Here is a 72,089-nt window from a genome sequence, read left to right on the forward strand (position 1 = left end):
GCCTTTGCCTTTGCCTCAGTCTGTAGTGTTGCAAGCTTGGGAGAAAGCAGAGGCAAAGATACCAACGGTAGATATTGTTAATTATGCCTCCAGGGACTTCCTCTGCACTTCACAAGTGTTCCTATCTTTTTATTCCCCCTCAACTCAAGAATATATTATTTAGTCAAAAATGTTCGCCATTTTTTCCCTCTGTTTTGGTCTTTTTCTCATCTTACCCTGCAGACAGATTTAATTACATCAGCATCTTCTGTGAGGGGATTGTGTGTGTGTGTGTGTGTGTGTGTGTGTGTGTGTCTCAGTTTATTTTGGTCAAAAAATAAAGAAAGTGGTTCTGTGAGCGTTATCAGTCATGAATGAGTAAGGTGACAGTGAGCTTATAGGAATTGAGAACCTGGCTATGGATTGATGTGCACTCACCTGATCCTCAATCTGAAGACCTGAATGAAACTCTCTGGCTAGGCCGTCTTTGGCGAGGCCACTTGATTGCCCAAAGCTTCCTCCCTCTCATTCACATGGACCAGGGGACACACAAATACCTACTCACAGACACACACGGGCAATAAATTAAAGTGCATGCTGTATAATGCCACCACAGCAGCGCCAAATCCCCTCTCAAAGGCATCAATCAGGACGCAGCGTCTCGCATTGCGGAGCGGAATGACTCTAACGGCCGTCCTGAGCGCTCCCACATCCCGGTCCCCCCCTCTGACCTTTTCAAGACACTTAAATGATATCACACCCTCAGATAGATTATACCCTCACTTCAATGGACATCGAGGCCCCATCACTTCAGCCCCCTTTTCACGGCTTTATACCCAATCTTTTCGCTTCCCTCTGCAGCACAGTCATGATGGCAATGCATCAGAGGAGCTAAAGGGATGACACCGGAGGGAGCTGCTATTGTTACCACTGTCATCAGCAGCCGTCTCACAGAGTAATGTGGTGTCTGGAAATTGTTATTAGACAGCTGGGATGGTAAAGATAATGGCGAACAGTGGTTGGGATTATGTTGCATAAATGATATTACATAAACTCGCTATGATCTGCGGTTCAACAAAGCACTTTACAATGAATTTCTCGCTTTTGTAAATATTCAAAGAAAATGCTTTTGTATAACTATAATCAATTTGACGTATACCTTTAAACCTGTTGCTGAGAATTACTGTGCTATAGTTCTAGCTGGAGATTTACATACTTCCATTGTGGACACTGAAGTTTTGTCCCCACTGGCTTTTTAGTAATTTCTTTGAGCTAGGGTGACATACAGCTTTAAGAGTAACTAGAATTTTAATTATATAGCACAAAGTAAAAAAAAAAAGGCTTTAAGGCTGATCTTAAAAGTAGAGAGGGTGTCTGTCTCCTGTGTATTTATTTTGTTTTCTGAAATAAACACAGGGTCAAAATTATATACAGTGGGGCAAAAAAGTATTTAGTCAGCCACCGATTGTGCAAATTCCCCCACTTAAAATGATGACAGAGGTCAGTAATTTGCACCAGAGGTACACTTCAACTGTGAGAGACAGAATGTGAAAAAAAAAAATCCATGAATTCACATGGTAGGATTTGTAAAGAATTTATTCGTAAATCAGGGTGGAAAATAAGTATTTGGTCAATAACAAAAATACAACTCAATACTTTGTAACATAACCTTTGTTGGCAATAACAGAGGTCAAACGTTTACTATAGGTCTTTACCAGGTTTGCACACACAGTAGCTGGTATTTTGGCCCATTCCTCCATGCAGATCTTCTCAAGAGCAGTGATGTTTTGGGGCTGTCGCCGAGCAACACGGACTTTCAACTCCCGCCACAGATTTTCTATGGGGTTGAGGTCTGGAGACTGGCTAGGCCACTCCAGGACTTTCAAATGCTTCTTACGGAGCCACTCCTTTGTTGCCCGGGCGGTGTGTTTTGGATCATTGTCATGTTGGAAGACCCAGCCTCGTTTCATCTTCAAAGTTCTCACTGATGGAAGGAGGTTTTGGCTCAAAATCTCACGATACTTGGCCCCATTCATTCTGTCCTTAACACGGATCAGTCGTCCTGTCCCCTTGGCAGAAAAACAGCCCCATAGCATGATGTTTCCACCCCCATGCTTCACAGTAGGTATGGTGTTCTTGGGATGCAACTCAGTATTCTTCTTCCTCCAAACACGACGAGTTGAGTTTATACCAAAAAGTTCTACTTTGGTTTCATCTGACCACATGACATTCTCCCAATCCTCTGCTGTATCATCCATGTGCTCTCTGGCAAACTTCAGACGGGCCTGGACATGCACTGGCTTCAGCAGCGGAACACGTCTGGCACTGCGGGATTTGATTCCCTGCCGTTGTAGTGTGTTACTGATGGTGACCTTTGTTACTTTGGTCCCAGCTCTCTGCAGGTCATTCACCAGGTCCCCCCGTGTGGTTCTGGGATCTTTGCTCACCGTTCTCATGATCATTTTGACCCCACGGGATGAGATCTTGCGTGGAGCCCCAGATCGAGGGAGATTATCAGTGGTCTTGTATGTCTTCCATTTTCTGATGATTGCTCCCACAGTTGATTTTTTCACACCAAGCCACTTGCCTATTGTAGATTCACTCTTCCCAGTCTGGTGCAGGTCTACAATTCTTTTCCTGGTGTCCTTCGAAAGCTCTTTGGTCTTGGCCATGGCGGAGTTTGGAGTCTGACTGGTTGAGGCTGTGGACAGGTGTCTTTTATACAGATGATGAGGTCAAACAGGTGCCATTCATACAGGTAACGAGTGGGGGACAGAAAAGCTTCTTACAGAAGACGTTACAGGTCTGTGAGAGCCAGGGATTTTCCTTGTTTGAGGTGACCAAATACTTATTTTCCACCCTGATTTACGAATAAATTCTTTACAAATCCTACCATGTGAATTCATGGATTTTTTTTTCACATTCTGTCTCTCACAGTTGAAGTGTACCTCTGGTGCAAATTACTGACCTCTGTCATCATTTTAAGTGGGGGAACTTGCACAATCGGTGGCTGACTAAATACTTTTTTGCCCCACTGTATACACTATACTGCCAGTAGTATTTGCTCGTCTGCTAGTGACATTGCTTTCTTAATCCACAGAGTTTAATATGATGTTGGCTCACCTTTTGCAGCTATAACAGCTTCAGCTTTTCTGGGAAGGCTTTCCACGATGTTTGGGGATTTTTGACCATTCTTCCAGAAGCACATTTGGGAGGTCAGACATTGATGTTGAACCAGAAGGCCAAAAGTGTTCTGTCAGGTAGATGTCTGGAATCTGTGCAGGCCAGTCAAGTTCTTCCACACCAAACTCACTCATCCATGTCTTAATGTGACTTGCTTTGTGCCCTGGTGCCCAGTCATGTTGGAACAGGAGAGGGCCATCCCCAAACTGCTCCCACAAAGTTAAGAGCATGAAATTGTCTTGGTGTCTTGAAGCATTAAGAGTTCCTTTCACTGGAACTAAGGAGCTGAAATCAACTCCTGAAAAACAACCCCTACCAAGCTTTATACTTGGTATAATGAAGTGAAACAAGTACCGTTCTCCTGGCAACCACCAAACCAGACACCAGACTCTGTGGGATTTCCAGATGGAGAAGTGTGATTCGTCAATCTGGAGAACACTCCTCCACTGCTCTATAGTCCAGTGGTGGCGTGTTTTTCTCAATAAATGCTTTGCATTGCACCCTTGGCTATTTAAAGCTCGGATGCAGTTGCTCGGCCATGGAAACCCACTCCATGAAGCTCTTTACACACAGTTTTTGAGCTAATCGGCCATATGAAGTTTGGAGCTCTGTAGCGACTGACTGTGTAGAAAGAATCTGTGCACATCAGCATCTGCTGACCCAGATCTGCAATTTACATGCCGTAAAACTTAATGGCTGAGTTGCTGTCTTTTCCAGTTGTTTGTACTTTGTTATAATACTACTAACAGTTTACTGTGTAATATTTAATAGTGAGGAAATTTAACGACTGTACATCTGTTTGAAAGCCCCCACCTGAATTGTTTTCTGTTGTCTCTACATGTCATGCTTTTGGCTTTTATGCTCTCTAAGCCATTGGTGGAGTTCTGAGGAGGTTTCTTTGTCTTCAGTTGTGCTTCTCAAATCTTTTCCTCTTTAACTCATCCAGCTGTGGATATTTAAGGTCTGATTGTGCAGCAGTTATTTGAACAATATTACTTAGCATGATGAACATTATGCACTCTGGCTTCTCACCCTGTGTGAATAGTTCCTCAGCTAACTATGAGTTTTTTGGTTTGTTTTCTGCTTTTTAGTTCTCAGTCCATAACCTGTTAAAGAAACTTTGCTCCCACTCTGTCTTCTCTGGAACCACTGGTGCACAGCACCAGCCGCTCACCTCTGGAAAGACGGACTTACCTGCAACTCACCTGCCTGCCCACAGTCCACTGTCTAGGAACATGCCCTCCTCATCTCAGATCCCTCCAGAGCTTATTTTCTGTAATCCCTCAAGTAATAAAATCTGCTCACAATAGATTAGAGGTCTTTCAGTAAACTATGTTCAATTTTAAACTTGGCGAGAGTGCCAGTAAAATGGTAAATGGGTTAGTTCTTAGATTTTTTTCTACTCTACCTAAGCACTCAAAGTGCTTTATACAACATTCACCCAAACCCTTTTTTTGGACACCTAAATGTTTTGTTTTTTTTACCTAACATTTATACATTTATGCTGACTGTATAAGAGAGCAACTTGGTGTTCAGCATCTTGCCCAAGGATACTTTGGCATACAGACTGGAGAGCCAGGGATTGAACCACCGACCTTCCACTTATAAGGCTACTTACACCTGAGCTACAACCACTCTAGCAAAACATGACACCACCAGCTAGCTCGCTGACCAGCTCTCTAACAGCTGTAGTGGTGGATTTCTAATATAACTGAGCCACTCTAGTCATTTGTCCTGCAGTGTGACAGACTGCAGCTGGGCACAGTAGTCCTTGTTTTACTCTGTGGATCCACTGCAAACAAGATTGTCACTCTAACCCGGATCTCCAGGAGGAGGAGAACTGGTTCACATGCTCCTGCACCAACCTCAACAAGACTATACAGTAGAACAAGAGCTGGCATGGATAGCTGCTGTCAAACACCATGAAGGATGGATCCATCCAAAGGACAAGAAACCCACTGAACAGAAAACTGGTTTTACTGAATCCTTTATTTGCTGACAAAGTTATATGTGTGGGAACACCTAAATGAAACCATGCATGTGCTTCATTTCATGCAATCACCTCAAGGTACATATACAGTGATTTCTACCAAGTTGCGTTAAGAAAATAAATGAACTTGTACAACAAAGCTTGATTTTTGTTTTACTCTAAAAGATGCATGTTGTACAATCTTCAGTTCTAGAAATGATTAAAACTATTACATGTTGCTTTGACATTCATGTGCATGAGGAATGAATCTGATTTGCATCTCTACATTCAGCAGCATTAAAAATGTTCTTGAGCCAACATTAGGCCCATGCACAGACCCAGCTGAGACAAAATCAAAGTAAGAAAGGAGATTTCATAAAAAAGAAAAGAGAACATTAGAAAATAAGGCTAAAAATATATGATATTTTATCACCCACTGACATAGAGCTGACCAACAGGTTTGGACTACATGCCTGAAGTTCAACGCTTCATCAGCATTAACTGCGTAATGTTCTATATAGTCATGAATCAGTTACAGCGATTTTCCTTGGCTACATTTTAGCTGAAAATACTGTTGGTTTTACTGCAGTAGAATGAATGTTACCTTCAGGACTTGTGCTTCTAATGGACTATTAATCCACTCTTGCTAAATTCAATATGGTTGACATATTATCTTAATTTCAAGTTGATTTCCTCTGTTTACTGTAACTGTTTTCCAGTCTGACCCCAAGTTCAAACCCCCAAATATTAATTTTACTGCCATACAGACATTTTTTGCTGACAAACTAGTTATTAACCCTCAGAGTTTTACCAGTCGATCTATGTCCCTGCCCTGACCTATCATCATGAGCTTTGGGTAGGGACTGAAAGAATGAGATATAAGCAGTGGAAATTAGCTTTCTCCAAAAGATGGCTGGCCTCTCCCTTAGCAATACGGTGAGGAGTTCAGTCATTTGAGAGGGGCTCGAATGATTAAGAAGAGCAGCTACTCCTCCACATCGAAAGGAGCCAGTTGAGGGGGTTTGGGCATCAGACTAGGCTGCCTCCTGGGTGAACTGTTCTGGGCATGTCCTACCAGGAGATGCTGGAGAGATTATATCTCTTTCAGCTGGCTGAGGATGCATCAGTGTTCCTCCAGATATGCTGGAGGAGGTGACTGAGGAGAGGAAGGTCTAGGCTTTTTTGCAACCCAGTCCCAAAAATGGAAGTCTGAGTGGGTGCTTTTAAAGAATAGGTTACCAATATTGGAAAGACAAATATTTTTTGCCAGACTTTTTCTTTGCTGTTTTAAAATGCTCACATTTCCCAGTTGTGACCAATATTCTTTTGTTTATCCATAAAACAAAACATTTTTTCCCAAATACATGTTCACAGGCTCCTGCAGTTTCTACTTGATTTGACTTGCCAGGAGGAATATTTTTTAAGGCAGCCCTTAATTCTAGACCTGGGTGATACAGTGGTGTGAAAAGGTGTTTACCCCATTCCTGATTTGCATATTTGTCACATTTACATCAGGTAATGTTCGAATGTTGGTTCGTGGTTTTCTTCCATTTTTGATCTACTGCAGAATATTTTTAAGGCAGTTATCTGCTATAAAAAGCCAGGACAGGAAAATCTCCTCAGTTACTTTGACACAAATGCATCTGCTGTGATGCTTAAACCTCTGATGAAGTCTCGGTTTTTATAGCCAACATAGATATAAAAATATGGATATATACTGATAAATGATCATTATTATAATATTTCTTGCTCTCTGAGTCAAAATTTAATCGAATCGGACGTTGTGAATCTAGATATAGAAATCAGTGACGATACCCAGCCCTAAACATCCTGCCAACAATGGTGGTGGTAGTGTGATGGTCTGGGGCTGTTAAGCTGCCTATGGACCTGGAAGACATGCTGTGGTAAACTGAACCATGAATTCTGGTATCTACTAAAACATCCCGAAGAAGAACGTCTGGCCACCTGTTCATGACCTCAAACTGAAGCTTGATGAAGACTCTGGAGTGGCCTAGTCAAAGTCCTGACCCGAATCCTATTGAAATGCCGTGGCATGACCTTTAAAAAGCGGATAATGCTCGAAAACCCTCTAATGTGGCTGAATTACAACAATTCTGCAGAGATGAGTGAGCCAAAATTCCTCCAGAGCGCTGTAAAAGACTCATAGCCAGTTATTTATTATTCATTAATAACTTGTGTGGCCACCCTTAGCAGTTGTTGCTGCTAAGGGTGGATTTTTTCCCCCTTAACAATAAACACCTTCATTTAGAAACTGCATTTTCTTTTTATTTGTGTTATCTTTGTCTAATATTTGAATTTGGATAATGATCTGAAACATTTAAGTGTGACAAACATGCAAAAAATAGGAAATCAGACACTTTTTCACACCACTGTATGAAGTGGTGATGTTACGCATATCGTTTCCTCTCTCAGTAAAAGGAAGTAAAAACTAAAGAGTTTAAGAAACATCACACTCCTCTTTTGAAGCATCTCACTCTGTCTGCTGAAGGCTATGGTTATCTCTTACCTCTCATTTGGCAGACAGCTAGTGTCGCTCCCTCAGCTTGCTTATTAAGTGCAGTGTGGTACAGCATTATCTTGATAAATGTTCCTCCTATGGCACGGGATAGGCTGATGAATCAGACAGCGTGGGGCTGTATATGGACAGTTCTTCTCACTGTCACAGTGTGATAGCAGACTGTGAGGTGGTAATGATCCACTGACAAGCTGAGGGGGAGGTCTGACAGGTTATTCCAGGCGCTATCAATCCACTGAAATGTAGCAGCGATGCAGAATATGAATAACTTGGGAATGTGCACACGAGGTTTACCCTCAGATATTAAACAGTAAGTGGTTCACCTACCAGTATTGAACAACTGCTGGGAGATCCCAGGGAGACATTATTGCTTCATTTTCATTTTAACACATCTTATTTTTGGGAGTTTAATTCCACCTTCCCTGTGTGAATTTTTCTAAGTCAAATATCATTTGGGAATATAAAAAGGAAAGTTACTCCTTAAAGAGCCAAAAGTTTTGCAGCTGAACTTCAGTGTCACGAGAAGTTCAATTTAACCCGACTCTGAAATGTCACCTGAAGAGAACTTTAAAGGGTAAAAAAAAAAAAAAAAATAGAATAAAAACCACAAGGATGTCATCACGATTATCTCAAATCTGACCTGAGACGACACGATCTGGATAGAGGATTGGAGTTTGTTGGATGAGGATGCTAAAGATTTCTGACTGTATCTCCTTGTGAGGTTACACAATATTTCACAAGAAAGATGACAAACTTAAAGAAACTTTATTACAGGGTCTTGCAGCACAGCTGAGACTGTCTACCTAGGTCTCAGCTTTGCAGCAGAAAGTTGGTACCGTTAAGAGTTACGCATAACATGCTAAGCTTTTTGTTCTTAACCGACACATTAACCACAAAGCCTCCTACTGCTCAGGACCCATCAGGCTCATTCTGGGCAGCTTGCTTATGCCTTCCTTCCCCAGGCCTGCCTCTGTTCAAGGTTTCTGATTACTTTCCTTTTTTCCTACTTTGGGACAGGACTAACAGAACATCTCGGATGCAAGGAGCAAAAACAAGCTCCTCCAAATGTTGTCTTCTGGGGTCATGTTTAGAGATAACAGGTGGACTCGGAGTAGAGCCGCTGCACTAAATTTAGTCTGCTGAGGAGGTTTGGGTAACCGACTAGGATGACTCCTCCGAGACGAGGTGCGTTGAGGGTGTCCGATCGGTCGGCAGATTCTAGGACACACTGGGGAGATTGTGTCTCTCAGCTCTGCATTTCTGTGAAAGAGCTGGAGTCAATTGCTGGAAGAAGGGGGGTCTGGGTATCTTTGCTTAGACTGCTGCCCATGGAAACTGGAACTATAGAAGAGGCAGAAAATGCATCCAACCACAGCTTCCTCCCACAGCCTAATAGCATGCATGTTAGGTTAACTAGTGACTCCAAATTGGCCATAGGTGTTTGAATGGTTGTCTCTCTGTGTTAGCGCTGTCCTGAGTGTAACTGTTGGCGACTCTTTGACAGCAGGGATTGGCTCAATCTCCACCACAACCCTAGTTGTCTTTCAGGTTTTCATCACAGATTTTGGAGCATTTAACCAGCACAAAAATGGATGTGATACAACAGATAAATACAGGGAATATATTAATACTATCCAGTATATTTGTGTCTGATCCCCATCATCTTTAAATCAGCCAACGAGTGACATTGCTAATGCCGTGAGGATCCAGTTTACATAACCTACCTCAAAATTAAAGGTGACATTTTTATCATACAGGATGAGTATTTCTTATTTATTTCCAGCATCCAGCAGATAGCTGGATCACTGTGCACCACTGCTCTGATGGACTCCAAAACACCAGCTGTGCAATCCTCCTATCAAACCTTCAGCTCTTGCCTTTATCTTCTTTGCGAGGCACATTTTAATCATAAACCTGACCTCACAAATCCGTTTGTAGTTTTGTAACGCGGGGCGTGCTCTCCACATACACCGCTAATCCCTGGATCCTCTGAGTAGGACCATGATTTCTGGGACGGTGTTGCCAGGGGAAAGGTGGTGCCCAGGACCTGTTGGAAATGACAGCTGAGGAAAGCGGATTGAAGCGAAGGCATCACAATAACATTAAAGATAGAAGATAGCGAAGAGAGTCCCTCGCGTCAGCGTGTAACGGGTGTGTGTCCGTTTGGGATATTTGGCAGCTTTAGCCTGACAGCTAATCATTTCACTGTGAACCGCGACTCGTAAGCTAACGACACCCACTCTCGCTGAGTGTGGGTGCATGCATCTGTATGGGTTATGTGTGTGTGTGTGTATACATTTCAGTGTGAATGTGTGTGTGTGTGTGTGTGTGTGTGACGCTGCGCTTGGATTCACTGTCCCCATCTGTCACGTTAGCTAGCATGCTAATTTGATGAGCTAATATTGGCTAATAAAAGAAATTAGCCGACTCTGGGCGAGGCACCGCACCGACATTATCACTGCGAGTCAGACCCTGAGCTAATACGATAGTACAACACTGATTGCAATCTCTTCTAAGCAAAACGGCGTTATTTGCTGCCTTTAAAGAATCGCTTAAGAAGCCTGCGTTGACTTTTAGACAGCAGTGTAGCTAATTTTCTCGGCTATTAGCTTTGCAGCTAGAAGTTGGGGGGGCTGGCTCGCTAATTGACCCAGTTTGGTGGGGCAAGGGCCAAGATATCATTCCGCTCGACTGAGCTTTGTTTACATTACAACTTTTAGGCGTCTTACTTTCAGAGCACGTTATTTAATGCAATTATTCAAGCCTATTAAAGGACAGCAGTATTTTTAACAGCACATCATTGACGTAATGCATTCCCAAAAACCCTTTAAAAACTCCTGTCCCGCAATTATTCCGGTCACCTGAGGCACCATGTAGTACATTTAACTTCACAGACTCATTCCTTTGCTCATGGTCGTGTATACAAGCGAATTACAAGTCTGTAATGTCATTAAAAAAGTTATAGCTCAGGTTTTATTAAACGGTAGGTATGTTTTTGAGTTTTACTTTCTGTAGATACAGTGACTGTCCTTTAAGGAAGTGAACACTTGTACTCTGGGGGTGTTTCTACAGTGTCTCCAAGAGGTCAGGGTTATCATAGTTAACTAAAAGTAGATGTGAAAATCACCTTTTAGTTAAAGAAAATAAAAACAAAAACTAGACTTTTGTTAAAACTAACTGAAATGATTTTGGGAACCTAAGAAAGATACGAAAAAAAATATATAGAGGTGATATCGTTAGTTTTAGTACTTTTAGTAAATGCGTTATTGTAACTTTCTTCATGAGGCTTTGGTTGGTCATGTTTATTGCAACTTTGGATGGCTACAAGACTGCGAGTCTACTGCTTTCAAAAGGTTCTTTGTTCATAATGTAACATCTGCTCTGATTTTCCTAAATCTTGTCTCTAGCATATGTCCTCCAAACAGTAACAATTCTTGCAACAGTGTAAATGGCTGTAAATGCTAAAAAATAATAGCTATGTAAATAGCTAAATGTAATGGTCACTGAAACCTTGAATGCTAAGTTTACCAACTTGCCTAAAGAGCTTATTGTTAATTGTGTTAAAGTAATTTCATGACATTTAAAGTGAAAGACGCTCGATTGAAACATGATAGGTGTTGGTAAAAAAGAATTATTGGTGCTCATATGATTAAAAAAAGGCTGGAATTTCCACTTTTAGCAGTTTTGGTCAAACCATCAGTGTCACCTTTTCAGCTGTTTTGATGCATTGGCGGTTGTTCCTTGATGTCATATGTTTCTCTGTGAAAGTTCCTCTCAGAGTCTCATGATTCACACAAGGCTGGTGAAAACAAGGCGGATATTATATGGGTGAAAACATGACTGCAACACTAAAACTGTCTGAGCACAAGCTCTGGTGTCAGGCACATCCTGTAAACAGATCGCCCTGTGGTTTGTTTTAGGGTGCTAAATGGTAAAGTTTAAAACAAATAGTTATTACTGGCACCGTGAGTGTATAATTCGTCCCTCAGGGGAGCTGTTTCCACTGCTTTAGTCATCACAGTAGGGCTATTGTGGTTTTCCAACATTTGAGCACAGAGGTTAAAAATAATGTCAACAGTTTCACTCTCTCTGTCCTCATTTAACAGGGTTGTAGAGATGGAGTCCCTGATGAGCGCGGTGACTCCACGCTCCCCAGCACCCGCCAAGAAACTTTCTGAGGTGGACTTCCGCTCAGGGGCAACCCTGGAGCAGCTGTCGGCACAGGTATCTGAACTGGTACTGCTGGAGCAGGGGGAGTTTGGAGACCAGACCGCCTTAGAGGTCCACACCGCCAAGGACTTCATCTTCAACATGCTAGGTAGAGATGTTCATTTCTAATACACACTTCCTTTCCGATTCCCTTCCTGTAGTGACTGTTACAGGAAGCTTGCAGAGATAGGACACAAATGCACATATCTAATTAGCCAATAGCACGGCAGCAAGTCAATGCATTTTGACTTAAGACACTATCAAGATGACCTGCTTGAGTTTGGCCTCCTTTAGCATTAATCTAGTGCACAGTTGGTACAATCTCACCCTACCTGAGTATTGTTCCTGACCATGTCCATCTGCACCCATGTTCTAATGGCTCCTTCCATTCGGATAACAACACGTCACAAAGCTCTAATCAGTTCAAACTGATTTCTTAAAGACCATTTATGTGCAGCACATATTTTTAACAGCATAACTTTTTGGATGGTAATCATGCATTGCCTCTAGCTGCAATCAATTGGGACTGGATGGAAAAGGTTTCCCACAGATTTATATTGTATGTGCATGCAAATGTATGCGTGTGTATGATTTCTATTTCTGTAGCTATCATCTTTGCCGAGTAACTCTATTTAAAAACAAATAACAGAGCAGTGTCATTAGGTGTATGTTCAGTGAGTCTCACATCCTGTGTTGGGCTCCAGCTCCGCTTCTTGTTCATTAGTAGCCGTTAATTATCCACAAAAGGAGAAAACTTGGAGCACAGTGGGGCACCTTTCCCAGGAGTGGCCGACCTACCAAAAGTAGTTCAAGAACGCACTGACTGATTTGCTGCCAGTTATCACAAATGCTTAATTGCAGTTCTTGCTGCCAAATGTGGCAGGACGGGGGCAAATACGCTTTCTTCTAAGGTTTCAGCCTCAGTTGGCACACCACTCTCACGAAGCCTGCTTACAGTGCACACCTTTTCATGTAATGCCCACTGTTTTTGTTAAATGCACCTTTATGGTCAAGCAAGCAAGCATGCATTTATTTACCCAGGGCTGTGCGACCTATGTGAGCAATGAGGAGTCTTTTTTAGCAACGCCCTGCTGTCGTCACCTGGACTCTGCCCAGTACAATCACACCATGCTGTGCTGGCTTAACATGCAGTGATCTGTGCTGGCATGCTTAATGTGAAATAATGATTAGAGTCATCAGCTTCATCCTGCTGTGCTGATTTGCCTGTCCGTGTAGATTTAGTGCATCAGAAGGCTCTTGAAGCCCAATGAAAAGGTGACGAGTGAAAAACGTTTTGGATTTGTGTCGAACTACTCGTCAGACTTTAGTACAGCGAGGTCATTTCTTTTTGACAGTTTTTGTTCGTAGTGAAATATAATTGAGGCAAAAAGAGTTCCCATTTAAGTGTGAGAGGATTCTCTTTCGTTTCGTGGCTCATGTTGGGAGCCAGCATGCAGGAAAATAATGAACAGCATAGACCAGGTACAGTATGTTTAATTTAATCCTCCCGTATGCACCGAAGCTCCGGTGGGTCATTAAGAAGTCTGAAATTAAAATCAAGAAAAGTACATTCCCCAGAAATCTGTTGCGGTGTGTTTAAGACTGCAGGAATAAAAGAAAAACTTTTTTAAACAATAAATTATAAAGCAGCCTCTCACGTGTGTAAAGGTATTTCTTGTTGCTTAGTTTTCATCTGAAGATTGAAAACGAGCACTAAAGTTTGGTTTTCTCTATAGAAGCTGGTCAGAACAGCAAGTTGGCGGCGGCCGAGCCGATCTCACAGACCCAGATTCAGCATCTGTAAACACGTGCTGGTTGTAGCACTTAGCACAAACATTTGCTATGTTGATGTTTGTTTTTTGACATGGAAGTGAAAACGAGAGACACAACAGAGAGTTTCTCTCTCTCTCTCAGCATGTAATGAAAGCAAAGCACTGTGGATGAGCTAGAACGCAGCGAATCAGGGTCGACCTCGTTCATGTTCACTTGTGAATGAGTTAGCCTTTATCACAAGGAGACAGATAATGTCACGCAGTCGCATTCATGTAGCATTTATCCCATCCTACTGACCGGTCAAAGCTCTTTAGACTCTAAATCACATTTTAACCACGTGTTTATGAACTGCTTTATGCTCTGCAGTTCAAGCATTCAAACATCTGCCTCATTGATGGCTGATTTAGAATCACCAGTAAACCACAAAGCACGTCTTTGGACTGTGGGAGGAAGCCCGAGTACCCAAACCCACACAGGCACAGGGACAATGTGCAGACTCCACATGCTATCATAGTTCTCCTCAACCTGTCAGGTTGTTTTATTATGTGTAAACAGTCAAGAGTAGGCCTGCGCAATAAATCGAAAATTTACTGTCATCGCGATATCAGCCTGCGCGATGGGCCCATCGCAAAAGTCGACATAAACTGCGATAATTGGGTACCTTAAAATGTTTACACACGTGCTTTAAAGAATTTACCAATCAATGAATTCAATTCAATTCAATTCAATTTTATTTATATAGCGCCAAATCACAACAAATGTCGCCTCAAGGCGCTTCATAGATACAGAGAAAAGCCCAACAATCATATGACCCCCTATGAGCAAGCACTTTGGCGACAGTGGGAAGGAAAAACTCCCTTTTAACAGGAAGAAACCTCCAACAGAACCAGGCTCAGGGAGGGGCGGGGCCATCTGCTGCGACCGGTTGGGGTGAGAGAAGGAAGACAGGATAAAAGACATGCTGTGGAAGAGAGACAGAGATTAATAACAGATATGATTCAATACAGAGAGGTCTATTAATACATAGTGAGTGAGAAAGGTGACTGGAAAGGAAAAACTCAATGCATCATGGGAATCCCCCGGCAGCCTACATCTATTGCAGCATAACTAAGGGAGGATTCAGGGTCACCTGGTCCAGCCCTAACTATATGATTTAGCAAAAAGGAAGGTTTTAAGCCTAATCTTAAAAGTAGAGATAGTGTCTGTCTCCTGAATCCAAACTGGAAGCTGGTTCCACAGAAGAGGGGCCTGAAAACTGAAGGCTCTCCCTCCCATTCTACTTTTAAATACTCTAGGAACAACAACAACAATGAAACACCCTTTACACATTTGACCAGTCGAATAGACCCTTCATGGCATTAACCAATCAAATGGATTAGAGGCCCGCCTCCTACGCAGGTGGGGAGCGAACAACGCTGCAGCAACGAGTCAGAGTTGTAAAGGCTGAGAGCGAGACGCATGACGAGAACGCTACTGACTATGAACTCGTGCCTAAAAAAAAAATAGTACCTCGCTTATTTGGAGGTCCTTTGGATTTGATAAAGACGACGTTCTCCAAACACAGGTGCTCTGCAAAACTTGCCGAACACTCGTGGCAACCACCAGAGGAAACACGACTAATCTCCATCATCATCTTCAATACAACCACAGAGAACTGTTTGAAGAGTTCCAGAAAGACAGGGCTAGCCAAACAAAGGTTGCTAATGTTAAGACAAAGAGCGCAGCAGTCCAACAGCCGTCTCTGTATCAGAGTTTTTCAAGTGGAACTCCTTATGAGAAAACGTCGAAGCGCTACAAAGAAATAACAGAGGCCATTACACATTTATTGACGAAGACATGATGCCTATAAATACAGTTAGCAGAGAGGGCTTCACCAGTCTGATACATAAAGTGGACCGGAGATACCGCATCCCCTCACGAAACTACTTTTCCCCTGTCGCCATTCCACAAATGTACGAAACATGCCAAGCTGAAAACTACGCAGGCACTACAGTAAAGTTTCCTCTCCAGTTTAGACTTGCATCATAACTACTTGGTGAGTGGTAAAATGATGAACAGCTGCACTGAGATAATTTGCAGTATAATTTAAGGTATGTTTATTTAAAACCAATTCTAGAGACCGGGAAGGATGTCTTTCAGAATTCAAGCCTCAGAAATTTTTTTTATGGGGGCAATGTTTCAATGTTAAAGTGCACTTTGTTGTTACACTGCTAATACAGCAGCTTTCATTAAATAAAACTGTTGCAGTAAAATGAAAATTATGTATTTGTTTTTATTTATTTTATCAGAAGTCATATTGTTATCGCAATATTGATCACAGTTATCGCACATCGCGGGTTTTCCTAATATCGTGCAGCCCTAGTCAAGAGTAACAATAGGTGTAGAATCCACACAGGGTAAGCTGTGAGCCGGCACATGTTCCTTACTTAATCCAGTTAACTCACCCCAAAGTCCTCTTGTAGAAAACAATGCGAGGTTTATTAATCCACTTTCTTCTTTACAAAACAAATCCAGTGCTCACACTTACTCAGAAGTTTGCATAAAATCTAAACTGATCAGGAAACCATAATGCTTCACTCTCCAGCTCACACACAAAGTGTTCGGTGCTGCTGTGTGTTGCAGTAGCCCTGCAAGGGCACACGTGTAATTCTGCATGTATTCCAAATACTGTACATGAAGCTGACATCGCATGGGAGACCATAACAGAATGTAGTATGGCATCAGTGTGAATAAAGAGAGAAACGCTACAAAGTCAAACCCAGAGAGTCACAAATCAAAGTGACCTCTTTGAATTCTTTCTTGCGTGTGACCAACGACACAGCGCTAACTGAGATGATTGTATCTACTTAGTTTTTCTGGAAACGCTTGAGTAAGAATTATCGTTGGTCTTAGTAATGAATTAATTAGTGATTAGAGTTAAGTGGCTTTAAAAATATTCAGTGCGTAGTTTGATCGCACACCTGACGGGCTGTCTTTGTTAAGACTTGATGCTCAGATTGTGTTTATTAGTAACAAGCGAAGTGTGTTTGTTTGTCCAACAGGTGGCACTCTCCTCCCTCCCTGCTGTCTCCTGTCAGCCAGCCCCTCTTTCTTGAAACGAGGCGTGTTTGGCCAGAAAGTTTCGGGTCGTTTTTTTAATATATATATATATATATATATATATATATATATATATATATGTGTGTATGTATTTCTCCCGTGTGTATTTTTATTACCAAGTTTTACATTGCTGTAGATCCTCTTGTCAGTGCACAGAGATGCCTGGCTCACCCAGAATTACTATTCCTGTCAAATCAGTACTGTAGCATTGCTTGACAGACAGCTTCTCTAAGTTTCAAGGCTTCTCCTCCTCTAAGCTGAAATAGCTTCATCAAACGGGCTGCTTCCCCCGGGGAGAAATCACACAAATCAAGATAGAACTTGGCTTTTTTTTATCGTATCATTGTGTCACCAAGTGCAGCAGATATTCCTGTTTCTGTGTAAAAGTTGTTTCTTTTTCTTCTTTCTAGCCTTTTCTTTTGCTCACTTCTCATTTTTCATGACTCTGTCGCAAAGCCCTCTGCTTTCCTCTTTGCTCTATCTTGGCTGAGAAGCTCTCTCTCTAACGCTCTTATTTTTTTTTTCTTGGTTTTTGAGGCATCTTTTGCGTGCATAATCACCAATGGTTTGCTAGCATTTTCATAGCCTGTGCCTCACCACCTGCTGTGACAGCTCCAACTGCGTATGGAAAGGGGAAAGGAAAAAAACAGAAAAAGTTTGGCACTTTCCACTGAGGGAGACAGTTTGCGTTCTAGGAATATAAAGTTAAGTATGCGGCGGTAGCCACGTTAGCAGCTTCTGTGCCTCTCGAGGCGCTGCGGAGGAGGAGAAGCAGCAGCGAAAAGCAAATATCTTGATGGAGGGGCCTTGTTAAAGCATGCCGGCCTGCTGTTGGAGGGGCTGCAAAGGTGCTGGCGTGCAGGCGTGTCGATGCCGTACACTAGTGGCTTCGCTTCAGCTTTTTTTTGCCAGCCTTTTCTAAAGTTTGAGCTGCAAAGGGATCCCCGCTGGGATTTGCACACTGTCAGAGAAAAGGAAGGAGAAAAGAGATTAAACTCTTACGCACGCGCACGCACCCGGTGTACCCAGCGATTTCCCCTCACAGCGTGACAGATTCAAGAAGAGGCCCTTATTTACCCAGCATCTGAGTAAACACTGTGGTTTTGCCTTCAGGCTACAGTGGCGGGGGGGCTACTGTGGATGTCTTTTGAAAAACAAAAGTGTGATGAGGGCAGAAATAGATCCACGCTGCCGGCGGAGCAGACGATCCGGTGTGGGCCCAGACGTACCCTTAACCCAGCATCACAGATCTTAAAGTTTGTTAGCGAGTTTAGTTCAGAGTTCGTCGTCCCCCTCCTGATGTCGGGGAGAGGGAATTACTTTTGATCCAAGTTAAAAAAGTCACGAGTGTTCTTCAGCATCGGCCCAGATTCTGACATTTTTATCCGGAAAGTTCTCAGTTGTAGGTTGAAATGTTGAAGAATTACTCTGTGTATGAATGTTTGAAGAAAAAACTGTTTTGTTTTTTAATATATACAGTTTGTTAAAAGTCAAATGAGAACTTTTCTTCCTCGTACTTGACATTAGTGGTGAGTCAATCACTGGGAGGGATATTCGGCATTTTTCAGATTTGGACAGAGGAGTTTTTGTAGCACCTGGGTTGGTGTTTGGTGCTGGCATGAGCCGTTTGTGTGGTGGAAATGTGTGAAGCAGCATCTGCACAAATTATTCTGGATAGAAGCATATGTTGAAATGTATGTTTATTGACTCAGTCATTGTGGTTTGTTGCAGTTGTGCATGTCATTCTCTTGGTCATAACTGGATTTGGTATCAGTCCTAAAAACGTAGCAGTAAATTCTGAGTATACATCAGATCTCCGCCTTTCCTTAGTTACAGTGACCTCCGTTCTTGCCTATGTCAGCTGCTTTGCTGCTATTTTTCACACTTAGACCTTTGACTGTGTGCCCATTTGAGTGATAAGTGGAGGTGGTTAAACTGAGAAGTGCCATCAGCACCTTAGTTGCTTTTGTCCAAGTCAGAAGAAGGATGAGTGAAAAGGTCACCTTGAGCTGTGAAGTTATTAGTGAACATCTGAGTGATTTTTACCAGCGATATCACTATAATCTCATTTCATGAAGTTATCGTGGTTCTGTGAATGTTGCAGGCGCTGGCCTTTAGCACTGAAACATACAGTCTCTAAATATATTTGCCCCTATTTTATTTTTAGGTGTTTTGGTGATTATCTATTGTAATATCCCAAAGCTCTTGAAGGCACATTTATATAACTTGTTTTGTTGTGCCAACAGTCCAAAAACTCAAATATATTCCATTAATTATTAACTGAACCGCCTGTTCATATTTGAGAAGCTGGAACGAGTGACATTTTCAGTGTTTCAGCTGGAAAACATGGACTGTAAATGAAAGATGGATGTGGCCCCTGTGACGTCTCCCAGTTTGTGTTTTTGGCCTCAGAGTTAGGCTACCCGGGTATTTTTGAAAACACAGATTTTTCTATGCGTTTGCACCTTTCGTCCACACGTAAACGGCGTTTTCGGTCACTGAAAACTGAGATTTTTAAAAACTCCGGCCAGGGTGGATATTTTCTAAAACTCCGTTTTTGCATTTACGTGTGGAGAAAAAACGGAGAAAACGGAGAAAACGCAGCGTCAAAGGTGTGCGCCTTTTTTGACGTCACACTGTGCGCCACGTTATTGTTTCGGTGAAATGATTTTCTACAATACTGTTACTGTTAATTGTACTCTCTGCAGTGTTTAAATGCTTACATATACACACACAGCTACTGTCCCTCCACACATACGACTTGGTTCTGCTTCTATGCCCCAGCTTTGTTTACTTTTTCCCACCGAGGCTTCTAGACTTCTGATTGGCCAACATTTCTGCACGGTTAGGAATATATCGCCACCTGTTGCTTTGGCATGTTCCTAGCAGCGTTTTCCTTCATTTCTGCCTTTACGTGTGGACGGGATTATTTTTTAAAACGAAAACGGAAAATCTCTGTTTTCAAAAATACCCGAGTACGTGTGGACGTAGCATTAGTCTTTTAGGTGTGGCCGTGCTGGTTTTCAGGAGCAGGAAGTTACCATATTTCAACGAGAGGTTAAAGTTAGCAGCTAATGCTAGCAAATGTGATTAGCAAGATTAATCCATAATTTTAATTACATTACACATTACTCAGAGTATGATTGTGATAGTCCTGACAATACCGTAAAATATTTTTTATTGCACCCTTAACGATGCATGTGGACGATTTGACGAGCGGTTCCTCTAACGAGGGAAATCGTCCTTCTACACCAAAGATGTAAACATGTTAAGTTGACTGTTTTGGATCCAACCTCATGTGGCCACTAGAGGAACTTAAGTTTTGGCTGACTGCTGTTTTCTTTTTTAGCCCTGGAGGTTGTTGCTTGTTTAGAAAATAACATAAATGGATTAATTTGCCATCAGTAGACTAATCTTTTTTTATTATTATTCAATAATATGTAATGTAAGTTTGAAAACGGTGCTCGAACACCGTCATTCATTATATTTGTATGAAGATTTAAAGCAGCTTGAAGCAGCCTTGCTCTTTAATATGCAAACATGGCCTCGTGCATTCAGCTAGTGAAGCTGTGGTAACACAGGAATGACATGAATGAAACATAATCTTTGCTATTTCTGAAGAGCACATAGCAAATTGGCAAAGCCATTTAATTATGCAAGGATTGTGCACAAAATGCAGAGACTTGCATATTTTCTTAGCTGGTATATTTTCTTTTCCACAGTTGGGCAGCAGCAGGATCCAAACACCGAGAAGCCAGTCAGAGCAGAACGTGTTATTTTCTTTCAACACTTTAATATAGTGCATTTATCCAGCATTGAATTTCTCTCCTCAACCTTTGTAGCAGTTTCATACACTCTCACATGGTGCGATGCATATTTCATTTTTGTGAGGGGCGGGAGGAAAAAAATCCCTTTTGGTTTAATTTGAACCGTCAAAATAGCAGCGGCATCCCTGTGGGAAAGCAGTTCGCTGTGGTCCAAGCCGTGTCTGGCCGGTCTCCCGCTCTCGCCTGCTCTCGCCTGCTCTCGCCTGCTCTCGCCTGCTCTCGCCTGCTCTCGCCTGCTCTCGCTGGTGGGCTTTTGCGTGACTGATTCGCAGCTGGGTGCTGTGATTTCTCTGCCTCAGATGCTCCGGGTCCAGCTGTAGTTTTTATCGCTGGCTTGGGCTGGTGGCTCCACATGGTCTCCTCTCTCTCATTAATTCTCAGTTAATGCCATTTTGTATTTAAGAGCCCGTCTTCATTCGTTCTTGGCAGGTACGCAAGAATCACGGCGCTGCAGGCAGAAAAGATGAATGAAATATTTGTGCTGGATTAGTTAGGCTTGGTTTCTGTTCACTTTCCATCAGCTCAGGCTCCCCAGTGCCAGGCAGCACAGATGAACAGCATCTTGCCTGCCATAAGCGATAGTCATTGTTGACACCTTTTTTTGGCACCTTGTAGCTTCAAATCTAAACGATCAGAAAGCTGGCGTGTCAGTGAAAATGACTGCGAAACACTAAATTGTTTTAACCGTCTGCATCCTGTGACTGAACATGGCCACAGATGTCATTCATTGTAATTGAACTTGTTGTATTTATCATGTTAAATAAGAAATATTCTGACACTGGGTGACAGTATCTGCTCATTTTAATAACTGTGGTTGACACTCTCATTTTTGCTCCTTCATAATCACACTCGGAAGTATTCCCGAGGCTAAGAAAAGGGAATAATTTGGGCAGTAGCTGTCAACCGATAACAGTCAAAGGAGGAGGGTGCAGCTACGTGAGGCGCTGGATTCACAGCTCACTCGCAGGCTCTCCAAAGTTTTTGACGGTGAACTTCGGAGGACACCGACAGGGAGAAAATTACCTCTTCGTTACAAACAATTAAACCCTCACCATTCATATTTTCTCCTAATTTGACTAATTTAATTTCTGCCTTCATTAAGTGTCTCAAACGAGCTCCCGTCGATACTTCAAAAGAAGACATTTGAACATTTCCAAACACAGAGCGTCGCGATGGACTGAGTGACTGAGCCTTCATATAAAATTCAGCAAGTGTGACATTAACTGATACACTGAACTCGTTCATGTGTAACTGCTCAAAATCCGAGCGAGGACCGAAGGAGACCTGGGGGGAAAAAAGACCTGAATATATTATTGTGGGACTGATGTTGAATATAATCCAAGGAGGCAGTGGAGCTTGTGCTGGGTTTGTTTTGCGTGTTAATAGGCTCTAGAGTTTGTCACTGATGCCGAGGTGTGCAGTTATTGGATGTGTCAGTTTATGGAGCTCTTTTGCTTCCTGACTGCTTACATTTCTGAATATAGAATGCAAATGTAGTTGGATTGGGTTATTATTATTATTAGCATAGGTAAACATGCTCTGTGTGCACTGTTTATATCCAGCACCTGAACACATTGTGATGTAAATTGTGCAATTTGTGAACGTAATCCGACCTCAATCCATACCAGGTGTACGTTGGAAGTTTGAGCTAAGGAGCGTCCCGGAGCCACGTACACAGTATTACAGTCGTCCCTCGTTTATCGCGGGAGTTCTTAAAATAACCCGCGATTGGTGAAATCCACGAAGTAGCCAGCTTTATTTTTTACAATTATTATAACTGTTTTAAGGCTGTAAAACCCCTCGCTACACACGTTATACACTTTTCTCAGACAGGCATCAACATTTTCACACTTTTCTCTCTTGTTTAAACACTCTCAAAGTTCAAACCTTCATAGAAAAATAAGTCCAGTATAGAATAAAACCAAAGATCAAACCCTGTTTTAGGTCCAGAACATGGGAATAGAGCAGCTGCCAGAGAATTCAACATTAATGAATCAATGGTACGGAAGTAGAGGAAGCAAGAAGAGATGAGTTGAGTAAAGTTTGACTTATCTGACTGTTTTGTTTTTTTTTTGCTTAATGCGCCTTATAATCCGAAAAATACGGTAACTTCTACCTTCCTTTAGCACATCCAGAAGTCCAACTTTTTGTGCGATGGTTAGCATCTTCCTCTGCCTTTTGGGTGCTACTGCAGGTGCCTTTGACGGTGCAAAACATTTCGTCGATGTTGTTGTGTTTGTTGTAGAGAAAACTTACAAACATACAGTACAGCACTTCAGAGTCAGACTGCTAGTGATCGAAGATTTATGTAAATTTGACAAGCTGAATGCAATCTGTACTGTACAGGAGACGGGACGGAGGAGGTTGATTGACAATGGTCTACAGCCAATCAAAAGCATGCAAAATTGCGCAAAAAAAAAAGTCTGCAAAACAGCGAAGCTGTGCAAGGTGAACCCCCTTATGGCAAGGGACCACTGTATTAGAATCCGACAAGACACTATAGATGTGTAAATGTCTGTACAGGCTAGCAGCTAGCTGAGAAATGAAGGCAAAGTCTCCATGTTCTCCAAGCACCTTCTTCTTATATTTACATTTATTGCTCCCACCTCAGGCACGTCTGTGGTTTGTAGTGATGCATTTTGGCTCACTTGGTGTTCATTTGGATTTTTCTCTGTTCAAAGAAACCAAATCATGGAGAAAAGCTACAAGACTTAGCTAATGCTAACCTATCTCCCAATGCTGTTAATATTATAAAAGCTGCCGTGTAAACAGGAGAGAGGTTGTAGCTGGCTTCATGTTCAGTGCAGCTATACTCGGTGCAGTGAAGAAGCTACAAAAAGGTTGTGTAAAGCGGCACACTTCCACCTGCTGGCATACAATGTTAAATAATGCCCCACAACAAAAATCATGGCATGGGAGTTTACACATATTATGGGTTATAATATTCTCCATTCCATTGTTTAAGCTGTCTGTGGCTAACACACATGGATTGGCTAATTCATCCAGACTCTCAGAACTGATTTGGTAACTTAGCTGATTATTTTAGTTATTTTATTGGCTCATTTTATAAACTAACCACTGCCAGACTTGTTCAGGGTGGGTAAGTAACATTATCTCAATGGTAATTGCTGCTAACAAACTCATTTTTTATTTAACAGTCACTCGTGTGATGACTGACTTGTCTAAAACAGCAATAATCAACATGCGGGCAGTTAGCCAGTTAGCTGTAATTTAGCTAGAACCCTATATCTGATACATGATAGCGCACTGTCTTCTGCATAGAGCTCAGCCCTGATCTGTGAGGTGCTGAATGCTGATTACAGTTCGCTTAACTGCCGTGGGTATCATTAATTAGTAACAATGGCTCTCTGGATGTTACACGGGGCTCTTTTGTGACACTGAATTGATGACCGAGGAGAATTTGCGCCACCTCTTTTGGCCCGTTTTATTGAAATGCATCATCTTTATGTGGCTCCTCAAACAAATGAGCCTCACTGCTTCTCTAAAACGTAAAAGTAAAACTGCAGCCTGGCTTTTTTCCCCCTTGGCAATAATTGCCTGTCATTTAGTGGAACATCATATCACAAAGTAACTGGCATCAAAGCAGCAATGTGGAGCTGGAACACACTGACAGCTTCTTGCATCCCCTCTCTCTGCAGGTGGTTTCAGACACACCATGTCTGCTGTCACTCTTAGCCCTGTTTCTTGCTCCTATTAATCACATTTTCTCTCTCTCTCACACACACACACACTAAACACCTGGCTCAGTGATGTGAGACATCCCCTCCAATCAGATTAAATTGGAACTTCTCAATTCCTCTCCTTCTGAAAGCCCTATTTTGGAGCTAATCTCCTGACTCGATATGAATTCATAAACAGCGCGGCGTCAGAATGGCTCACCTTTCAGCGGCGGGGTTGTCTCGGATTAATCCGGCTATTAGCGTGCGAGGTGAGGCTGCGAGAAGCAGCAGTTGAAAAGCACAGATAACATCCAGGTTGAGACTATATTAGTCAGGAGTCATTTGTAACGGACTGAATTGCTCCTTGCGGGATGTGGCTGCTTTTAAAATGATTTTCATGGCGCGCTCTGCAGCAGTATTAGAATTTTATTGTCTGGAATAACAGAGAGGTCACGCAGAGGTGGATTCTCAGAAAAAAACCCATCACTTTCTGAGACAAATGACATCCCCTCCCACTACTGCACAAAGATGGCCTGAAATAAGAACTTGGATGTACCTCATTAGTTAATCTCCCAGAAGCATTCACAGTTGAAATTGGCTGGTTTGATGTGAATACAGTGATTAAACAAGCTAATGGTGTAATTACATGTTTATGTCATGGTTTAATGTACTAGCAATCAGTAATGGTTTAAGTGTCAGCGTTCCTTAGGGCTGTATCCACGTGTACAATAGTGCTGGAAACAGGAAGTCCTTTAATGAGGAATGTCACAAATGAAATGTTCTTGCAGATAAATAAGCGTTAAAAATAAATGTGTGCGGATGGTATTATTAGCGTTACCTACATCTCAGTTGTTAGTGCAGTCAGGTTCATGTAGGAATCCTCGGTTTATTTAGAGGAATCACATTTTCCAGAGAGATTTGTAGAGCTATACAAAGGATGTCGTTCCCATGTTGCCTGCGCTCTGCTTCGGGGAGGCTCTCTCAGCAGCATCTCTTTGTACTGTAGCTTTGTTCTGACACCTGAATGCACCATTGTGTAACGCAGAGAAGAGTATTTCTCGTAAAGACGACTCTGAATGTGTCTTCACTCTCTAACGCTGTACACTTTGAAAACTTTGGCTTGAACTTTGCTTCATTTCAAATCGAGATATCTCATATTTTAATTGGTCTGTTTAGCACGTAAGTCCACAGTGCACTGATGCAAGTCGATCAATTTGCACTCATATTACGTGCTGATGTGTTCAGTTGTCGACAAAGACAGATGACAATGACAGAATGGAGTCGTAATATAAATAAATGGCTATTGATTTTGAAATCCTAGTAAATTAGTTTGTGTGTTTAAAAAAGAATAAAATGAAATAGTCATGATATTTATTCTACTTTTTAGGCAGGAACCTGATTGAAAGTGGTACCCTGCCCTGCTGAATGTATTGTTAAAGTAAGCACATCTGCATGCATGCATTTGAATCTCCAAGTTTAAATCATGTTTCACCTAAGCCTCTTTTATCATGATCAAAAGTGGACCTCTGCTTTTTCACGCTAGTTTATTTTCTTTCATTCAGTTTCGTTTGGGCTCACGTCCCTCTAGAACAGGGGCGGGGAACTCTAGGCCTCAAGGGCCGGTGTCCTGCAGGTTTTAGAGATCACCCTGGGTGATTAGTTAATTACCAGGCCTCTGGAGAACTTCAACACATGTTGAGGAGGTAATTTAGCCATATAAATAAGCTGTGTTGGATCAAGGACGCATCTAAAACCTGCAGGACACCGGCCCTTGAGGCCTGGAGTTCCCCATCCCCGGTCTAGAAGCTGCCACTTGGCAGCCATATTGAAAAGCCTCCAGGCACTCCTTTGGGCTTATTTTGAAGTATTCTTTTAAATGTAACTTTAGTGCTCACAAAGGCAAATACTATACTTGTATGTAGTAACACTGGTCAAATGTAAAACCCTCTAAAAGTGTGCTAATGGAAACACTGGGGACAACAGTGGTTGGAGACTGAGGTTGAAGTGGTTGCTTCTAAGATGGGGACCTGTCTGCAACCACTCACAGCACACTTCAAAAGGGGCTTTGACCATAAGAGGGAGCCAGTCTGCCATCAGTGCTCAGTTAGATGGGGGCAAGTTGACAGTTACATGCTAATAACATCAGTCAGACAAGTTGGACATGTAGGGGAAGCTAACTGCTATCAAATAGTCATTTCACAGACCTAGAATTGAGTCTAGAGTAGAAATAGCTCTTAACGGGAAAATTTTCCTTTAATAGAAATCTGCATTCAAAGACATTTCTTACAGGATTAGGGTTAATCCGTGGCTGTGAAACCAGCCGAGACTGTCTCCATTTCAGTTCTATTCTCAGCCGTGTGTGCTCGCCTATAGACTCACACATCACAGTGTGTTGTGCGAGTCACGTGTGCCCGCATGTTCACTGGCAGATGCCCAGCGAAGCAGCGTGCGACTGTCGATTTGAGAGTTTGGTATTAAAAAGTCGACTGTGTTCTTTGGAACAACCTCAAACTTCCCACATCCAGCGTGGAGACTGAAGAGTCCTCACTAATTGATGCAGTTTCTCCTCTGTGCTCTGGTCTCTAAGCGAAGCTGGAGAGATAAGATGCTTTTTATTCTTTTTTTTCTTCATCACTCTTTTCCTCCTCCTCGCCTATTTGACCCATTTTATCAGTGGCAGATAAAACCAAACAAATCAGAGGAGCTGGAGCTTCAAACTTTTTGCCCTTTGGCTGGCGTCTCTGACACTGTCTTTTCTATTTCTTCTTCACTTTGATCTGCCCATTTACCATTTCTACCCTTTCCCCCTGTCTCTTTCTGTCTTTTCAGGTTTGAAGTTCTGATAATCACTTGGTCACACTGTGCCCACTGTTATAACTGCCTGGCTAATATTGTGTCAGCCACTCTTTTGATGCCAAAACATCCCCGACCCGTTAAGGCAGGGGTGGGGCAACTCCAGGACTCAAGGGCCAATGCCCTGCAGGTTTTAGAGATCACCCTGGGTCAACACACCTGAATCGAGTGATTAGGCCTCAGACCTCTGGAGAACTTCAAGACATGTTGAGGAGGTAATTTAGCCATTTAAATTAGCCCTATTGGATCAAGGACACATCTAAAACCTGCAGGACATCGACCCTTGAGGACGTCGGTGTCCTGCACCCCTACGTTAAGGCATTGGCTCCCTGAAGGTTTGCTGTCCTACCTGACACCAAGATGTTAGCAACAGATTCTTTAAGTCCTGTCTAAGTCTTGAGGTGGGACTTCTTTGGATCAGACAGGTTTTTCCAGCTCATCCCACACATGCTCAATTGGATTGAGATCTGGGAAATTTGGAGGCCAAATCAACACCTCAAAATAATTGTTGTGCTTCTTAAATCACTCTTAAACCATTTTTGCTTTATGGTAGAGCACATTATCATATTAAAAGAGGCCACAGCCATCATTGAATACCGCTGCCATGAAAAAGTTACATGGTCTTCAACCATGTACATACGTGATGTGTGTCCAAGTAGCATCCACATGGATGGCAGGCAAAGTTTCAGAGTTCTCAATAATGTTACGCCTGATGGGTGCATGTCAGTTGATGGTGTGTTTTGCACTGTAGCGAGCACCATGGACCAATGCTTGACCCCCGTATGGTATCATCAGTTGGCTACAACAATATGAGGTTTCTGTTAGCAGGATGTTTGCTGAAGATCCACTGTTACAGGTTAAGTGCTGGAAAACTCCTCTGTCAAGATGGCTGATAAACAGACTAGATTACTGAATTACCTGTTTAAAACTAGTAACGCTATCACCTTTAGGAAGGCTGAGGGCGGCTGGAGATGCAGAGGACTTTGAGTGTTTTACATAAAGTCCAACAGGAGCATCTGTCTTAGGAGTGAGCGGCACTTGTCTAGTCAGAGAACGAATGGAGCTCGTAGAGTTAGATGGGCCGATTCTGCTGAGAAATGTGAAGATCTAAAGACGAGCTGTCACGTACTTCCTGCTTTCCTTCTTCTCATCGACAGCTCACCCTGTGGTGCTTTCTTTTTTCCCCTCCTACTTCTCAAAGCAAATCACCAGAGAGATCCTCATCAGCAGTTTTGACTTTGACTCACACGCTGGTCCCATGTTCATTTTTCCTCCAGTTTCCAGCCAGTTTTGTTAATACTTTATAGTTAATCTAACTCTTTGGCCTTTTTCATGTAAAGTAGCACACAGCATGTGGTGGTGATGCTGCTGCTGCATTGGTTCTCATCAGCTGTTCCTGCTGTTTCTATATTTATTATTTATATGACACGATTCTTTTAATTTTTACTAGGAAACCAGCCAGATAAACCACATTAAATTTAACAGGTTATATCACTGGAAGACCTAAGAAAAGCTTTCTTTATACCACTTTTTGTTAGCGAATTATAAGCTTCATCGTTTGGCTGATACGGTGGCTGTGAGACGTCAAACAGATAGTTGTTTGGTTTTTTTTAAAGCAAAAACCACAACGGACACATTTCTGGGGACACGATAATGTAGTAAGTATTTTTGTAGTGTTTTATTCAACTTTTAATGTGCTTTTTTTGTGCTTTTTTTCTCATTGCTGCTGTGTATTTTTTCCAGTCCATTTGACCTCTCGGGGGCACCGTAGGCTTATCTCTAGGGCTCCGCCGTATGATGCTGCCTGTGATAATAATACATTTTTATGTATGCATTTGCATTCACTTGTCCACACAACAACTAGACGAGCCCAGGCATGTCTTAAACTGAGAGCTGCGTGGCCATCTCCAATAATTTAGTAAAAAGGGCACTATTTCAACAACCTCCACCAAAGCGCTGCACTTCATAAAATGTGCAGGAAAACTGTTTCTGCTTAAGGTGGAAATAACACACTTATGCAGAAATGCATCATATATAATAGCAGATCATGATGTGTGTAAATAAATCACTCCACCAAGCGTCGCTGGAGTACTCACTCGTTATGACGGGAAGATCAAACTGTAGATGGAAACTCCTGGTGCGGTTACGTGGTGGAAAAGCCAGGTTTTAAGTAGCTGCTCAAAAAACTAAGTGTACAAGATCCACAATAGAAAATATTTTTAAATTTCAGAATATGTTGTAGGTGCGTTGGAAGAAAAATTCCCCAAAAGGCAATTAAGTGAAACTCCCACACACTTCCTGGTAATAAATTTAGGCCATTATATTCTAATCAGGTACCTGATGAAGGTAAACAGGACAGAAGTGTTGTAATTTTTTAATAAATGTATTAGCGACAGTGTGTGGGAGTTTCATTTAATTGTTTTGGGGGAGTTTTATTATGTGACAATATTGTGTAGATGGCACAAAAGTTACATTGTTAAGTTACTTTCACTATTGTTGTTAAAGTGTTGCTGATTCTATTCTTACATTAGACTCATGTTCTGTCTGTCTGTGTATGAAGCTGCTGCTGCCAGCTGAATGAAGCTGATTGGAAAATGAGTCGATGTTTTTGCTTTATCAGTTTGAAATACTTTATAGATTAAGCACAATTTCTTTTTGTGTATAAATTATATTCTATAATTGTCAAATAATATTGTAGTTTTCAGAGGGAAAGTTGGTAAACTTAGCTAATATTGTCACTGCAGCTGTCCAACTTTTCTGATATGACATCTGTCCTGTGTCTTTGGGTCTCTGCTTGTACCAGGCACCGGTCATATACCGGTGTTAATGCGTAGAGTAATCTAGATATTTGCCTTGCACACAGGTACATGTGCACACATGGCTCTACGTGAAAACATCACATACCACTGAGGTTTTGTACCCATGTAACAGGATGAGAGGATCACATTAGGAGCTTTGCGCCCCCACCCATGGCCTGCCGGCTTGGTCTGATGCCCCCGTTGCAGCTATCTCCACCTGCTTTACTGCCCTGTGGGGATAAACACTCTCAGGTTCAACCTCTAACAATCTCTTCCCTGCAAAGTGTTTTTGAAATATTTGTGCTTTACCTTTGACCTATAGTAGCTGGCAGGGAGCTTCACACCAGTGCAGTTTTGGCTGTATGATCAAGGCTTTCTCAGTTGCACTTTAAAGCTGGCAAAACATAATTTAGTTGACTCCAGCACTGCAGCTCCCAGGGGCCTGGAGCCTGTAACATATACAGCACAGCTAAGTAGCCATAAAGGGATTTGAGGGCTCGAGTTTCTCTCGTATAAACTGTCCAAATAACAGAGTGAGGAATTCTTTTTATCACTCCTGATGCAGCCAGGACTAAAATACAATGAGGATATAATGAGATGATCATCTGATTACTGATATTTATCACCCCACCTTCATCTTATATATGCACTTAGCTAACAAAACTATAAAACATTTATCCTTTTTTCTTTAGCTCGTTACCTGGAGATGTATAAAAGGATCTTTGTTTGTGTCAGTCTGTTTATTCTTCATGTTTGTGTAGCTGGGATTGAGATTTTTCAGTCCGACATGTAAGCACTGAATTGTTCATTAGGGTCTAGTGCAGTGCTCATGCAGGACTCTATGACAAACTCACACATCTGTGAGCATCTACAAGTGTAATGAAATCTGACAGAGAACAAGGAAAAGAAGAGCAGGACCTATTTAATTAGCTTCTCTTCCTCTTGCTCAATAATTCTAGGCTTAGTTCAGAAAGTGGACCAGCGCCTCCCGGTGGCCAACGAGTACCTGCTGCTCTCCGGCGGGGCCCGTGAGGGCGTCTTGGACCTCAACCCCGAGGATCTTGGGGACTACGCCAAAGGGGCCGACTTTGACCTGGATTTCACCCTGTTGGTGCCCGCCCTTAAGCTTCACGACCGCAACCAGCCAGTCACTCTGGACATGAGACACTCCCCGCCCTGTCACTCGTGGCTCAGCCTTCGCCTCTGTGACTCCAGCATCCTGTCCCGCTGGAACATCTGCTGCCAGGAGGAGAACGGGCATCCCATTGAGGAGGAGGAGGAGGAGGAGGAGGAGGAGGGGGAAATGGGTGAGTTGCAAAAAAAAAGGATATTCAGAGATGAAACTGGGATGGAGAATTTCCTAGACGGAGAGGAGGACTGTGTGTGAGTCATGTCTCTCATAACTTGATGCACGGTGTTGTGATACAATTTTAAATAAACTGAGCGTTTACGAGCGTAACACCTTTTTTACTCACGTCTCAGCCTCTCTCATCCTTTAGGTCACAGTTTACACTGTAGCACAGAGAAAATAAAGGGGAAACACGTAAACAGCGGAAGATCAATTAAATCTATTTAATGAAGTTTACAGCCTTGAGGCCTGCTCCCAATGATGTTGCGACTTATGCACGTCCTGTGGGAGCAGTTTCAGCGGCTGCAGTAGTTTTTAATTTGCCCGCGATTTTTATGTGGCAAATGACGCGTTCAGTGGGAACGGGCCATTAGCGTGCCCGGGGTATTTGTCTGAAACTTTGGCGCCGTAAATATGTGATGTATTGAGCGTCCTACTTTTTTAGTGTGTATAAACAGCCCCACAAGATTACTGTAGCAGGCTGCAGAGCGCAGCGTCTCGAGTAAAGTGAACAAGAAGTACAGAAAACAGAATAACAACGGTCTTTCAGGTGTTGTGGGGTTCTGGCTAAGCACCTGAAGTGATGAATGTGAGATCTTCGGGCTCTGTGACTGCACGCTGTGAGATAAATGTATAGAAGCAGTGACTCATCCTGCCTCACTCCATCCCTTCCCCGCTCAGGTAAAGGCTCCATCCCCTCCCTGGGCTCCCCTCAGTCTCTGGATGGATGCTACTTCTCTCCCGCCCTGGTGACGGACTGGTTCTGGGGGGTCGTGAGCGAGGCTGTAGAGGAGCTGAGGCGCAGCCCCCAAAGAGGCATCCCCACCCCAGACCGCCTGGAGAGAAACGGACCCCTCACTACTATTATCCTGCAGGTACAGCTTCGGCTCTTCTTTCCAAAACGGTGATAAACTGAAGCCCTCTTTACGCCTCAGTCGATAACGAACATCAGGGCTGTTTAACTTTGCAGCTGTGTGAAAATTGCTGCTATTCATGGGACATTTATGTGGAGTGAAATCAATATGGCAGAGGATTGTAGTCAAATGTTAAAATAATTTTTTTCACGCCCTGTTTGTAATTCAGCACCAAGTGTGTGACATTTTAATATTCCTCCACACTCTCCTTCCTGCAGGCAGGCTCGAGCCGGGTGCTGTACGACCTTCTGCCGGTGGTGTCGTTTCGAGGCTGGCCCGCTGTGGCCCAAGGCTGGCTGACTGCCAACCACTTCTGGGATGGTAAAATCACAGAGGAGGAGGCCATATCTGGCTTCTATCTGCTGCCCTGCTGCTCCCCGCTGGGTGGTCGGCCTGACAGAGAGTGGAGACTGGCGTTCTCACGCAGCGAGGTGAGGGAGATTGTTACCGTAGTAACAATTTTCTTTGTTTCCAATGTTCTTTTTTTATTTAAGCCCCATTTTTATTTCACTCTTATTTGCAAAATTGGGTATAATTTTATTGATACTCTTATTGATAATACTCTTCATAATCTTTGTGTGTAACACAAGGATAAAGAAAATGTAGCATTTTTAGCACTTATAGGTATTTTTACTTTTGAAAAATGAGAATTATTTTGCATCCTTTCTGCTCGCTGATTCAGTGCTGGTGATTTTAAGGCAGCTCTTCCACACATGACGACAGGTGAGGCAAAGATGATGTGTTACTTAACCCTGACTTGTTTTGGAGACAGAAAACTGATGCCTCAAAGTGAGTTTCAGAAGTGAAAATATGCTGACTCTACAAAGAGGACTTAAAAATAGCAACATCATATGTAATCATAAAGCAGCCTGTGACACTCTCTGACAGAAAGAGTCACTGCAAGTCTATCTATGTAAGTCGCTCTATTGCGGTGTGGACAGGTCAGCATCTCTCTCTGTGGGAAACTTTTGTTGCCAGCTGACACGTTGAGATCAACTCGAGTGAGGCTGCGTTGCCTTCTGCTCGTTCTCTGTGTGCTCTACTCCATCTCTCACCACCTCTCTAAAACACACACAGCCATACGTGGACGTCTGGTAACAGAAAGAAACTATTGAAAGAAGCTAGCACGACCAAACTAGACTGTAGAGGCGATAAATTAGAGAGAAACAAGTGCACTTAAATGAGGAATCTAAGTAAAAATCAACAGCAGCTCCCTGCACTCTTTCCTACTAACTGGTCACTTATTGGCTTTTGTTTCTTCTGTTACAGGTTCAGCTGAAGAAGTGCATCCCCTTCCCCATGGCCCAGGCGTTCCAAGCAGCCAAGGCCATCCTATCTCGTATCCTGGCCCGTCCACGAACAGGCCTCAGCCTCTACCACCTGCGCACCCTTCTCTTCTGGGCCTGTGACCGACTTCCTTCTGCCTACCTGTCCTGCCCGGACACCGACACACCCGGCCGCCTCCTCCTGGGACTCCTGGACGATCTGGCTCATTGCATCCTGGGTAAAAACTGCCCAAATTACTTCCTGCCCCAATGCAACATGTTAGAGCATCTGACAGACAGCCAGGCACTCCTTGTCGCCAGGAAATTGGCCCACGTGCGCTCGGATCCCAGCGAGCACCTGCGGGCGGCTCTGGACCAAGCCCAGCAGGCGGGCCAGCTGAAGAAGGAGCTGACAGCAAGCACTAACGGCCACAACTCCCCTGGGCATCACTCGGCCAACGGCATCATCTCACCTTCAGAGGACAAGCTGGCGCAGCGGCTTCAGCAGCTGGTCACAGAGAACCCTGGGAAATCCATATCCGTCTTCCTCAACCCCGATGACGTCACCAGGCCACACTTCCGCATCGATGACAAGTTCTACTGACGCAGACACGCTGCAGGGAAGACGTATGGAATTAAGTGTGTTTAGCTAACAAACACACTGAAGAACGCTGTGCACACGCCTCCTGTTTGACCATCGTACGGCGATGAAACCGTGCTGCTTGACTGACTCTTTAACCAAAAACACTCATTTCTCACTACTGAAAAAAACGAAACAAAAAACGTCCAGTTTACACGACGTTGCATAATGGACATGATGTCACCAAGCTGTTGCCACGGATATGGCCCTCCCCTAACGAGCTGGCCTTAACAAGACTTATCAGCTGGTGCTGAAGACAAGGGCCGGGCTTTAGTCACGAAAAATAAGTCCAGTGGAGATGAACACAAAGTGTGTGTGTGTACATGTTCGCCCAAGAGTTTTCATCCATTACTTACACTTCTGAAGTCAGCGGGAGAGAAGCTCCACGATTGGTGCATTTCTCCCTTTTTTATTCCAGATCAGAGTGGGCGATAGCTGAATTAGAAAGGAAAAACAAGGTGTGGCTGATGTAACTGAATGTAATGTTGTAAGGAGAACTGCCGAGTCTTTATAGTCTCTTTTCTCTTTAAGCTATATTTTAGCCCTTTTTTTTGACCCTCATGCCTCAATTTATGACTTTTTTCCTCTTCACTTTAAAAAAAATCTTTCTCAGGTATGCACGACCCTGTTTTTGTAGGTCTATGATTATAATGTTTCATGTCAAATACATTTCATGGGGTGATGGAATGTACCAAAGAGCTACGTTTGAGCAGAACAAACACGTTTTAACATGTGTCGACATCTTAGTCTAGTCTGACCTGACGAATCCACACGGTCAGAATGTTTGTTTGCCTTTTATCCTTTGAAAGTCTCACACCGGCATGTAAAATGGTAAAAGTGGCCCTGAAATTACAGTTAAAATGTGTGTAAAAAGTGGATCAAATAAATAGGTGCAAAACAGCAGAACAAGATCGGAGCACGGTGACAGTCTGAGAAAGTAATGGTTTCAAAATATGAAATTATAAGTTGGAGTCAAAAATGTTTATGATTTAAAACTCATAAAGCTATATATAATTAGAAGAAACTAGGAGTAGGGAAAAGGGAGCAGGGCCTTTAAAATAAATGTAATAAATGAATGAAAAACCTTTACGTTCTGGTAGGTAATCTGCAAAGAAAGGCAATTTCATTTTTTCCAATACCAATATAAAAGTAAAACTGACGACTGTCAGTTTTCATGCAGTGATATTTACCATGAAACTCCTATAAGTCATATTAGTGCAATGATAATGTTTCAAGTTGATTTACGTGTGCTATGCAGCTCTTTAGTTGTTTTGCACCTCTAACTTTATTCCCCTGTCACAGTGAAAACTGTTCATGCAAACGATAATGAGAAAGGAGTCGATAGCTAAAGTGTGCCAGACGTTTTATCTCATTAGCGCTCGACTTCTTGCTTACTGACTGACTGTTAACAAGTTGTTAGAAGCCATTTTTTCCCCCTCCGCTTTAGTAGAACTGGAGCGCATCAAATGATATCCCACAAACAAAAACAACAGGATGCAGAAGATAGGAGAAACAACCTGGGTGAGCTATTGTAACTGACTAGTGCTAGCATGCCTTGGGTGCTTGCTTTTAGCTGTTAGCGTGCTGGCTACAGTAGTACACCGCCTCTTCCAGAGCCACAACAGTTACTTCACTATGGTAGTGAAACTGGTATGTACATTATGAACTACTGTTTGATTATAAAAAAGGAAGCTTTTTTTCCCCTTAAAAACTAAAAGCATCTGTTAACTTTGTTAATTTAAGACAGCTGGCACACAGCTAGCATCTGTAGCATTACCTTTCTCAAGTCAAAAAGAGTAAAATAATGTAAAAAAAAAGAGAGGGAGACTGTCAGTCAGCTTGTGTCAAAGATGTGGCTCAGTTTTGCCATTTCACTTGCTGGTGTGAGAATAAACTAAAATTCAAGCAGTTCAAGAATTTAAGAAATTGCTGGTACTGCTAAGTTATCACTGTAAGTTCTAGATAAATCCATAAAACTTTAAGCTTTTCAGTTTTGACTTTTGAGTGCTATGGTAGGCACTTTAAAAGGGGATTAAGAAAACTGAGAATACAAAAGGTAACTATAAAGCAGCAACTATACTCTGCTTGTTGTGTGATGACATATGGACCCTGTTTCCAGGTCCATTTAGTCAGTTTTGTGCATGACGGCACTCGTCTCGCTGCTGTACTTCTCCATAAAGTACCCCTCTGTACTTTATGGATAAGAAATACTCACCCCAAAGCATCTAATTCATTGCCTTTGCTGCTGTGTTGATATTCGCATAACAACACTTCTGTAGTCAGCCAGCCTGACTTCATTAACACTCCTTTTTGTTTAAAGTTATAGCTGTTGTATACTTTATGAACACTTCATCAAGTAGCTAGCTAGCTAGCTAACTTCACTAAACTTTGGAAGTCATCTTTTTAATGACCGCCTGGATGCTACACATGATTGTACACAGTTAATTGGAGTTGAATGAATTTGGGCCGTTTTAACCCTCAAAGCTGCCTAAAAGGTGTTTACTTTTGGGAACCGAAGGAGAATTTGGACGCAGAAATAGATCATTCTTTTTTGGCGCTTTGTGTACTACAGTACACTACAGTACACTAAGTCTACATACTCCAGTACATCTCTTCTTTTTAAACATTGTGTAAGCACATCCATTCACGTACTGTAGGGGAAACACACAGTTTAGTGTCTTTTTTGGAGGCTATTTTTGACTTGACTGCTTCTGGTAATTGTCGCGTCTCCTCCGCTTGACTAGTCTTTTTTTAATGAGCTTCATGTGCTTGTATATGCGCCGACGTGTGTGTTCACTCAGAGACGAACCTGACAGCAGGGTGCAGACAGACACCCAAATGGTGCCTGTGTAATTTCCCCCCTCCGTGGGTGCAGGTGATTTGAAGTTGGCCTTTTAACTTCATCCCACTTCTTCTGGCAACTTGCTGGTCCAAACACACACACACAAAAAGCTCTTTATACTTGGTATCACTCCAGCACGCTGTTTACTCTGTTAGCAGACGCTCTCCTGCAGCGCCACTTCGCTGATTTGATTACAAGCCGCTGCAGCAGAAGCGAGAAGGAAATCCAGATCACTTCCACTTACATGGATTTAGAGAGAGTTTGTTTTGCTTAAGTGAATTTGAGACTGCATGGCTAAATTTTGATTCAATTAGTTGACCCGACACTGCAATGCTGCTTTCAGTGTTGGGTACAAAACACAACAAGCACACGAGTCGGTACAAGTCTCCTTAAAAATCAGGGTGGTGGTTGATTTTAAACTACTGGTTAGAATGTTTCAGGTGTCCTGTGTTACACTGTCAGCTATTGTGTACTTACTACTGAATGATTTTTAAAAGAAAATAATATGTGTGTGCGTGTGTGTGTGTGTGAGCCTGAGGAAAACCAAAGTGTGTTGTCGAGGCTGTACAGAATGTCTCAGCATGGTGTGTATTCAGCTGTTAAGGTGGACTGGGTGTTTTCAGCACTTTCTCCAAGATGGGCCGGATTATGGCTGCCCAGACTCTACAAGATTTGATCACAGCGTTTATTTATTGGAGCGTAGAGATGTGTTAACGGTACGTTCGACGTCCGACTGAGAGTGTTGGAAGTCTAAAACGTGTCACAACTTAACAGGCCTAGTTAGAGATTACTAGACACTGGAAACAATCAATGTTTTTACCTGAATTGTTGAATTGTACACATAAAATCTTTGGGGTATTAGTATTGATTCATAGATATGCAAACAACACCCCCGAATCAAACGGCCTGTGTGTAGATTTATTGTCGATGTAAAAAACGAGGGCTTGAGTCACTATCTGCTCTCCAGGAATGAAACACCTGAACACATCACTGTCTTCTCTTTGCTATTCTCTTAATTAAAAGAAAAACTTTCGGTTATTAAAACTTTTGAATGTATCCTCCATATCTTTCTAATTTGTTCCCTACTTGAGATCAGTCACCCTTCACTGTTATCTAAGCAGATGTAGTGTGCTCTATGCTCAGGCACTGAGATAAGCATCTGTAGTGAGTCAGTCCACAGTTTGAGAAATTGAATTTCATATCTCTGTTATTACTTGAGTTCTTTCTCCATTTTTTTCTTTCTTTCTTTAAAAAGAAAAAGCAAGTTTTTATTTCTCTCTATGCTGACTGATTTGCTTTATTTATTACCATTTATGTTCTCGGGGTTTATATTGATTGATCTTAAAGCTTTAGCATGAAATAAAACATTACTTTTAAAGTGCTACCACGTGCTGTTCTTTGATTATGTGTGCATCATTTTTATAAGGATAAAACAGTGCTCTGTTTCCCTGTGACTAGTCTGACAGAGGACAGCAGGCTTTAACATCGGCTGCAACACACGTTTAATCCAACAGAGGGCACCACAGGACAGCGTTTACAGCGAGGCCGCTACAGACCCGCCCCACTGCTGCTCTGATAACAAGCTGATGTTGGATTCTGTCAGCGTCCGTACGCTCTCGTGATGAATGTCAGATTAAAACTGGTGCTAACCTTGCAGCCACATGTCAGTCAAGTTCTTTATCCAAGTCACAGAAACAAAGTCAGTTCTGTTTTCTGGACGAAAGGTCAGAGGTCAACCTCGAAGCCTAAGCAACACAGATTCTTGTAGATCTATTGGTAAAAGACACTGACAACATGTAAGAGATGAATGAAGAGAAATAAATACACATATTTTAGGACCCCTTTATTATAAACCCCCCACACATTTTTTTTATGTGATATCTTCAACTTGTGCGCACAACACTGCTAACAACCAAACAAATGGAGCAGATTACATACAGCCTCGCTTTGAGGAGAGAAAAAGTTACTGCTTGGAGTTTCATACACCAGCTTTACTCTTCTTCATCATTATTGTTATGGCAGTATTAACCTAAACGAACTTCGAACTGGGTTTATTCTAGGTTTACTTCAGAAAACTAGAACTAATCTAAATCTACAAACTTCTTCCATTTACCAAAAGACCACCGAACAGCACAAGGCTGATGAAATTGAATGAATAGTTCACCTTCATGTCTGTTAATTTCTAGCTTGAATATTTCTCTGGTCTCTTACTTTTGCTTTCTTGTCTTTCCCGGTTGCTTTCCCTTTCTTTTTCTCACTTTCTCTTTTGCTTTCTTGCTTTTCCATAATGTTAAGCGATCAAACACACTGACTATTATTTATATTGTAAAATACACGGTTAACACATTTGCACTATTTTAACTTCTTTAAGTTTCTTCATGTAATCTCTCTTGAACTTTCTCAACAGTTTGTGTAATTCTTCATCTGTGGTTGGTTATTTCCTGGGGTGCAGATGCCGGGTGGGTAATTTGACGAAAATAATTATGAGTAATTTGGTTTTGTCCCCGGGCGACATTTGAGAATGTTATCCATAGCCTGTCATTAGTTATGTGACGATGGCACAGATGTTTTTGGTACAAACACACACATCATATCGTTTTCCATTAATGCCCGAGACCTCATGCTGATAGCAGCAATCTGTTAAATGTCTTTTAAGCAGATTATGAAGCGAGGAAATCGCTGGATTGTTTGATTTACAGATGCGACTCTGTCACGCACTGACCTCATGAGTCACTGGGACCAGTGACACCGTGAACCCTTTATCTGCCGTTGGCCCCACAGTGACCTGGCTTTAAACCTGAGACTGTGCATACAGTAAGTTATACTTTTTAAAAATAACTTTGCCTCTACACCAGCACAGTGGATTTTAAACCAAACAGTCATGATGTGAGTCTGTGCAGACTTTCAGCTTTGAGGTTTGATAATCGCAACCTTTGGAGTTTCCAACTAACTATGCAATCTGGTCAAAATCCTCTGCAAGAGCAACATGAGACACAAAGAATAATGAGCTGAAATCTTTGGCAGAGTTCTGTACCACTGCAGATGATCCTAAAAGTGTGTCTTTTCCAAAGGAGAAGGGTTAATCCTATGATTCTCTCTATATATTTTAAAATACACCAATAACCTGTTAAGACTCCATCCATTTGCTTATCCTTTTCAGGCCATGGGACCTGTCCCAACAGTCTTTGGGCATAAGGCAGGGTACACCCTAGACAACTCATCACTCTGTTGCGGGGCAAGCACATATACACAGACAACCATTCACACTTAGAGTTTCTAATTAACCTAATCAGTGCATGTCATTGGGAGGATGCGGACAAACACAGGGAGAACATACACACTTCACACAGGCTGATGGTGGAATTGAACTCAGAACCTTCTTGCTGTGAGGTAACAGTGCTAACCACCGCACAACCGTGCTACCCAGATGAGATTGGGCGTGCTCCTCTAAAAATGAGGAACGCTTCACAAATTTGCGTGTCATCCTTGCGTAGGCGTCGTGCTAATCTTCTCTGTATTGTTCCAATTTTAGTATATGTGCTAGTAAAGTAACACATATACTATATACTGTTGTGGGACATGATCATAATATTATAATGCAAAAAGTTGTCAGAATTACTGCATCATGTGTAGTAAAAGAGTGTTTTTTGAGGTCACATTAGTATTATTTTTATAAACGTGGAGATCATTTATCTGAATTTCTTGAAGGCCTTCCTCAAACTGCAGCTGTTCACAATTCTCATTCACCCCGTCAAATCTAAATGTGGATGCATTCCCAGGTAGTAAAATGAAGGTTGAAATTTCCCACTCCTTGCGAGTGCGATCGATTACACAGGTCTGGAAAAAAAGTTTTTTTCAGCCGCATGGGATATTTTTGTTAAATTTCATGTTTTTTAGGGTGCTGAATTTAATTTCCCTCCATCATGTAGTTTTTTTTTGCAAAAAAGGACAACAGCGATGAAAAAAATCTATATTTTGTTACAATTAACTATGTATAATTTTTCTTATAATTAAAGAAAGAAACAAAAAACTATTCCTTCACAATATATTTGACACTTTTTGTCTGTGAAACCTTTTCTTCTTCTCTTTGATGCTCCTCCGAACACGCTTTCGCTTCATTTCTCTTGATTCTCACTCTTAGAAATATTACATTAATATAAGAAATCATTACTAGATATGTTTTTTTGACTCTAGTATAGGATACCAGATTAAAAAGGGAAATTATACGCTTAAGTAAACTAAAAGCATGAAAACCTGACTTGATGGAATGTAAAAAATACTTTTCCAGGTTTCAGTGATTATAAATCTATAAGGAGCAGTAAAAAAATCCTATGCAGTTTTTTTGGTCACAGACATGTGTTATTGAATTCAATAACAGTAAAAAGTCAGATGATTCTGCGGGTATGTGGTCACACTCCCGGATTGTGACTGTGTTCACTGGTCCCCCCTCACATTCACATGTCCACATCCTTCACCGTAGGGTTTCACATGTCCTCACCGGTGTCTCTCTCTCGTAAATAGGCCAGTGTAACCTCAGCCCTCAGGCAGCCTGTTTCGGTGTGTTTGCAGTTTGGAAGTTGTGAATGAGGCCAGGCTGTAACTACCACCGAGCTGAGCAACTGGGGCTGAACGGGGACATGTGTTCACCTGATGCACAGTCGTAACTGTGCCATTGGGCCTCTCATCCGAGTTACCTACCTAGATGCAAAAAGTGTGAATATGTAAGTGTTCATGTACCAAAAACCCACCATAACCCGCTATCATCCATCCGTGGCATTTTGACAGAAGAGCTGGATCTCGAAGCGTCCTTACTCACCTGTAGTTGTGTGTGAAACCACGTGACACGTCACTAAATCAGTTCCACAGTGGACATCACTTCACACATTGATGATTTATATTCAAACTCTGTGTGCCTTTTTCTCACCATCATGCCCTGTGTGCGTGTTTCTGTGAAACTTGTCTCCGTGCCAGCGTGCATTAATCTCCATTATTGAATCACGTGTATTAAGAGTTTGCAGTGGGGAAAAGAAAAGGGAGGACAAATGGGAGAGAGCTCTGCTTTGTTTTCAGGCCGCGCACACGTCGTGGGTGCCTCCCCCAACCTTTTGCCCTTGTGCTGTACAGTTTCAGCCGCTCCTTTCGGGCCTCATAATGGCCGCTGTCATAGCTGATTGTGAATCACACGTCATTAAGCTGATAGTTTTCTGCTATGATTGAGTGGCGCACGTGAAGGTAGATGTAAAATTCAAGAGAAATGCACACTGTCGCCTTTCTAAACGTATGTGTAGTTAATCTTTTATGGGGTAATGCATTATCCATGTGCAACTGTATAGCATGTTTCATTTGGGATCTCTTATTCCGACCCTTAGCCGACTCTTTAGCATAGCCTTCCTCTGGACTAGGATTGGTTAGATCAACTGGCCCACCTCTAGCTCCAATAAAAAAATGGTGTGAATACTTGGGGTTAAGGCTACGTCCACATGTACCCGGGTATTTTGGAAAACTCAGTTTTTTCTATGCGCTTGCTCCTTTCGTCCACACGTAAACGATGTTTTTGGTCACTGAAAACTGAGATTTTTAAAAACTCCTGCCAGGGTGGAGATTTTTCAAAACTCAGTTTTTGCATTTACGTGTGGGCGAGAAAAACGGAGAAAACGCAGTGTCAAAGGTGTGCGCCTTTTTTGACATCAGACTGTGCGCCACATTATTGTTTCGGTGAAATGGATTTCTACAATGGCGGACTTAGACTTAACTTTACTCTCTGCAGTGTTTACATGCTTACATATACAACATAGTTTCTGTCCCTCCACACATAGGACTCAGTTCTGCTTCTATGTGCTATCTTTGTTTACTCTTTCCCGCCCAGGTTTCTAGACTTCTGATTGGCCAACATTTCTAAGTGGTTAGGAATATATCGCCACCTGTTTCTTTGGCATGTTCCTAGCAGCTTTTTACTTTGTTTTTGCATTTACGTGTGGATGGGATTTAAAAAACCAAAAACCAAAACCAGAAAATCTCCGTTTTTAAAAATACCCAACGTAGCCTGCGTTTTTGATTTGTTTGCTGTTTTGTTTTATCAGTTGTTCTTAACTTATTTACTGTATAGCACATTGGTCCTGTGTTGGCTGTTTTAAAGTGCTTTATAAATAAAGTTGGATTGGAACTTTCTACCATAAGCTTTTTGCTGTCTATTTTTGTGGAAATTCTAGTTTTATTTTGGCATACGCATGTCTACAACAAAAGCTGTCACAGTGCCATATAAGCTACGCTGTAGCATTATGCGCACCTTCTTTGAAACTACATATAATAGCAACAAACAGCAGCTGTGAGAGGTCTATATTCTTGTAGTATGCTGTTTAAAAACCATATGCTCATATGATAATTAGTATGAGGTGAGTACCTCTATGAAACAAAATGTAAAAGACTAAAATTTTATCTAGCTTGCTAGCTTGCGCTATGCTAATTTCTACACTGATAGCTTTTTGGCAGCGCTGGTTTTCTCATTGTGAACTGGCTCCTCCTACAATTCAGTCAAAGGAACTGCCAGTTTGATATATTGGAGACCTTACCCATTTAAGAGCTTTACGTAAGCTTTACGAACACGTAAAATCTATGGAAATACTTCAAGTTTTGTTTTGTAGAAACAAGCTAGATTTTGCTGACCTGTATAAACAGATTTGACCAGTCCGACCACTGCTTTGAATGGGTCTCTGAAATTATTTCTTTGCCTCCTTAGATGTGGTGCCAACTCTGCCGACAAGAGCTCAAACTGCCATGCTGACGTCCTGAAATGTACAAAAGCAGCTGCGATACAACTTCAGCTTCCTGCTGTTGCCTCCTTGTGACATTTAAATGAACCAGAATTTCCGTTTCTTCCTTTTCTTGTCAAGAAACATCAGGACCAGCGCTGATGTCAACTTTATTGTTTTCACAATGCGTTTTTGTATGTATGTACTGTATGTTTGGTGTGTATATACATTACACAACAACTTCAGACCCAAATAATTTTGAATTTCGTGTCATGTTTTTGCAGCATGCTCGGTGAGTAATGACCTTTAGCCACAGACCAACCTTTATCTCGGGTCAGGTCTGCTAGTTTTCTCAGCAACTACTGTTACACAGCTCTGATTAAATGCTGTGAAATATCAGCAGGTCACATTTTTCACCAGTGTACGTGTGAAAAATGTGTTAAGCCAATCTCCATCAAATATAGGGTGAGAATGCCTTATATAAATGAGGCCCTGTAAGTTTGGCTCCGAGCAGAAGCACAGATGCCAAAATGATTTTTGCGCCCATCGATTTTTGACAGGGTAGTCGATGCTGTTGACTTTGTGGCTTGGCCAGAGAATGTAAAACCTCCTGCCTCAAGTTTTCTTATCTACAGCCTCAGGAGAGAGGAAGCGGAAGAAGGAGCGGGGGTAAAAACCAGCGTGTCTTTCTCATGCAGAGTGTTTGCCCTGCTGTTCATGACTTAAGCACTTTTTCTGTTTAGTTTGTCATCAAGTTCACTTGCAGAATTAATCTCTCACATAGTAGTTCTTTCATTTTATTATATAAGCATCCTCCTCAGTTGTCTCTGTCTGTAGACTGCTCCACGACTCTTGCAGGAGGCACTTGATGACATCACTGTTGATTGTAATGCTGCCAGTGATGCCCATCATTGGACACAATTACTTTTATCGATCATCTCTACCTTCTCTCCTCTCCTCCTTTCAACTTTGCAGACACTGCTGTTGGCGTCAGATCCATGTGTGTGTGAGTGTGTGTGTGCGCGCAGCAGGAAATGTCTAACTCATATCCAGAGAAATCTTCTTTAAAACTTGGATAACATCTTTAGCAGCAGACCAGCTTTGACTTAATCTCCAGCGAGCTTTACACATCAGATATAATTGTTGTCCTCTTTTACTTGCAGCTACATTACTAACAAATGTGCTGCTAACAGATGGGACTTAGTGTATGGCACAGACGTGGGAGTTTTATCAATGTCCCATAAGAGGCGATTTGTTCGGCTGAGAACAGGAAACAGACAAAAGACCTGGAGGTGAGGGAGAAAGGTTTCACCAGTCAGTCATAACCAACTGTAAAATAATATTGATTTTATACAGCCACATGTTTCAGATTTGCACCATGACAAACAAGAAGAAAGAAATAATTTGTTGTTTCGTTTTGATTATTTAGACAATTTGCGATGTCTGTTGCCAAGCTTTAGATAGAATGTATCGCAAATTACCATCATTATCTCAGAGTTCTGACTAAATCTTACAAAATCTGAACTTTTTTAAAATCTCCTTTTGATTGATTAAGTTTAGCTGTGACAATTTGCAAGTAACAGAGTCACAGATTCGGTTTCCATTTGCACTCCCACGGGCGGCAGTCACTTTCTGGCATACAATAACTTTTTGGCACAACACCTGTAGCTAAGGGGGCAAAACAGTTGCATGAGTGCTGCTGTTTGACTGAGGAAGAATAAAGTAGTCGTGGTAAGCCAATCACACGACCACTTCAACATGACAAGGCAACAAGGTGATATATACCAGTTTTTTGGAATTGTGTCGATAGGCCACGTAAAACCAGAGTCATGATTAGGGATGGGTACCGGTCTGACATAAACGGTAGTAACCAGACCGAAAAGCAGCGCACATTTCGGTGCTTTTTTTTCGGTGCTTTTTTTCCCTGAGCTGTGATACACTTTAGATTCTAGCCAATCATTTTACGTTTCGAGGATAGTAGGTGAGTACAGGTAGGTACGTTCTTTTAGAGCAGAGCTACAGATTAAAAACGCCCAAGGCAAGCGGTCAAACTCTGGCTGTACTTCACAGCAAAATATGCAAACTCAGCAGCTGCAACAAGTGCTTTAAGCTGATACTGTGATACTGTCAAAGGAGGTAACACCTCAAATCTGATGAAACACCTGGCGACGCATAGCGTTTTTTTAAAAGCCGAGAAATGAGCCGTATTTGATAGCTTGCTGCGAGACCTCACACCGAGCACATCTACTGCGCGTGTGGTGCCTGTTATTGGACCCGGAGTTAGCAACATCCCCCAAAAACCCGAAGAGTAGAGTCCTGGCCCCTAGCCCTGCCAGTGTAGCAGAAATGATGAGGATGATGATGCAGCAGCAGCCGTTCTTCTCTGCGTGAGTAGCTTAATGTTGTTCGTGTGTAATTTACGTTGAGTAGGCTAACCACGTTATTACATTAATGCATGTAAGGTGAACAGCAAACACCATCATAGCTACATGCAGCTGTCTTCTTGTTTGATGGCAGATACTCCCTTCACCCTGGCCAAAAAGGCTAAAATGACCAAAGAAAAAGAGGAAAACAGTTAAACATGAGAGGTTTTTGGACAAAGTTTGTGTTCTCTATTCTTTAAGCACCGGTTTGAGCACCGTTTAAGCACCGGCACAGTTTCAAAAGTACCGGTTTAGCGGTATCAGATAAAACCTAAACGATACCCATCCCTAGTCACGATAAACAATATACATGCGTGTTTTTTCCTGAATAGTTTCGTCACGTTTACTGTCTAAGGACAGCGCAGAAAGCACTCTCTGCTTATGAGCAAACCCCCCCCCCCCCCCCCCCCCCAAAAAAAAAAACCCAAACCTGCCCTTTCGTGTTGGTGGAAAAATGCACCATGTCGACCAATCAGAAAATGATATGGCGACATGACATTTGGTTGTTTAGGAAGAGGGGGAAGTTGAAAAAACTTCCCCCTCTTTAAATTGTCAATTTTTCTAAAATTGACAATTTAAATTTGCATTTAAAGTTATGAAACATGATTCAATAAACATGTTTGTGGTTGTTACAGTAAAAAATACAACTTTTTCTACTCGGATTTTATGTTTTTTGTCTGATTTTAGATCAATTGTGTAAGTACAGTATGTCAAAATGAAAACATAACTGTAAATTCAGACACGTGAGGTTGTGCTGAAAAGGACGATACCAAACAAGGCAAAGTAAATAGTTTTTAAAGGTGAAATGTGGAGGTAAAATCAAAAGTAGTTCAAAATGGCCAATGATACCCTGGACCCCAGAGGGTTAAACATTTTTTAAAAAAGTAACGCAATAGTTACTTTTCAAGTAATTAATTACTTTTAGAATCTCGTAACTCAGTTACTAACTCAGTTAGTAACTAGTAAATATAATAAATTACTTTTTCAAAGTAACTTGCCCAACACTGGTTAGTCTGTTGTGCGGTACTTAGACGGCCATCCGTACCCTCATTAAGATGTCACTGAGGTATTGCAACTCATTTGGCTGCTATCTGCCCTTTGAATTCTTATCAGCTGTTATCAGTCCCATATCACTGTCGGTGATACGCCCGCGTAGGCTCAAAAGGTAGTTTTCATTACTTCAAGGGGGTTGCCTCCACCTCTGCTAATGTGGACTTGAGCTTCTGCTTTAAACTAAGCAGACGTCGCCCATTACCTCTGTTCATGACATGGTAACTAGCCACTTGAAGGAGCAGGAGGATGCCTACTTGTGATGTGGGACTGATAGCAGGCGATAAAAGCCATGAAGTGGGTGACTATTAAAATAGGTGGGGGAGGTTTTAATTGACTCATACCTGCTGCTTTTTGTCTGCTAAAATGTAATAAGTTCTGACTAACTACACAAATCAGGAGTTTGTTATTTTTGCAGTATGGCCTCACCTGATAGGCAGACCACCTGCAACCAGCCCCGTCAACCTGCTCTCTCTTCTTCCCCTCTACATCCCTCATTAGCCTTTCATCAGTACAGAATTATGCTGTCGTTTTATTATCCTCCCGAGGCGCCTGGTGCTGACGCAGCACTCAGGAGTTGTCTTGTGCCGTCTGCGTTTTTTCTTTTCCAACCCCTTTTTGCTTCCGCAGCCCAGGAGAAAAGGAAACGAGGGAGGAGGAGGAGAGGGAGGTGATAGGATGGCTACCATCCTAGATGGCGGCACGGAGAAAGAGCAACGGCAAGGCTAGCAAAGACACGTGTGATGGAGAGGCAAACCATACACATTAAACTTTATAGCAATAAAATGACGAGACAGACGAGAGACATGTTACGCATCTACCAGAGATTACTGGTCCCAGCTCCGGCTCACAATTTGGGATCTAAAATAACTCGTTCTGCCTTGGCTCACTAATCCCTCCCTCTCTTTCTTCTCTTTTCCTTTTCCATCTTTTCCTCCGTCTACTATGAACGTACAGTTCAAAGACCCCTCCTGCTCCTCCCTTCCCGTTCCCACATTAATTAAATCTGTATGTAATTACTATCGTCAAGAAGGGAATCTGAGACGAGCAAAGAAAATTGGTCACGGCCTCGGTATCTTTGAAGTGAAATTACTTGAGCAAAATTTACTACCCGAACATAAAGATGCTTCATCGGGATCAACACGCAGAGGAAGGTGGAGGCTTAAAATCTTAATGTCCAAAATGTGATGCTGGGAACGAGCTTTCACTTGTTGCAACCTCAACGTGACTTCTGACCCCACTATGAGGATACAGGAGGGGGAACAAGGAGACTGAGAGGGGTGAGAGGACAGAGCCCTCAATAAAGATTGTGCAATGATTTGTTGCTGTATCTCGCCTGCTTGTCCTCATTTCCTGACCTCAGAGCAAATGTTTCCCCGTAGCATCTTTAATAGTTTATTTATGAAAAGAGACTAATTATTCATAGCTGCTACAGGCGCTGGAAGACAACTATGTGAAGCTGTGACTTTGTAGGAGAGCGGCGAGTTAAACCAATAGTACAGATTACATGTTGAGTTTGTGGTGTGACACGCTGAAAGCAAACACCAAAAATGTAAGAAAATTAGAAATACTGAAAGCAGTTTTCATGTGTACCTTCTCAGCTGAATATAGACAGTAATAATCAGGGCAGTCTGTAGACGCTCATGTTAAAATCCCCAACTTTACAGGTGAAATAGACACACTCAGTTGGACCATCAACAGTTTGAGTATCTGGAGCTAATTTCCTGTGTTTGGGACAACTGGTGGTGAATTTTGAAAGTCTGAGGCCTTAGACTAACAGATCCAGATCGCCTTGATTGATGATCCCCTGGCAACCACAAGGATAAAAGGTATATTCTCTCAACCGGTTGGCAAATGGCTCGTAGCTGTCGCTAGGTGAAATCAATTCCAAAGATTGCTTTGGTTGCGAGCAGATTGCTGCAGTTGTCCGTAATTTTACTGGTAAGATGCTGACTTGTCTGTAAACATATGCTAACTAATCACAGTCCCTAACACTGTTACCTTTTTGCAGTCAGCTTCACTTAGTTGTGCAGGTAACCTCTTTTAACCACTCAAGGAATTCACATTTTTCCCAAAAGGTGGTTTTCAGGGGATCGGTGATGGTGAACACACTTAGGAATCTACCTGTTAGCAGTGCTAATTTCTTATCTGTTGTTTACAATAGATTACGCCAAGTGGGATTGTCATGCTGACGGTAAAATCGATGTATTTTGGTAGCCTTGTAAAAACAATGTTTTTTTAAATGACGTTTGCATTGCCTAAACAATTTTTTGTCCCAAAGGGTTTTTAATCATATTTACAGATAAATGGTAAATGGCCTGTATTTGTATAGCGCTTTACTTAGTCCCTAAGGACCCCAGAGTGCTTTACACTACATTCAGTCATTCACACACTGGTGATGGCAGCTACATTGTAGCCACAGCTGCCCTGGGGCGCACTGACAGAGGCGAGGCTGCCAGACACTGGCGCCACCGGTCCCTCTGACCACCACCAGTAGGCAACAGGGGAAGTGTCTTGCCCAAGGACACAACGACCGAGACTGTCAGAGCCAGGGCTCGAACCGGCAACCTTCCAATTACAAGGCGAACTGCCAACTCTTGAGGCACGATGAGCTAGGACACTCGCTTAGAAAAAAAAAGACCTACAATATAATAAAAATATAGCACCCAGCAACTTTGTGATCTGAGGCAAGCTAGGTAGCCAGTGCTATTTACACAAAGCAAACGTTTTTCAGCTCTACCCTCATGTTCACATATTGCCACATCCTTTATTGTAGCGGTCCCCAATCTTTTTTGTACCGCAGACCAGTTTATGTCTGACAATATTTTCATGGACAGGCCTTTAAGGTGTTGTGGATAAATACAACTAAATAAAACTGGTACCAGTACCAAAAAAAGATTTATTCATAACACACGGGTAAAAAACCCAGGGAAACTGAGTTAACAATAAATACGATAAAAAAAATGACGATAAACACCCTGAAAACCATAAACCTGAGCCTCAACTCTCGTGGCCCAGTACCAAACGACTCACGGACTGGTACCAGTCACGGTTGGGGACCACTGCTTTATTGCCCACCACCACCAAACCCTACCTGATTTCACTGGGTAATGTCACGGTGGCTTCATCCATCTTTCAAATAAAATCTATGATTTTCACAGTTGCAATGTTGCATAATGTTCTAATGCTGTTTGTAAAGCAAGCGTTATATCACTAAATTCCAAGTGTCTTTGTTCCCTGGTCGCTCGCCAGTCTTGAGTTCACAAAAGTGCTTCAACCTTATTCCAGACTAATAACATGTGAGATGTCAATCATCCTCTTTCCCTCCAGGCTAACCTGCTGCCATCATCGACTCTTCATTCTGTGATTATTCACCATCCCTCCTACATGAACCGCTCAGGCCAGGGGACGGCAGAACACATGAATAATTCTAACAGAGCTGTATTTATTCTTGCATTTAGTTTAATAGGACTGAGAATAATACGAGTGTGTATGTGTTTGTGCATGTGGGCCTCTCTTTCACCCATCAATTTGTCCTCCGTCATTTGTACTCTCTACACAGAGGTGGAAGCTTGTTGGCATGAATAGAAATGTACCTCTCATCGTGAATATCCATGATCCATGATGCAACATTGTGTATGTGTTGTTGCAGCTTTTATTGATACTGATGACAGGGAAAATAAGTAAAGTAATGAACAGAAGAAGAAACCTCTGTATGTGTGTCTGCACGCACGTGTGTGTGTGTGTGTGTGTCTATGTGTTAGCCTTTAAATGTGTGCTTTTACAAAACTGTACTTTTCCCTAAAATCTACATGTGTACTGTATTTCTGTGAGTGTATGTGCATATATTTACATACACTAAGCACACAGATTCACACACACACACACACACACACACACACACACACACACACACACACACATATATGTATACATATATATGTAGAGCTTATGATTGGGCTCAAAGGTGCTATTTCAGATATGACTTAAAAAGGCAGGTAATCCATTTTTGCACACACTTTTTCCTCTGGGTGTGTGTTTGGGGAAACGATGGGAGGCTGTAGTGACGGGAAAAAAGAGGTGAAAACAGGCTGATTGGAAGAACGGTGGAATACTCCAGGGAGAGATAATGGAAATAGATGAAAGGAGCAGAAAAATACGGAGGTATGATATAGAGTAATAATCTCAGCCTTATATTACCTTTCATGTACGGGCAGTGGTGCGAACTTACATTATACAAACAGCACAAGAGCAGCAGCCAGAGAGCTGGTACATGTGTGTATGTGTATTCATACTATGTGTGTGCATGTTGTTTGTGGGTAATTCATCATTTGCTCTACTTACAATACAAAGCAATTTTACAAGTAAACATACAGAGAGATTACAGCCCACAAAAGCACCACAACAGAAGTGTTGTAGTAACTCACTGTGTGGCTCGCACACACACACACACACACTCATTGTTACGGCAGACCTCCGGCATCCAAAGTGCAGAATGCTGTTTACACTCACTGCTGTGTATGTTGTTGGGATTTAATACTGTCAAGAAACATGAGACAGCTACAACAACAAAACAAAAATATATCAGATTGTTTTGTAGAATGTGTAAGAAGGCAGAGCTGTAGTGTTCAAAAAGTGGGTTTTATTTTAAACCCTAAAATATGACAAAATTATTACTTAAAAGCGATGATAATAAAAGAGATCAACTAAAACAGCGATCCCCAACCTTTTTTGCGCCACGGACCGGTTTATGCCCGACAATATTTTCATGGACCGGCCTTTAAGGTGTCGTGGATAAATACAACAAAATATAACTAGTACCTGTACCGAAAAAAAGAAGATTTATTCATAACACACCTGAACAGACCAAGGAAAACTGAGTAAACGATCAAAACGATAACAAAATAACGCTGAAAACCGATAAAAACCCTGAAAACTATACATTTCACACCTGAGCCTCAACTCTCGCGGCCCAGTACCAAACGACTCACGGACCGGTTCCGGTCCGAGGCCCGGGGGTTGGGGACCGCTGAACTAAAAGACTGCTACATAAAAATACTGCTTAATTCATTTCATTTTTATAACAGTTGCCCCAAGGCGCTTTACATTGTAAGGCAAAGACCCTACAATGTTACAGTCAGACGACCCCCTACAAGCCAGCACTTGGCGAGAGTAGGAAGGAAAAACTCCCTTTTAACAGGAAGAAGCTGTATGCTAGTGGAGCAAACCATTATAAACACAAAAGGGTGTTTATATGGAGTTAAACCTCTGCAAAAATAAACACGGACGTTGCTCCCGGCTGGAAAAATGAAGCCCATAAGGAGGTGCCTAAAAATGCATTCTATGTGAAAGCCACACGATGATGATAGCTGCGTTTGTTAAAAGATTTCTGCTTCTACAAAAGTCTCTTTTACACATTTAATAAAAATACTGTTAATTTTCACGTAGTTTCAACAGAATTTTGTCTGCCACTCATTGTTTCTGGACTTTAGTAATCAAAATTAATGTTAGCAAAATGGCCACCACCATCTTGGAGCCAAAAAATATCATGTTATTGATTTATTGGGTAACAACTTTGATTAGCAGCCGACATTAATAAATTATACAGGCACAAAAAATGACACAGGATACCTGCTAATTCCTGCTAAGTAACACACTAATCAAACACTACAATTTCGCTTACCAAAGCTGGAGCACATCGTTCTTAGATGGACTGTACCTCACAGAAAACCAAATTTTTTGTTAGATATTTCCATTGAAATGCTATAAAATGAACCAACAGCACAACCTTGATCGAGAGGTTGAGTTCAGCAGCTTGACATGGCAGAGTAAACATGCTTTTTAATGTAAAGTTGGGCAACTTTAAGAAGTCTGACCCAGTTCAAGTCTTGCCTTTTGTGCATCGGTGGTATGCTAGCTTTATTTTTCAGCCCTGGGTGCTACGTTGCATGCTAGCTATTATCTATTGGCTAGCCTTGGAACCAAACACACTTAAGACAAACCTCTATGCTATGTTGGGAATTTAGGACGGTCGGGATATAATAATGTGACTACAGTTACACCTTTCTGCATTTTCTTGTAACTTTAAAGCATTTTCTCAGATTTCCTTGTAGCATAAGGACAACATTTGTTAGGTCTGATTCACTAGTTTGAAATAATCTTTGTGCACAGAGATGATTAATCTGAGGAAAGAAGCTAAGCTGATTTGAATCCTCTTGAAATTTGAGAATTTTCTGCATACAGCTAGCATGCTAATACGTAGCTTCCCATGTGATTAATGGCTACATATTCCTGATCCCCGTTGGCAACACATTTGTAAAATAATATCATAGGCACACATTTATTTTATCACTCCGTTTTTTAATTTTTTTTTTCCACAGTAAAATTTGAGCACACATGTACCGTGAGAGCAACGGGACTCTGGCTCATGTCGAGTCTCTGGTGCTGAGTATCTAGTGATGTGTACAGTAACAGCCAGCAGCAGCAGCAGCGAGGTGACATGAGGTGGCTGTCATTCAGCTCTATCTGCATATATAACATGTGCTCCTTTGTCTCAGCCACTTACTCCTCTTGTCCATCAACGTCTACATGTGACAGAGCCGAGCTACGGCTCAGTGCTTCATACACGGAGACAGAAGGGGGGGGGGGGGGATGCAGGAGCGAGAGAGACCACAGGAAGGACAGTGAGGGAGACGAGAAGAGAAGCAAGTGCTGCGCTGAACACAGACAGCAATTCACGTCTTTCACACTGTAGGATGAGTCATCGCACTCGGCACTGCGCTGTGAACGAAACAGAATGGGGAGAGACACCTGCAGAGAGGGGCTGTAGAGTGTGACACAGGGCTAGAAAGCATCATACAGTCACATAGAGGAAAAAACAAACAAGCAAAAAAACCCAAAAAACAACAACCCTAGTGTCTGCCGATTCTCCTGCTGCAAATAGGAGGAAAAAGCATCAGTGACAGACAGGAGGGGGACAGAGTGTTTGAATAGAAATCGCACTGAGTTATAGAGAAATTGAATGATGATGCATTTGTGCAAAGTAAAATATAACATATAAAACAAAAAAATATATCAAAGTGATTGCTATTAAGTGAAAGGTTCCAAAGTTGTACGTATGAGATGCTGAATGTTTGTAATGTTGAAGAAAAACTACACAGAACTGGTGAAATGGCTCCTGTTTTTATGGATAAGTCGTCATCTTAGAAAGATGTTCCGGATCCTGAAGAACGCAGCTCACTCTCTGGGCAGTATTTACTTGTTATATTTTGTGTATGTTCTTCTTAAGAACTTTCTATGGTTGTTTGCAGAGGTGTGATCTCTGGCTCTGCTGCAGGACAGGAGTCATGCAGCGAGCTCCAGGGACAGTACTGGACATGCTGGTAGAGCATGCAGACTGGAGGAGCCAGGGATTGAACCACTAACCTTCTGATCAGTAGGTGACCTGCGCTACCTCCTGAACTACAGCCACACCTGTAGCCTGCTGTAGTCCATCCCAGTTACATTACAGTAGCATTAAATTACATTAAATTATTATTAAATTAAATTAAATTAATTAAATTAAATTAAATTAAAGTAATTAAATAAATAATAAATTAAATCAATTAAATAATAATTAATTAAAGTAATTAAATTACATTAAATACAGTAGCAATAAAAATTTGCTTACGAGCACTGCGAGTGGTGACTGGAGTTTACATCATTGAAGTGTGTTTTCCAAACATTATATTCACTTTAAAACGCTTTACATTGAACCCTAAATGTAATCTATACATGTATTAGTGCTACACAATAAGGTTGCCCATTGGTTTCTCATTTTTAGCATTGTGTCAGTCGACATTTTAAAGGGAGAAATTAATTAATTAGGGAGGCCAGAGATCAACATGCTTTTTGAGCCTCCATCAGTTGGCCATTCAAAGAACTGCACTTCCATTGCAATCGCAATTTATCAGCCTCAGGTCGATGAAGTGGATGCACCTGGTAATCCGGGTTACCCTTCACAACTATAAATACTTTATATCATTCCTTAAGCAATTGTAGGTGCAAAACATTTCTTCTGCTTTCTTCTCATAGATTGCCCAGTGATAAATCGGCCCTGGTAAACAGTCCGTTTGAGCAGACACTCTGGGATGGAAGATCTAGCAGAGGACACTATGTTGTCAGGAGCAGAGTGTTATGGATCCCTGCCTCGTGTTTTTCTCGCAGATGAAACCAAAAAACCCCCCCAAAAAACAACAACTCTCAAATGACATCCTGTACTTGTGTACAACTTAGCTTAGAGAATAACTTCACAAAGCAACTATTTAAACACAAGGCTGCTACACAGTGTATAGATGTCCCTTTGATTTGAGTTGACAAAACCTTTTCCAGCCAGCTGGGAACAAAAAGATCTTCAATTACAGGCTTTCAAAAGCAAGGTTGATAGCAGAGGACACGTTTGGGTGTGGAGGAAGAGTTGATCCACGTCATTATTCAACAGTACACTCAAATGTATTCAGTAGGTGTATGGGAACAAATCGAGGGGCCAGGGTGGAGGGTATGGCAGGAGCTGTGTTAGTGTCGCTAAACAAGGTCATAGGAGAAGCTGAGCTGGAGGAAGATGCAGAAGTGAGAACACATGAGTCATCTTCAGACTCATCTATCTGAAGGATTCTCGCACTGTCCTCTCACAAAGTTATGCAGTTCAGCTCATTATGGAGGAACGAGATTAAAGCTGACTTCTGGGATGGCAGTTGTGTTGTGTCCATGGCATCACTTCTGACCTACAATTTTTGTACTGGAGAAAAAGAAAGAAAAACAGGTTAAAAACATTTTAATCTTTGGTAACCATTGTTTTATGACAGGAACCAAAAGGTAGCTATAGGAAACAAAGCCGTAAGTATGTTGATGTCACAACAGCCTCCTTTGTTGGCACTGTTGTTCAATTATAGCACCTTGACAAAAGTTTAACTTGATAATTGTGCACTTCCTGTTGCCAGTGGTTATTTCCTGTCATCAGCACATGCAGTCACTGAATGCCACTGACTTTTTTCATCTCAGCTAGTTGGTTTCCATGAAGATTAGTCTGGATTAAAAAGTCTTTCCAGACTTGTCATAGAGAACTGCTGCATCTCCCTAAATGGTTGAATAGGAGATTCCTACAGCATGCATGCGATTGTGGATACTCATACATTCAAGTCTTTAGTTGGTATTTGGTATTGATTAAAGTATATGCTGTTGTTTTCCTTATCTCGAGGCATTTAAATGTAGGACATGAACCAGTTTTAATTACAGGGCAATAATTTGGTCAATCAAATCAATTATTTGAACCAATCGCCTGTATTGTCATTTGTCACGGTTCACTAGCTCCTATTGAGTGGAAAAGGGAACCCTGTCAAAGAATAACACGAGTTAATGGGAAAACTCAAAGGAAAGTCAAAAATCTTGTGGCGCTACGAAAAACAGATCAAAGCAGAGGCATCAATATCAAATTGCGAATGGAAGCATCAGTTGAAGCGGATAACGACAAAAACACAAACGAAGGAGAGCAGATCGATAAATGGAATTGGAGTCTTTTGCTGAGCCAGTGGTTGGGTCAACGACTTGAAGCTGGATGGAGATCTATAGATGTGGTTCCTTTGAGTTACACTGATAAGAGAACGGAGCTAAAGATGAGGGCTCCACCGGGGTCCACCCACTCAGTGTTTTCTGTTAACTCTTCTGTTGTTGTGTTGGGCTCATATCTCATGTATGATGCATACTGCAAGGCATATTCTTTTAACACCATGCTCTAAATGTTAGATTTCAGATTTCTACAGCTTGCAGTGATCCCAAAAGGAGTCACAGCTTTTTACTCATATTTGCATTCAGAGGTCAAATATAATCAAACTTTAATAAATGATAAGGTAGCATTAAGGTCAAATACTCCAGGAGCCTGGAGCCAATAAATGCGCTCAACATACATTTAATTTTGATTAAGCCCCTTTAATGAGAAGTAATTACAGCAGTCACTATACACAAGGTCTATGGCTTATGGGCAGCTTGACCTGCTAGGCCTTTTAATAATGTATTTAAGTGTAATGGGGTGAAAAACATTAGATGATGACACAACAACTGTGTAGTCTGAACAAATTGTTGTGACTGTGGCTGCTTGGGTTCTCTCTGAGTACTTCAGCTTTGTCTCTGAGGTCAAAGATATTCATGTTGAAATAACTCACGATTCTGAGTCAGGTGTGAATGTGAATGTCATGTTGTGTGTCTCTCTGTGTAAGCTCTGTGTTATGCTGGCGACCTGCCCAGGGTGTACCCTGCTTCTCGACCAGTGGCAGCTGGGATAGATTCCAGTTCTCATCACCGGAAGTGATCATGGATGCAAAATGTGGATCAGTCCAACTTTGATGATTGCTCTTTGTGCAAGTTTGAGCTCCAACTGGTGAGAACAAACAAAGAGCAGTCTGGAGCTTTACAAGACATGCCCAAGAAGACCTTGAAGGTGGAATTGGGCAAATTTGAATGAGAAAAGGTTTTTGATTTTTTGAACACACCACACATGACACATATTGTAAATAGCAGTTCTTTTGGCTCCCAAACCAATCAAGTCCCCATAGACTTCCATGTTAGAAAGCATTACTTACATTTATTTAGGCTGTAGAAACAAAAGGCAGAAGTGAACTAAGACGAAGTTAACCACAAACAAAACTGGGAAAAATTAACCTAAACAATGAGCACTGAACACTGAGAATGTGAAACCTGGACATGGAAAGACCTGGAACATGAAACACAAGGAATAGACGATCTGACGAGGAACAAAGGGAAACTCACACAATATAAAAAGCACAAAGGTGATTAGGGAGAGAGGAAACACATGTGAACCCAGAGGAGGCAAATAGACCAAACAACACAGGGGAAGCAAAACTAAATTCAATTCAATTTCACTTTTATTTATATAGCGCCAAATCACAACAACAGTCGCCTCAAGGGGCTTTATATTGTAAGGCAGATCCTACAATAATACATACAGAGAAAACCCAACAATCTTACGACCCCCTATGAGCAGTGAACGAATGAACGACAGTGGGAAGGAAAAACTCCCTTTTAACAGGAAGAAACCTCCGAAAGAACCAGGCACAGGGAGGGGCGTCCATCTGCCGCGACCGGTTGGGGTGAGAGAAGGAAGATAGGATAGAAGACATGCTGTGGAAGAGAGACAGAGGTTAATAACAACACACTGAACATGGGATGAGAGACTGTCAAATAAAACAGGAAACACACTCACATACAAGGTCTTAAATAATCAGGCCCCATCTTATCTTAATGACCTTGTAGTACCATATCACCCTATTAGAGCACTTCACTCCCGCTCTGCAGGCCTACTTGTTGTTCCTAGAGTATTTAAAAGTAGAATGGGAGGGAGAGCCTTCAGTTTTCAGGCCCCTCTTCTGTGGAACCAGCTTCCAGTTTGGAAGTCATGTAGTATAGTTTTCATACAGTTTTCAGGGTTTTTATCGGTTTTCAGCGTTATTTTGTTATCGTTTTTATCGTTTACTCGGTCTTCCTGGGTCTTTTCACGTGTGTTATGAAAAAACTTTCTTTTTTCGGTACCGGTACTAGTTTTATTTTGTTGTATTTTTCCGCGACACCTTAAAGGCCGGTCCGTGAAAATATTGTCGGGCATAAACCGGTACGTGGCGCAAAAAAGGTTGGAGACCGCTGCACTAAGGCACACACTAAAACTCCCTTGACACGGGGACTGGAGGAAAGAAACAGACATGGGGAAGAGATGAACTGAGGAGGCAGAGAGATGAACCACAAGGAGAGGAACAAGGACATGACTAGCACACACGGAGGGCAAGAGAGACGTAAACACAGATGACACAACAGGCTCACACAAGTGACACAGGGGTGAGACGAAGACACAAGAGGAATCTCGCAGCCAATAAATCATAAACTGGAAATACAAGAAAAGTCAAAAACACAGAAAAAACTAAACCCAAGGCTAAACTGTGAAACTTAAACTCAAAATGCAGGGTCAAAAGACCCAGTGCCCCGACAATGTGTTTGTGCTGGTGGTAACTTTTTGGCATTTTAATAGAAGCAGCTGAGTTTCAATATGGCCCGGTGTGAGGTACAGCCCCTCCAAGAGGTTTGTGGTCTAGTTTTAGTGTGTAAATTCCTAGTATTTTATTAGTCGCTGATGTAGCAGCGTTAGTGTGTGTCTGTGAATTGCACCTGTATGGTTTAAGGATGTAGCTTGCAAAGTGCAAAGTTAAATAATAATTCCCCGTGTGCTCACAATAGCTACCATTTTTACATTACATACAAATATTCTGTTGTTAATATAAAAATCTAGATTGATGTGGCTTCAAAGTTACATTGGTAAAAACTGAAATGAAAACTTTATGCTGCAAGCCAGCTGCTGATTTATGCATGACAAATGTTAGAGGCCTATATTTTGGGAATTGGTTATGGCATTTCAAAGATTAAAATTCAAAACTGAACAGCTATATGTTCAGGAATAATGCATTGTGTTACTGACTGACCCTGTGTGTGTGTGTGTGTGTGTGTGCATCATTTGCAGAGGATGCTTGCTTTGTGGATGTGCATGTTCCTGGTTTGTTATATCACACTGGGGTTAATCACAACGTGCTGTCCTGATTGGTTTGAAGCTAATCCCCCCTGGAACATTAGCACTAACGGACATCCTCACACAGATGAATGCACACACACACACACACACACACACGCACACACAGCCTTTGCTAGACACACTTGTATAGAGCCATTCATCAGTGAGTTTTTTCTCCACTCCGATCCTCAGGCGAGCTGGTACTGCTGATGAAGATTTAGGACCTCCGCTATGAGGTGTGTGTCTCCCTGTTAACACTACGTCTGTCCCCTTCCCCACACAGTCGCCCATGTGAATCCTGACATGTATGTAAGCTGCCCACACAGGCACTCTCATGATGTGTGTGAAGTGGGATACTGTTTAAATGAAAGGTGACACTTCTGAGGTTTATTTTCCAGCTTGTTTTCACGTCTTCGTGCGTTGCCAACAGACAGAAAATGCTCTGTTAATCTGTGTGTGTCTCTGTGTGTCTCAGTGGTATTCCACAAGACCTATAAGAAGGATTGTGTAAGAATTACATCAGAGAAACACTCTGCTCTGATTGGTTGGTTTTGGAGGTTCAGAGGCGGGGTGCGGTGCATTTTGTTTGTCAGTCCATTACCCTTGTAGGAAGATAAGGATTGCCCACTAGATGTTGGGGGTGCATTTGTGTAACGGTGTGCAACTGCCACACACATGAACAACTCAGATCTGCGTACAAAGTGTCGCCTTGTGTTTTTCAAGCTGGACAAGGTCACAGGAGGCATCTAGAGTATTCCTCCACGCAAGCAGTCAGTCATAGCAGAGCTGCTGATCCGCTCACCTCTGTAGAGGTCATATTTGCCATCCCCGAAGCCCAGAGGCCTTTGAGGGAACATCAATCATTACAGACCTTGGATACATGAACACACACGTATACTTTAACACTATAGAACTATAATGTGCCATAGGAACAGCCATGGCTATCCCTTTCACCGAGGGATTTCTGTTCCTTAACACCCAGGTTGTATTTCTAAAGGGCATAGACGAATTTTAACTGTTGTTGAAATGAGAGCTTTTGATGTGAGGTAAAATATGTTCTTTACAGGCTCCTGCTGGCTTGACTTTGGTAAGTACAAAATGTCAAAGCATCTCAGACACAGATCAAGGTTGTTTCTGTTGCCGTCATCAGTCACTGTAACCTTTGCAACAATTTCTCACCCTTTGCAACATAGTAAAAGCACAAGGACATGACGGCTTCTCTTTCTTACAGTGTACATTAGCACTAGCTCAAACGTAGAGCGATTAATTTTTCGTTCGTGCACTACATTCTGAATACTACTGAATATTGAATAAGAATGGTAAATGTAGGACTGATGGTTATCTGCTTGAATCAGATGAAGGTGCTCTTGTGTCTGTGCATCTTATTATAGAACGCAAACACAAGGTGTTACGATCTTTTGTTGCCAGACAGACACATTCACGCGACACTACTGTATGCCCAACTTTTTTCCAAGCGGACTGTGAGAATAACAGCTTTAGTGCAATGTTTGCAGTTATCTGGATGTGAGTTTGCAAATGTGCACAATCCGGGTCTTGAGCTAGCCAGTTGTAGCTCTGTACCAAATGCACAAGCAAAATAGTTTTTGATTGGTGAACACGTTCGTCTGACCTACGCTGGACAACTTTATATTAATTCACTTTGCTTTGTGACAATAAAAAAGTTCAACCAAGCTCAAGTTGTGAATTAAAAAGTTACATACCTGTATAAATCTTAGAAGATATTTTTCAGACATTTCATGAAAAACAAAAAATACTGGTATAAAGAGCAGGCCAGGACTTTATAAACCAGACAAAAGTAATTTAAAACTAGAGGACTAATGCGCAGAAGAGGCTACCACAGGGTCCTGTGGAGTTTACAATTTCACGTAGTAACGAGGACTGCAAACCAAACAGAGATAAGTGCTCTGGCCTAGATTGTACGAGTTCTCGCCTGCCTTCCAGCACAGTATCAGCACTACTGTTACTTATGCATGCATAGCCGGTCAGGGCTGCACAGATGAAGTTGGCTCGGCTTAGCAGAAGCAAAAGCCATCTTCTTCAGATAACAGCAAATACTCTTACGGTAATTTATATTTTAATTTTTGTCTTAAAATATTCAATCCCCCTACCCTTACACGCACACAAACAGTGTCTTAAGAATTCAAACCTTCTGGCAATCCAAGCTGTTTGAACTACAGACGTATTTAGCTGACTAATATACAGAGCTAAAATGTATTCAGAATATGGAGATATTAAACATGAATACATTTACTGTCCAGTACAGTCAGCTGGAAATTCTACTTTGTACAAATTGTGAGCAGAATATTATTTTAAAGGATGTGTAGCATAGCAATGCATGACAGTGCCACCTATTTATAGCCCTTCAACTTTCCTCTGAAGAATTCTTGAAAGAGTAGTTGTCAAACAGCTGGCTGATTATCTGCATCCACATCGCCAGTCGGATTCCATCACAGTACAGAAACAGCATTAGTGACGGTTACTAATGATCTTCTTATGGCTTCTGACAGTAGACTCATCTGTGCTTGTCCTGTGAGACACGAGTGCAGCCTTCCATACCACTGACTACAATATTTACTGCAGAGATTAGTGCATGCTGTAGCTACTGCACCGCAGTGATTTGAATTATATCTATCCAATAGACTCTAATGTGTACATGTAGATATGGAGCTCCACAGGGTTCTGTGCAAGGACCAATTATTTTTTTCATTATACATGCTTCCCTTGGGCAATATTACTTAAAGCTAGATGATGCCCAGCTTTATCTATCCATGAAGCCAGATAACACACAGCAACTACTTAAACTTAATGGGGCGATCGTGGCTCAAGAGTGTAAATAGCACTGGCTACCTAGCTTGCCTCAGATCACAAAGTTGCTGGGTGCTATATTTTTATTATATTGTAGGTCTTTTTTTTTCTAAGCGAGTGTCCTAGCTCATCGTGCCTCAAGAGTTGGCAGTTCGCCTTGTAATCGGAAGGTTGCCGGTTCGAGCTCCGGCTCGGACAGTCTCGGTCGTTGTGTACTTGGGCAAGACACTTCACCTGTTGCCTACTGGTGGTGGTCAGAGGGCCCGGTGGCGCCACAATGTAGCTTGCCATCACCAGTGTGTGAATGGGTGGATGACTGGATGTGTAAAGTGCTTTGGAGTCCTTAGGGACTAGTAAAGCGCTACACAAATACAGGCCATTTACCATTTAAAGAATTTCCTGCTTCTAAATTCAGGTAAAACTGAGGTTATTGTACTCCGCTCTAAAAATCTTAGAAACAGAGTATCTAACCAGATGGTTTTACCTTGGCCTCCGGTAACACTGTGAGGAATCTTGGAGTCATTTTTTTTTTTACCAGAATATGTCCTTCAATGCACATATTACACAAATATGTAGGACTGCCTTCTACCATTTGTATAATATCTCTAAAATTATAAAAATCCTGTCTCAGAGTGACACTGAAAAACTAGTTCATGCATTTATTACTTCGAGATGTTACTATTGTAATTCATTATTATCGGGATGTCCTAAAAACTCCCTGAAAGCCTCCAATTAATCCAAAAATGCTGCAGCAAGAGTACTGACAGGGGCTAGAAAGAGAGAGCAGATTAATGACTTCTCTTCATTTGGCTGCTTGTACATCCAAAATCAAATTTAAAGTCCTTCTCGTATATGGAAGGCCTTGAATAATCAGGCCCCATCTTCTCTTAAAGGCCTCACAGTGCCCTATCACCCCATTAGAGCACTTCACTCTCAAACTGCTGGTTTTGAGAAAGCCTACAGTTAGAGCTAGATCAGGTGACTCTGAAGGCTCGCTTCATTACTTCATTACTTTGTTTTCAAACTCTGGCTCTTTTCTACAGTACATGTTCACCCTGCCTTCCTCTAGTGCCTTTTTACTACTAACGTTTTCTCTGTATTATTGTAGCTTACAATATAAATGCTACAATATAAAGTGTCTCGAGATGACTGCTGTTGTTATTTGGTGCTATATAAATAAAACTGAATGAGAGCTGAACTGATTAAAAAAATGTTTCACTATAATTTACAATCTGATATATGTTTCTGCACATTTGAAGCATTTATACTGTTAAAATTATTGGATTTGTATGAACTGCTCTCCATTTAAGAAAGATCAAACTTATTTTTTAAATTTGATGCACAACTATAATATCTTAAATATTATAGTCATAGTTAAATTCTCTACCTTTGAACTGTTTTAAAAAAAGAGATTTATAAACTAAATGTACTAGTATTAGTAACCAAATATTTCACTCTCTCCTGTGGTGTCCCCCAGGGCTCATTTCTGGGACACCTGTTTATTCATTTTATCTGTGCTGTACTTGGAACAGATTACTGTTACATGAACTATTACTTAATTACTTATGCCATTCAGCTTAACATGTGACTGAAATGATAAGGTTTACAGATAATCCAGGTTAATGGACAGTCTGAATACTATCAAATACACTGATGATAAGGCAGAATTTTTAATTGTTGCACCAGAAAATGCTGCCTACATGTTAATCTACAGCCTATATCCTCTGTTCGCATCAGTGTGTGTAATCTAAGATTTTTGTGTAAAACAGCTCTGTTGCTGCTAGGCTACATCCTGGAACAAACAGATGGTTCCACATCACTCCCTCACAAACGGTTTCCTCTCCACTGGCTCTGTATCGACTCTGTTTAAAATTTTCACAGCACAGAGACTTGCATTGCCAGTTGAAACACGGTCAAGCTGATTCAAACTCTCTCCCATATAAGTCGACCGGATTGAAATGACCGTTTTTAAAAATTAATTAAAAAATATTGTTAATAAACAGTCTCTTCCCCACAGGTTCTTCTTTCAGCATGTCAATGGAAAATTGTATTTAGTAGTCAGTATAAGCTTTTAATGATATAAGTTTGCATATGATAGAAAATGCATGTTGACCTTTTGATGACTTAGACTGTTGTCCACTACAAGACTTGTTTCTGTTTTATAAATTCTTTCTCACAGCGATAATAGCTGAACAAGCTATTATTTCACTCCTGCCAGGAAGAGGAGAGCTGGACACTTTTATCTACCACTAACAAGAAGAGGGGCTGCGTCCTTCTGTATCCCACAACACACACACATACACCTGAACCACTCTTATCTTCACTCCCTTCTACATACGCACCAACGTTCCTCTGTCTATTCACTATTGTATTACTTTTGTATATAAATAAAGACCAGAGCGGTAACAGGGCGCACATCACAGGGCCCCCACTCTGGTGTGAGCGTTCTGTGATCGCCCTTGCAAGTAAAAGCTGCAGCGTCTGTGTGTTTCTACCTTTAGATTCTTAGCTGAAGAAGTGTCTTTAATATAAATCTCTTGACACAGCACATCTGAGATATTGAGCTGAAGGTGGTTTGTGAAGGTGGCCCGTTACTTTTCACATGGAAATCATGTAAACACTTTGAGGAGGTGGAAATGGCATTTCTGTAAATTCACTTCTCACTGTATTCATTTGATCCTCTTATAATAGAAAATAAACCGTTAACTACATTTATTTATTTTGCTTCACAACAAACTGTTGCTGACTTCAAGAGAGATCCGATCCCAACCTGTGATCCTCTGGCGCCCGCAGAAACATTAACTCTCTTCATGTAAAACAGATGTTCCTCATTCCTCAGCGCCGGCTACAGCTGCTGCTCTCCACTCGAACAACACAAAATAGATAGGCTCTCCAGGACATTTATCATTAAGTAATTGCGCAAGGATCCAAGTGAGAGTCATTATGCTGAAAGTAGAAAGTAATCTGGGGTGATTTGGCTCCCCACCCATCAGCCTTCCTCTGCGTTCTCTCCCATTGCCAGCCATTTCCCCTCCTGGTCTTGCCATCCTTCTCCACTTAATCCACCTTGTTGTGCCCTCCCCCCCTTTGCCGATCTCCTCCCTACTTCCCCCCCCCTCTCTCTATTCTCCTCTTCCCCCAAAAGTGACCAGATGCTGGCAATTTCATGACTGTTGACTTATTTACATTTTTGCAATCATGGGAGCGCATGAATATTTATGCCGCTGGTCTCTCGCTGCGGGGCATCTGCCTATACAGCCTGCTTATTTGATGTGTGTTTGAGCGCATCACTTCCATGATACCGTGTGTGTATTCACAGTTGCATTCTGTGTGTTCCTCGGCCATACATTTCAAGTGTGTACTTTTGTCAGCAAGCAGTGAACAGCTGGTGTGTGTGACTGTGTGTACAGCAGTACTGTACTTCGTTCCTCCTTTCTGTGAAGGAGCGTGAGGACGCCGATGAAGAAAGCCAATCACTATTTTATGAGGACTAAACCCTCATGGCGCACACATTCTGTCTTTTCTCTCCCTGAATGCTGTTTATAAATGGATTATTTTCAGAGCGCTGGAGGATGTTCAAGGAATGAACTACCCTGAGTTTGAGGCTATAAGTACATCTATGCTTGGCTGATACAGTACAAGTTTTTTAACATAGCAGTTCTCATAACATAAAACTATTTCGTACTTTAATCATCGTGTATTTTGGCTCAGTATATTTTGTTTTGAGCATATTTCAAGCATGTAAAATAGGTTTGCAAACGTTGCTACTTTCCTCACTTTGAAGCAGCTGGAACAAAGTGAATTGGCATGCTGTGTTGTTTTGTTATCCTTTTATTCCTTGCCTAAGGGGCAGCTGCACGGTGTAGTTAGCTCACACCAAAATGGCCCTGGTTTCGAGTCAACTGGGGCCCACTGGGACCTTCCAGCATGGAGCGTTCGTCCTGTTTCTTTGCGGGTTCTAACCAGGTAAATACCCACAAATTAAATAAATTAGGCCTAAACTGGCCTATGGCATGAATGTGAAGGTGTGGTTGTCTATCTTTTTGCGTTGCCGCTATGGTAACTGGCAGTCTGTTGATGGTGCACACTGCCTGTCACCCATAGTCACCTCAGGTAGGTACCAGCGTCCTGTGATCCAGACTTGGGAAATTGGTTAAAAAATGGATGGATGATTATACAATCTTCCAGTCCTTTTAAATAAATATCAAAATCTGTAATGGCATATATCATTAAAAAAGTTCCTTACAGAACCATTCTGTGATCGTCGCCTTTATGATTAAAGTTTAGTTCAATTCAAGCACAAAACACTCAACTATGATGGCTTGAGCGAACACAAATACACTGCAACTTAAAAATATCAGGAAATCGAAACATGTCCCAAAAGCACACAAAACATCTTATGAGGCAGATAAAGATGTAAGGTAATTTATTTTAATCGCATGATTTATGTAATATTGTAGATTCATGTTTGCTGTTAGCCGTTCACTGTTATCTTGAAGGGAGGGCTACTGACTTTGCGGTCCAAAGGCAACAATTAACAGGATTATTGTTATCTTCATGGCAAACTCAGCCATGTGCTGTTTTACACTCATGTATTCAGGGCTGATGTACGGGGATTGCAAATCCGCCAAGACTCAAGCTGGTACATCAAAGTAAATAAGATCAAACACTGAATTTCATTTGTCAGCAGGTAATATAATCCACCTAAATGATCATCGCTGCTTTTCACAAACAAAGGCATCTTTATATTGAGACTAAAATGGGGCAAAACATTTAGAAACACGATTAGATTTTTCATGTGGTTTGTCGTTTTAAAGGATGGTTTTGTTGGAACAGCCAAATTCACAAAAGAGAAAGTGGTTTTGAACTCTATCATAGGAAAAAAAGAGTTTTTCTTATTTTTTTCATTGATTATGCCCCATATTTACTGCTTTGTATGTCTTCTAAAAACAGCAGAACTGGATGTGGCTCACGTGTCACAAGTTAATGTAGCAGATGATGGATTCTACCTTTTCCTTTAATGCACTTTTAAATTGGTTCTCACCAACTTTCTGCCACACTGCACATACCACACAAATGTAATTAAGTGAATTTCCCGCTTTACTCTGATGGAGAAATTCTAACGTAAAACTAAACTAAAAGTCAGATCCCTTTGATTATTTATAGAGTTTAGTTTTGTGTGTTTTTCTTTTAAATTCCATGTTGACTTGTAATGATTTTTGATGTGTGGTTTGTTGCAGTGACTCATCTTTTTCATGCAGTTAAACCTCCCAATGAAGGTTAAAGACTCTTTGTACATGTGTTTTTAGATTGTGCACCGAGGGAGAGAGCTGAGTGTGCAAACAAAGGTGACATGCACAAGGAAAAACATTAGCGCTATTTATGCCACTGGCCGAGGGAGCGACTGCGCGCACACACATACACGCTGCAGCATGACAAGCAAGGGCTGTATGATTTAAGACTCTGGTCATGTTCTCCTCCATTTCCTCTTTAGCATAGCCACAATAGCTTGCTCTCTCTCACACACACTCACATTCACACACTAACATACACACAAACATGTAAAATGATATAGAGAACCTAAAGCTCTGTTGCATGATAACAATGCATAAATTTGTGCAGACGCAGCCGTGTGCACTCCACAGTAAACAATTCAGGGTTTGCTGAGGTCATGAAAGGTTAACTGAGTGATTTCACCCAGTAATCATTTCTATCTATGAAGCAGAAGATAAACAATCACTTGCATCTTCCACTCTTCATTACCCCCTTCAACCTGTCCCACCAACACTGCACATAATGCATGGTGTTCGCTCTGTTTTCAGTAAGCCACCTAATACCTTGAAGACCTTTTAATGTGGTCTGGAAATGATCTCCTATAAAAAGCTCCTTCATCAAGCTGCACAGGCTCAGCAAAATGTGGAATATTTATGTTGGTGCACAGTAAACCTTGTTGTGAGGCTTCTTCTTTAAACAGAATTCATCAGCACACACATCAACACATACCTAATTTATTTATTTAAATGTATTAATTTATTCTTTAGGCACTTTATTGTCACAAAAAACACATCACTTGCTCCTGATTCTTTAGTAAATTCTATCAAAAATACCAAAGATAACACAGTTTGACAGACAGACATTTTTGCACCAAAAAGTGATTCCCAAAGAAATATGAGGCAAACATTTGGTATGTTTCAGGATGTGTCCTTAAAAAAACAAAGAAGGAAGGAAACTGGACAAGTGGAGGATAAAAGAAGAAGTTCCAAACCTAAAAAGAAAAATATCTGCAAAAGATTAACAGTAAAAAGTCGGAAATAATCCAGCAAAGACCTGACACCTGAGAGTCCTTCACTCTCCATCGAATGTTCGCTCATCAGAAACATCTCAGCTTAAGCAAAACAGAGAAAATGCTGAGGTAAATTACACAAGAACTGGATGCAAAATGAGTGGCAACAGGTCTTGCAGAGTGGAAATATCAACATTATTGAAGCATTGTGGGATCATCTTGACAGAGAACGGAACAAAAGGCAGCCAAGATCCAAAGAAGAGCTTTGAATGTGCTTCAAAGAAGCGTGGAGTACTCTTCCTGAAGACAAGAGCTGAAGTATTTATGAGAACCTACGACAGTTCAGGTTGTGTTGACGAATGAAGGTGGTCATACCAAACAAAGTCTGTACAAACTCTGTTTATGCCTTATTTACTGAATTTCCATATACATATATTTCCTAAAGACTGTTATAGATCACTGTAGGTATTTTTAATCATTTTTCCTGGCACAAAATCAAATGTTTTACTTTGAAAGGTTTTTAAACAGAAGACTTGACAAAGAGTACCCACAACCAAAAAGAAAAAAAAAAGAAGCAGTACATGAAATGCTGAAAAGTGTGTTTTGTTGTGTTAACTAATTATTGTGGAAAGTAAAATCACATTGATCATTAAATGTGATCAGAATTTGCAAATTAATGATGATTCGTGTCATAAACCACTGATCTCCCCTACATACACTGTTTTATGGGTCAGAAGTATTGGTATCGACAACACTCGCCCTGTAGTGTTTTCCTTGAGAAGAAGTCTACTTGAGAGAGCATATTTCTCCTGTTTTGGCTTCCCTTCATTGGCTTCCTGTTAAATCCAGAATTGAATTCAAAATCCTGCTCCTCACATACAAGGTCTTAAATAATCAGGCCCCATCTTATCTTAATGACCTTGTAGTACCATATCACCCTATTAGAGCACTTCGCTCTCGCTCTGCAGGCCTACTTGTTGTTCCTAGAGTATTTAAAAGTAGAATGGGAGGGAGAGCCTTCAGTTTTCAGGCCCCTCTTCTGTGGAACCAGCTTCCAGTTTGGATTCAGGAGACAGACACTATCTCTACTTTTAAGATTAGGCTTAAAACTTTCCTTTTTACTAAAGCATATAGTTAGGGCTGGACCAGGTGACCCTGAATCCTCCCTTAGTTATGCTGCAATAGACGTAGGCTGCTGGGGATTCCCATGATGCATTGAGTTTTTCCTTTCTAGTCACCTTTCTCACTCACTATGTGTTAACCCTTTAAAGCAGGTCGGAGCAGGCATGCTCCGTTTTGCGTAACTGTTTTTAAATCCCTGTAGAACCGGAACCACGTATGCATATGAAACCGGAGGAGTTGTACTTACATCTTATGCCATCAGCTTGTCCTAGGTCACGGTTTCCTTCCACATATAGCTTTGCAAAAATTGCATAAAAAGCGCTTGCAGCAACAAAAACATAATATTCCAGAAAAACGCTTTGCCGATCCGATCAGCTGTTCATAACACTTCCTACGTTGAAAAAGACGTCAGTGCGAACGATCGCATGTCTGCCATTACCTGCCCGAAACCTGAAGTGACGTAATTTTTTTTTTTTACAGTTTTTTTACTTGTAGGCCTTAAAAGCCTATACTGGTGTTTTTAAAAGTCAAGACTTTATGCTCTGCTGAATAGTTTCTGGGATGAAATTACACTGCTGGAAATAGTTTACTTTGATGCACATGCTGTTTTCTTTGCAAATTTGCATTATAGGATTGTTTTTCGTTTTTCCTGCAGTATATAAAAATTGGTGTATCTCAAAAATAAAAATATAAATAATAATAAATTTCCTGTGGTTGTAAATTATTTTTTTGCAACTTTTTTGTATTTAAAGTTTTGAGGGATAAGCCTCTTAAATTTCTCCAAGTAGAAATATATGTAAAAAAAAAGATTTTCAATTTTTCTGTAGTTTATTGCACTTTTTTTTGCAATTTATGTGGTTACTATGGATTTAATGCATAAATGCTATTAAAATTTGGGCTATAACAGTTGTAGTGATGTATAGCAACTTGAAATGCTCCCTAAAATGGCACTACAGCAGTAAACATAATTTCTTACACATGTGATCATCATTACTGCAGTGTAAATTCAGTATTTTTGGAATTTCACTTTTGGCAGTAAGTTTAATTTTAGCAGCCATGAACTTCCATATCCGATAATATCTTTTACATTTTTTAAAATGTAGTTTTTATCTCCTTTGCTTCCTCCAAACAACCCTGAAAGCACACCTAAATCTAACAAATACAGCATCCAGTATCTATTTTTACTTTCATCAGTGCCATCTTTCAGCGCACTTCTTCCCCTCAGGAGCTTGACTGCCTATGAGCCTTTCATCATCTCACCCTCATAAAGTCAGCTCCACCATCAATGGTTTATTAATAACATTACGGGCTTCTAATCAGATTATCTTCTTGAACTTCATCTCTGGAGAACTCTCATTATCCAAACAAATGCTAAACAAGCTTCTGATCCGGGACTCAATTTGATCTCCAAGTAGCCAGCCAATCAGCTGCTTCTTGAACTTTTTCCAAGCCTCAGGACACCCCCCCACTCAGTGCGTGGGCCTCATCCATGATGACCGATCAGCTGTTGACCAGGCTGTATGGATGACTGTCCCCTGGCTACTGCTGTCAGATTCGAAAAACTCAGCAATAATAGCTAATCCAATTTAGCAAATCCCCGCTGACAAAAACTCAACATACAGCACCCAATACAGTGGGGAACATATCTGTAGAATACACATAAGACCTCATGCTGTGCCATGTTTCATCATGATTCATCGTGGAGAAAAACTCTCTAAGCTAGTAACATCAAAGGCCGGTCTCTGGGCTGTCTTCGTGTGCCAGGCAGACTCCAGCAGAACAGAGCAGTGAGTACAGAAGAAGAAGAGCTTCCACACGAGGAGATGTCATAATTGTTGAGATCAGAAAATAAAGATGAAAGACTGAAAGACTAATTTACCCACAGGGTTCACTGCCTTCTCAAGGTAACACAGGGGTGAGATTACAAAGCCTGAGGCGAAACCTCAGGAAGACAAAGGATGGAACATAAAGTGATGAGAACATACTGGGGAAAAAATTCTGCATGTGTGCTGAAGTGATACAGTGGCTGTCATCCAATCATTAAATATAGCAAAGCTGGGATGCAACCAAAGTGCAATTGTGTTAGGAGGGAATGAGGAAGAAAAAGGAAGAAAGAA

At 41.6% G+C, this 72,089-nt stretch overlaps 1 protein-coding gene and 1 non-coding gene across 3 annotated transcripts; one reads left to right on the forward strand and one right to left on the reverse strand.

Annotated features, from left to right (window-relative positions):
* The first annotated feature begins 9,383 nt into the window (after positions 1-9,383).
* Positions 9,384-38,196, forward strand: tmem102 (transmembrane protein 102). Of its 2 annotated transcripts, none has more exons than XM_085150716.1 (6): positions 9,384-9,888; positions 11,774-11,985; positions 30,866-31,213; positions 31,936-32,129; positions 32,387-32,599; positions 33,438-38,196. In XM_085150716.1, exons 2-6 carry the CDS (start codon positions 11,784-11,786, stop codon positions 34,035-34,037), a joined length of 1,557 nt encoding a protein of 518 aa, XP_085006842.1. In that variant the 5' UTR covers positions 9,384-9,888; positions 11,774-11,783; the 3' UTR covers positions 34,038-38,196. The 2 variants fall into 2 exon arrangements, with proteins under 2 accessions (XP_085006842.1, XP_085006833.1); XM_085150707.1 differs by having other exon boundaries at positions 9,389-9,818.
* Positions 38,197-40,364: 2,168 nt separating this feature from the next.
* LOC146523216 (U6 spliceosomal RNA) lies at positions 40,365-40,470 on the reverse strand. The gene has a single exon (XR_014873485.1). It is a non-coding gene; the product is annotated as a U6 spliceosomal RNA (small nuclear RNA).
* Between the last annotated feature and the right edge of the window lie 31,619 nt (positions 40,471-72,089).

Source organism: Neolamprologus multifasciatus, chromosome 3 (assembly GCF_963576455.1).
Source record: "Neolamprologus multifasciatus chromosome 3, fNeoMul1.2, whole genome shotgun sequence".
Taxonomy (NCBI): Eukaryota; Metazoa; Chordata; class Actinopteri; order Cichliformes; family Cichlidae; genus Neolamprologus; species Neolamprologus multifasciatus.

Excerpts from the sequence above, each read along its gene's own strand:
- tmem102 (XM_085150716.1), top strand. The coding sequence starts at position 11,784 with ATGGAGTCCCTGATGAGCGCGGTGACTCCACGCTCCCCAGCACCCGCC. Across the intron at positions 31,214-31,935 it reads GGAGGAGGAGGGGGAAATGG|GTAAAGGCTCCATCCCCTCC; the intron begins GTGAGTTGCAAA and ends TTCCCCGCTCAG. Across the intron at positions 32,130-32,386 it reads TCACTACTATTATCCTGCAG|GCAGGCTCGAGCCGGGTGCT; the intron begins GTACAGCTTCGG and ends TCCTTCCTGCAG.